This window comes from Microchirus variegatus (genome assembly GCF_963457635.1).
Source record: "Microchirus variegatus genome assembly, chromosome: 21".
NCBI classification, from domain to species: domain Eukaryota; kingdom Metazoa; phylum Chordata; class Actinopteri; order Pleuronectiformes; family Soleidae; genus Microchirus; species Microchirus variegatus.
The window spans coordinates 6,552,449-6,624,537 of record NC_139822.1 but is presented as its reverse complement, the minus strand read 5'-3'; the positions used below and the strand labels follow the sequence as shown (position 1 = coordinate 6,624,537).

Here is a 72,089-nt window from a genome sequence, read left to right as displayed (position 1 = left end):
GATCAATCAGACTGGGATTTGTCCCCAAAGCATGCTGGTAAGTGTAGTTCTTCATTGGAAGTGGTTTTGTTCCGGTGGAAATAACTTGTTTTGATAAACGGCAAAGGTAAGACAACATTTCTGCTTGTATTTCTTGAAAGTCAGTTGTTGTTTTGCTCTTATTTTGGTGCTGGATCCGTGATAAAAATGGTACCGCTGGAATTTGTAGATTCTCCGCTGTCCAACTGACACGTGTTTTTTTTGTTTACTTAATCACGCTGACGCTCCGGTGCCGCTTTTCAATGTGTGCGCGGTGACGTTTTTTTCCCGCTCCTGCTGTTTGATCCATCTGTGTTTTAACTGTGTTTCGTGAACATAAGAATGGTTTATATGAGCTTTTAGCTGAGTTTCTGACCTTTCTGTGGGTATGCAGCATGTCTGTGTTTGTTAAAGTGGGATACAATGTAATAATATAATGTTTTGTTGATGGAGCGCTGCAACCTCACTTATGGTGCTGTCTTGTAAACCTGTGAGATTTTGGCAAAAAATGAAATCAAATCAATAACATCAAACTTCACATTTAGTCAGAATGATTTACTTTGTTTTTACTGCTGCGACATCAATACGCTTCCGTACTTATTTGAATTGACTTTTTCAATGTGCGTCGTAATTCATTTGCTTTATCTAAAGGTATTTTCTTGTACTTGGGCTCAGTTTAAAGATCGCAGAGTTGTTGCGGCACATTTTATGAGCCCAGTGGACAACAGTGTTTCTTTGAAGATGCACTTACCAACAGCTAGAAGCAATATACTGGCCACGAAGCAGCCTGCTGCGACACTTAGATAGTAAACCCCAACACGCATTTCTGCTGGCCACAGAGGGAACAGTGTGGCTGCGATCACTGCAATGACTAAAACACAGAACAAAACACTCAAATCAGATGCAGTCAGTCATTGCCATGTCAAACCTGGGCTTGTATATTTGATATCATTTATGTAAACTTGTTCTAAACTTAGAGAAGTGTGTGGAACAAACCAGAAACAGCTACGTTATTTGATGAGGAATTAACAGAGGTTAAGTTTAGCTTGATTAAGGCATGATAAGTCAACCAACCAAGCTGACTGGCAGAAAAGCTAATAGAAAAGCAAATAGAGATCATACGCAGTTAGCATTTAATTACCAGTCTGTATGATATTTGTAAGTTTGTTACTAATGGTGCGTTCCATTTCCAGGTCTGATTTCCAGCTTGGAAATTCAAAGCAACCTCAGCAGATTCCAAGATGGTTTGCTTTTCTGACTTCCAAGTTCCGATGTAAATGAAACGCAACAGAACGCCCATTATTTGTTATTAGCTACTCATGGCTACTTGCTATGAGCGGTTTCCAAAAAGGAAGTTTAGAAAGCTGTGTGGTCTTAAGAGAGGAAACCGGTGAAGTGAAGTGAAGAATGTTTGCGACTCACCGAGGATCAGTCCCATGGCAAATGTCTTGAAATGGACAGGATCGTAAATCCACACATAAACCTAAAGTTAAGAGAGATGTTGAGCCACTTTTTTTCTTTCTTTTTTTGAGCATCACAAACACTTGAGTGATTTATTCTCTGTGCACACTCACCTCGTTTCCATCCACGAACAGCTGATCGTCATGAGGCTCCAGTTTAAACTTCTTCTTTGCCTCTTTCTTCTTCTTGGGGGTTCCAGGACTGTCATCCTGTCAATTCAAATAAATGTTTGAAAACAACTCGATGTAAATCAAAATAAAATGTTCTAGAGTAGGGATGAGCTGATGCGACACTGTCCTAAATAACAGATTAGCTATAGGGAAAAATAAATATGTCTGCAGTAAAGCTGCTCTGAGAGCAATAGGATTGTCTTTGTTTTGATTATATGTCTTAATGTAGTGTTAATGAATTCAGTGAGGCTGCTCATCTCAGCAGCTCAGAGGTTTTATTGCTTAGTAATGACAGGAGTATCAGCCCCAAGAGCCCGATTAAAAATACCTCTGGCTTCTTATATGAATGTTCTTAAATGCAGCCTTTTCAAAATGGCCTCCAGTCTGTGCTAATCTGAAAATGCCAAACTTTACAGGGCAAACAGTTTTACCAAAGGAAGACCTAAGAAAGCTCAGTCATGGTCAGTGAGAGTTAAGTTAGTTCATTTGCCTTTTAATTAGGTTGATTAAGTTATTTAGTTAGTGAATAAGACAAACATTTAACTTTCTCTGTCCAGTTTAAATGCTAATACAGGCAAATACTAACCTGGATTCTATCAATGTCTGTGTTCAGTGGTGGCAAATAAAACACAATGTGACCTGGGTCTTATGTGGCAAAGTTTAGGTGACAATTTCACATCTTCATACTGGCAAACATGGATTTAATTATTGATAGAAGTGATGAGGAAACATGACTGACGTCATTGTTCTGTATTTATTCAGATTTTAGATGCGGAATGTGTTGATCGTCTTTTCATCAACCCTGTGCAGACTTTAAGTTCACAAACTAAAATGCCCTTTTGTTTGTCACTCTTTGTACTTTGAACTTGTACAGAAAAGTCAATATTCACCCCCTTACTGTTAGGTTAAAAGATTTAGCAGATCAGTCATGTCAAGGCAACTGTGAGCAGTCATGAAGCAGAAATACAGAACCCTGCTTCAACTTAATCCCATTCTTCAAAAGTGAATTTAAAACTAAATGTACGACTGTTTGACAGTGAATCATTGTTTCAACAATGATTATCAGCGATGAAACCACAAGTGCGTGAGAGAGAGTGTGCTGTAACAGAGGATGTAAATGTTGGTGAACATACACTCTTGTCTTTCTTGATTTCAGCAGCTTCAGGCTCTTTCTTCTTCTCTTTCTCCTTCTTCCCTTTTTTATCATCCTCTTTGCTGCTGTCGTTCTTGGCTTTCTCCTTCTCTTTTTCCTTCTCCTTCTCTTTCTTTGTGTCTTTCTCAGTTTTTTTCTTCATCACTTTGAGAGCTCGGTGAAAGAACTGCTTCTTTAAAAGCCTGCAGAGGAAAACATTTATTTATTTTAGACAATTGCAGTTTAAAGGGATCTGCATCAGTCAGTTAGGATATTCCTTTAAAAAATTAGCTTGCACTGACAGTTTAATTTACTTGTTTTCAGTTAAATGTAGTTTAGAAAAAAACAATTAATTTATGGATGAAATTGATCATTTGTTAAAAAAAAATATATTTTTTTTCATCGGTACAAAGCAATGACTCGTTTTGGTAAATTGTTTAACACTTAATAAACAAATGATTTCTACATTGCAGAAACATTATTAAGTCAAGGTGCACATGCTAATATTCAAATAAATCATTTTGGAAAAAACACATACACTGCCGTTCAAAAGTTTGGGGTCACTTAGAAATGTCCTTATTTTTTAAGGAAAGGCACTTCTTTTTCAATGAATATAACATTACACTGTGTTCCAAATTTATATACAAATGACATTTTTCTCAGATTTTCCTAAATAGTGCAGCAAATGACAGTCAGTATAATTTTCAAGTCATCAACCGTGAAAGTATAATTCGAATTTCATTGAACAAACCTCCCAATGATAACAGTATCTTTTTCAAAAATAAAAATCTCAAAATGCACTGTTCCAAATTATTATGCACAACAGAGTTTCAAGACATTTTATAGGTTGTAAAGAACTAAAAATGGTCATTTGTTGAATTTACGGCTGACCGATATATCGTTATCTAGATATGAACATTCATGATTTTAATATTGAAAAAGCAACGACAAACAGTATAGATTTTCCCCGCGCTCGCCCTGCATGTACAGCTCTGGCAGTCACAATAAACATCTTTTTTACGATTGCCCTTGAATGCACCACTACGGCCAGCCAACCACAAACCTTATTTCATGTTTGCTGTGGATCGACAGCTGAAGCAAACCAATGACAAACATTGGAGGGCGGGAGGGAGACGGAGACTGAGACGCACACTCGCACACATGACATACGGTGGGAAAATCAAAAAGAAAAAGAAAAGTGACATGAGTGCCAAATACTCCATTATTTGGAGGTATTTTGGATTTAAAAAGGATGATGTCAACCAGAGCGAGGTGTTGTGCAAGTCGTGCTTGGCGAAAATTGCAACGAAGCAAGGTAGCACAACAAACATCACACCATCACGTGCTGCACGAAGAGTGTTTGACAGTGAGAGAAACACTGGGGACTTTTCAGTCATCGCAAAAGACGCCCAAACAAAGTGTGATTACTAGGGCTGTAACGATACACAAACTCACGATTCGACTTGTATCACCATTTTTGACCCACGGTTCGACACATTCCACGTTTTTTTTTTTTTTAAATAAAAAAAAAACATTTTATTTATTTATTTACTTATATATAACATATATACAAATATTTTGGAACACTGAACAGATTTGAACATAAATAAATAAATAACCAAAGATTTCTCTCTTTTCTGTAACAAAACAATACTGTTGAAAAATACAAAGTATTAGTATCGATCAGATTGGGATTTGTCCCCAAAGCATGCTGGGAAGTGTAGTTCTTCATGAGAAGCAGTTTTGTTCAGGTGGAAATAACTTGTTTTGATAAACAGCAAAGTTGAGACAACATTTCCGCTTGTATTTCTTGAAAGTCAGTTGTTGTGTTGCTCTTATTTTGGGGCTGGATCTGTGAATCTTGTTCGTAGAGTAAAAATGGTACCGTTAGAATCTGTGAATTCTCCACTGTTTACATAATCACGCTGATGCTCCGGTGCCGATTTTAAACACGTGCGCTGTATCGTTTTTTTCCACCTCCTGCGGGTTTGATCCATCTGTGTTTTAACTGCTTTTAGCTGAGTTTCTGACCTTTCTGTGGGTATGCAGCATGTCTGTGTTTGTTAAAGTTTTATGACGCTTTTGTCGCTGCGTCTGACGCTGCCCCCGGTACTGAGGACATCAGTAAAGAAGAGATTAACGCAACTAAAAAACATAACGCGTTAATGATGACTGTAATTAATTAATCACAACTAACGCGATAATTTGACACCCCTAATAAAAATAATAGTAATTTGAAAAGTTTGGTAGCACTAACAGCTCATATCATGTGGCAAACTGGAAAAATAACTGGGAGTTAGAAAGGGCGTTTCGCGATTCTGTTTTCTCACGCCACGAGACAGGTTAATGGTCTGAGTGTCGCAATTTCGAAACGCATATTGTTACAGCCCTGGTGATTACTGATGCGCTCAGATAGTGTATATTTGAGTGGTGGGTTGTTTCATAGCCAACCTGTTGCAGTAATCCAACACAGACTCTCTGGTGGTGAACAGCGCCTCCTCTCCCTTCTTCGCCTTGGCCCACTTTGAGTCCATCAGACAGTCCACTGCCTTTGAGGCTAATGTAAGAACATAGACAGAAAATAACACAAATAGTAGTACTGAAAACACCATGAACATATTGTCCTGTAAATAGATGTTGATGGGTGTCAGTGTCCTCCAGTGTTTAAGGCACAGATGTTAAATAGATTTACATAGGATGTGGATCGCAGGACTTCACTGTTTCCAAGGGGACAAGTTTCAGGGGAGCACCACCCCATGTCTAATTATGTGGATATGTGCATAGTTCTCACTTTGGTGATAGTCAAGCCAGGAATACACTATCAGTAACCCAATTCGCTCCGGATTTCCTGAGTAATCTCATCTCATCTGCGAATATCCAAATATTCGAGAGGAACCATGTACCTTATGAAAAGTACATGTTTTATGGGGTTGCAGACATTGGCATGCTGATTAGCTTTAGACGTTGTAGTGGTCTTAGCATGCTAATACATACTTCCTACAGGCACTGCACTAGTTTTATTGACAAATAAATTATTCAAACCTCCTCGCTGCCTTTAGTAGCAAACTCTTTAAACAAAGTTTGCAGTCGGCAGTGGTTTGCTCAGCGTCTATCCCCGCCAAACCAGTTTCATGCTGCTGAGGAAACTGAGCCTTTTTTTTCAGGAACAAACTCTTAAACCGCCTGCTGCCATCTTGTTAGTGTGTCCGAGGAAATGCCACAAAGGGGTAGGTAGGCTGCAGTGCTGCATCACTACCAACAAGTGAAGAGGCGGAAGTTTTTTTTTTGTGTGTTTTTTAAACAAATTGACTTAAACCATTCTACACCATTAATTTGATTTAATTCATTAGTTTTATGAAAAAACAACAACACTATTTAAATTGTTTTTTTTTCATCTGAAGAGCAAGACTGTGGGGCCAGTGAATTCCTGTAGGTTTACAGAGTTACATTTTAAAGTCATAAATCTATTTTAAAATGAAATTTGAAAATAAATAAAATTCTGACAAACTGCAGAGCCCTCCTGAAAGTATTAAGCGGTAGATAATGAATACATTAACTCCTAACAAGTCTTTGCTTGCACTTTACGCTGATAAGGGTAATAGTAAATTACACATCTTGCAGTGACAGAGTAACATCATCATCATTGACCTGAAGTTGTGTTTGTGTTCACTTGGTAAATGCAAGTCCAACAATCACTTGTTTTCAGGTCTGCTGCTTTATGCTCCACCATGTTAATCAGCTGTGTGCTAACTGTGTCCGTCTCCTCTTTGTGTAGTGACACAAAGTGTTGAGGTTGTGTAACTTGCAGCTTCTGCCTGTTGACTCACAGCTCACAAACTAACACTTACCAATGAAGTAGTCGACTCTGTGACCCATCATGTTTGTGGACTTTGTGGGGCAGTTGAAGCGGAGGTATTTGGCCACAGCCTTCTCCTCCTTGGTGGGTTCATTCACCTCCTGCAGAGCCAGACAAACAGATTAATAATTCATAAGAAAATACCACAAATATTTCAACACGAATGATGTGAATTACGTAAGAGATAGTTATCAAGAATGTTGTAAACTTAATGCTCAGGTTAATATGCTGCTTTGTTAATGCCCTATGAGTTGCAACACTATCAACCGTTATTATTGCGATTTCTTCACAACTGTTTGGTGTGTCTACATACTGTAAAAAGCAGTATACGGAAGCCCAGGTAGGCTTACAGTAAGGCTGCTGCTTCGGGTTCCCAGATGTCAGAGTGCTGCTCAGTATTTTGTGCCCACTAGTATCTCTTTATGTGAGGAATTTGTATGAAAATGTGCATGTGTTGCCAATCTGCAAAGTGCATCATAGTGTGTTTAATTAGTCAGAAGAAGAGCTGCTTTTGGTCCAGGTACAGAAAAAACCTGGCAAGATACCACTATATCAATTGTATTTTATGTGTAGTATATTATACCCATATTCTATTTTATTTATTTATTTATTTGTACCTGCTGTGGACCCTATGAAAATATTGTTCAGGAATCGTTATCAAAGTCCAAATATTAATATCGAATCAAAAATATTTTATCAATACCCAGCCATATTCAACTCTAACGTGGACTTAAGGTCTGCTGCACTGCAGTAAAACGGTCCTATATCAAGATTGTGAAGGAGCAGCTGTTTTCAAAAGAAAGCGTTGATTCAACACAAGGGTAATCTTTCAACTGCAGCTCTGAAGAAATAGCATGTCACACCTTATTCAAATTTGAAGTGACAGTCGTCGTGTGCATTTTCACTCTTATGTTGATGTAACCATTTACATCTCTTTAACCATATTCAACACAAACGTAACCCTGTAAAGCCCAAACCATTGAGTTATAATTTGTATCATATTTGAGTGGGTCACAAGGCTCAAAGATTTTTTGTTTTCTTGAACAAAAATCCACAAACAAATCCGACAAATACAATGCAACAATGGAACTGGCAGGGTGGAAGTCTGGAAGACATAACTGACATAATTTCAGTTACTTTTAAATTATTTTGCGGTTCACAACCTTTTTATTTTGAGTGATGGCAGGCTTGAAAACAGTTATTCAGACAAAGATGCACTCTGCATTTCTCCCAGTTGCACTTGCAACATCTGTCGAGTTTCCCATAATTTTATACATCAGGTTTTTCAGGGAAAAAATTGTCACACTGCTCATGTGCAGTGTTGTTTTTGACAACCATCTTAGATTTAGGCTGAACCCCAATTCCACCCCGTTGACGTTAGTGTAACAAAAGCTAACTTTAACCACTACTACTAACTACTGTGTCCAGTTATTGTCATGTCCTGCTTTCTTTCTGCCGCTAAATAATCCATCTAGCATAAAGATCGCTAGGTTAAATTAAACGAGCACATACCCAGCTGCAGAAGCAGCAGCTAAGTATGTGCATATTAAGTAGCCGTGTGCTTTCTCCATGACCGTCAGGTGATAGGCCGAAAAAACAACAAAAGCTCTGGAATGTGAGATCACCACACCCTAACTAGGAAATTGACACGCACAATAAGCAGAAACATCATGCATTTTAAACGTCCGACAGACCACCCACTAACATTTTCATCCATTACCGTCTTGTCAACGAAAACTCACACAAGTCTCGTCATGTTTTAGTCATCAAAGAGCCGTGTTTATCTCGTCACCGTCTTGTTATCGTCATAAAAAAGTGGCGTCAACGAAAATATTTTGTCATCGTTGACCAAAACAACACTGCTCATGTGGAGGGCTCAAAAACGAATGTATCACATATGATACGTTTGGTGTTATAGGGTTAAGAAAACCAATACATACAATGCAAACAATCATGTAATAGCTGTTAATTCAAACCCATTTCAGTTTTTCCAATGCTGAGACATAAAGCATATTTCTAGAAAACATAAAGACAAATACTTAATTGCAGTATACTCTGACTCATTAAAATATCGGCCTGATTCACTGACCGCACGCAAATTCAACTTATTAAAACTTCTACGGATGAAATGAAAATCACCAGCATAGCCTTCCTTTGAAAAAGGACTAAGCACAAAACCTACAACCTCCTCTGCAATCTTTGAACCTTTGAGGTAAGCAAGCAATCTCTTCTTCTCTTTTATACTTCTGTAATTGTGAGCATTCAACTTTTCTAAAGTCATATGACAAGTTTTATTCATAAGGCACTTAGTGGACGGACAGCAGTCAAAGGCAAATTGTTCCGTCAAACAAAGATTTGCTTCCAACCTCTTTAGAATCACTATGGCCAACCAGAAGTGTGGCAGACAACACTGCATGTGATCCCAATCATGTTTTAAATTGTGAAAATAAAGTCTTTACATCAAACCCCAGATACAGGGTCCTCTTTCTAATATTTGTATTTTGTCTGCTGAAACTGTCACATGTATCCATTGTAGTAACTGGAAGTGTCAACTGTGTTATAAGTCTGACTTAATGTAGTCTTTATGCCTTGTATCTTGTGTGGCATTGCAAATGGATCTGCTATGACAAACGTGTCAACTGTCATCAAATGTCAGAAAATGTTGAAAAGTTCTGATCAATGTTTACCAAACCTGGGAATGAACTGTCTTGTTTTGTCCACAAACTGAACAAAATGATTCAGTTTTAATGATTTCTTTGTTACATGGAGTAAAGGAAGCAGGAAATGGTCACATTTAAGAAGTTGAATTACAGAAAAACCTTTTAATTGTTGAAAAAAAAACCACTCAAACAAATAAATGATCATCAAAAAAGTTGACGATAGATTTAGTAATCAATCGAATATTCGTTGCAGCCCTAGGTATATACACGAGCTAACATATAGTTTATGTCTTAATTAGTCATTTTAAACACATGTTGCTGTCCATGTTTACACCTTCTAAAAACTACATGACAAACAACATATACACTTGAATTAAGATAAATCGACGAGTAACTGTTGTTTTTTCTACACGACCTTGCTGTTATCTACCCAGAAAAGTACACTGCGATGAAGTGTGTTGATATGACAATAATTCGCACAGACAGCTTCAAGTTATGCAAATACGTCTGGTTTGAGCTGACTCAGCTTAACCAGCAAACGTTTACAGCCACATCACTCACTGGCCAGCTCTCTACAGCTCAGCATAAACAAGTGTTAAGACTTTGTAATAAACGTTATAACACTGGGTTCATCAGCATGTGACAGCCACAGGTAGTGAAGGTCGTTAACTCGGAAACGTTTCTTCTAAACACAGTATATATGTATTGGCTAGCGAGCTAATGCTACGTCTCTTTAGCCATCATTCGGCTTCACCCGCCTGTTAAAGGCTCCCCACCGGGATGCTACTGTAAGCAACAGTCCCGCAACAGGTTCCGCAAATGTGCGTGTAATTATGTGTTGCCCTTCCGCCGACACGACACGGAGTTAATATTCAAAGTGAGTGATGTTACCTGGATCCGCTTCTTGTGTCTCCTGCGCTCCGCCATGTTCCTCTAACTCTGCTTCTCCGACGTGAGCGAGAGTCTGTAGTATCGCGAGAGTAACCGATTACAGGTTGAAAAAGGGGGGACAATTTAATTATAAAAATAAATAAATTCTTAAAAAAAAAAACTCAATAACAATGGGATGTTATCATTGATATAAATTATATATTAAATTGAGGGGTGGAGATTTGGGGCCCTTTCAAGTCACAAGGGTAAGTGATGTTTGATGTCACATAATGACTGACACTTAAACTAGCTGGATATTTGTAATAAACTAATATTTTGTTATTTACATATTTATATTTAACGAGATGTTTATATTATAATAAATAAGCTCATATAATTGACAATTGTAAGCTCTTTTATTTGAATACGCCCTGTTATCAAACAATTATTCCACTTCAGAGTTATAGAACATGACCTGGTAGTGTGACCTATTAAGTTTAAAGACGTTCTGATTCATAGTTTCAGAATAAAAGCCTGTCAAAGTGTCAAAATATGACACAAATTAATTATGATTTTGGATTAAATTTAAAAGGAAACTCCCAGCTATCACAGACTAATTCCACTTCAGGGTGATAGTATATGATCCCGTAGTGTGACCCAGTAAGTATCAAGATATTTTGATGTATAGTTTCAGAATAAAAGCCCATCAAATATGACACAAATTACATATGATTTTAGATTCAATTTAAAAGGAAACGCCCTGTTATCAAAGAATAATTTCACTTCAGGGTGATAGTACATGACCCTGTAGTGTGACCCACACCCCTTCTGATGTACAACTTGTTCTATGTAGTATTAAGAATTCTAGTAGTGACATCAAATTATAAATACTTGTCTTTTGCAGTCCTTTAAAAGCAATTTCAAAATTCTCTCACTGGGTTAAAATCATTACAAGTAGTTATTCCTTTTTTGATTTTCACGTTTGTTTTGTGTAGGACAATGATACAGTCTTGCGAGTATAGGAATCATACTTTTGATGACTAAGACAAAGTTCGGGCTCACCTGAGCTCCATTACTCTACAGTCCAGCCCCATCTTTGCAGAAACCATTTCACCCCACCAGGAGTTCCACCATTGGACCTCTAGGCAGCGGTATAGAGTCTTCATGCATTAACTTTGCTTTACTACTTGATTGTTCTACTTCCATGGATACTGTAATACTTTTGTATTTAATTAATGCTCACTTTTATTTTTTCATACTCTTATACATACTGTCACACATACATATTTTTTATTATTTTGTACATTCACAACAAACATTTAAAAGTATTACAGTATCCATCGAAGTAGAACAATCAAGCACTGCGGTCAAGCCAGCCGTGGTTCGCGTTTATCTGGTCAAATCAGCCGCACGTTTTTTTTTCTAGTACTTTTTGAGTAATGCTCTTTCAAAATCCCTAACACAGGACAAGATTAAGTCGATTTGCCCAAATTTAACATGGAATAAAATGCTTATTTTCCATAAGTAGTCCAAGATTCATACACGACTGAATTAAGTACCTCCTAGACTATCTACATGAATAATATCTTTACTGTGTACTTTTTGAGTAATCCTCTTTCAAAATCCTTTACAGAGGACAAGATTAGGTCGATTTCACCCAACTTTAACATGGAATAAAAAGCCTTTTTTCCATAAGTAGTCCAAGATTCATACACTACTGAACTAAGTACTATTTAGTCTGCGACCGTTTTTAACCGTAATCATACTCTCTTTCACGCTATTATGGATGCAACAACATGATAGTGAATGTATGAGACAATGATATGCAGTGTATGCGAGTGTACTACTATGTGTGAGAGAGTTTGATTGAAATGGAAGTCTACTTGAATTTCCAAGGATGTCAGGATCTGACATGGCCTTGTTAAAAAGATAGCACTGCAAAATCATAGAAAAAACACTTTATTCACAACTCACCAAGCACAAAATGTATCAAATATTCAAATCAAAAAGTCTTTCATAATAAAACCGTTCCTGTATGATTTCTCTGTGTTGGTCTACTGAAGAAATGATAATGAGCACCTGAGTTTGAAGCTACAATCAGAAAGTTTAGAAACTAAGGCATGTAATTTTACAAAATAACAAAAGAAAAAATTATATAGAACCTTCTTGGCATCTCATAACTCAGAATCCATCCCACTCCACTCCACTCCGCTGTTGTTTTCAGAAATATGTAATGAAAGATGTAAAATGTAAATAGCAGACACCAGTGCCAAGTATGGAGCTGTGCATCAAAAGCTCAGGTAGCAAATAATAATAATAATAAAAAAAAACATCTGTGATCCAGTAATGTAAACAGAAAGTCCATCAGATGGTGCAGGTGTGGACTGGGCTTGTCTACGCTCATATCAGTGTTGCTCAGACTGTCTCACTGCTGGCAGATGGAGGAGAATTGTTCTCTGTCTCCTGAAGTTGCTCTGTGGATTTGAGGACTTCACGGTCTCTCGGACTTGTAATCATCTCCTCACTGTTGCAGTTAACAGGGGAGCCGATTTCTGGGGAACGGTCCCCGGGCTTCTCGGGAGTGGTGTGCAGGGTGGCAGCGGCCAACGGCAGGTTCATCATGTAAAACATGCTGCCCATGCGCTTGGACACCTGAGAGTGAAACAAGACAGTTATGGGTTATACACTGCAGATGAAGAAGATTTCAAGTGTTAATTAAATAAAATTAATCTTATCTAATCTATTTTTTTTTATTAATAATTTAAATGTATCATAATTTGACATTATGTATATATAATGAATATAATTATATATGTACTGTATATATACATATTCTGATTTATTTACAGATTTGGTTTACTTCATACTGTATATATGTTTTCATAAAGAATTATACGTCATTTCATAACAAAACATTTACTTTGAATATCTTACTTGCAATATCATGGTGGAATATTGTGTTATAGTTTTAAGCTCATTATTGTCCACCCTCTACTGAACAGTTTTTCCTCACAATGTTTTATCTCTATAGACTGGCCCCCTTTTGATCAGACTAGACACTCATTGGCCCCCAGGTCATTTGAGTTTGACACCCCAGATAGGTACCAAAAGATGCTTTTAAGATTTCTGATTGCATTTTTTTGAGAATGCAGAATGCAACAGTGCTAGCCACTACTCTGCCATGTCTCTACTCTAATGTGCATGTCGGTTGCAGAAAGCGATATTGTGCAAATGATAAATATGCTCACTCTATATCAGTTAACGTTACGTTAATTTTTGGCTCAGGTTTAGGTCAAACTACCGTAGCTTAGAAGCTAATGTTCTCCGGTTGTTTTGCTAGTTGTGTAGAACTTTCCAGCAGGTATGGAGCATTTATAGTTTCCTGTTTTTCATCTGTGTAATGGTAAATACAATTTCTCTGGCTCAGAGCTAGAACTGTCCATCACCCGAAACCTGCCCAGTACAGAATACCAGGTCCTTTGTGTATAGTGTATTGTATATTGTGTATTGTGTCTAGCCTACACCTTTCTGCAGCAACAGCAGGGAGCTCCCCGGTACCTACAGTAGACAAAGAGGTGTGAAAGAACCGCCTGAAGGTAGAGTTTTTGTCTATTGGAGGAATGAGAAGGGGGAGCTGCTCAGGCATAAAATGTGGAGGGTTCACTTTGCTCTAGATCTTTCTCCAGCAAGGATGACTCCTGTGAAGATTGACCTTTTCCTTGCAACGAAAATAAAACCTTGTTGGCGGGCAGAAGTTCTCTATTTCATTCTTCACCAGCAGCAGAGAAATGTCCACAACATCTGTGACTGATCATCAGAAGCTGTATGCTTTGTCAGTTTACAACCTATTAAGTTGTGTGTAGAATAAAACCTCTTAAAGACACTCACGTTGTCCGCCGTAATTGTTCTGGTCGCCCTTCCCAGGGTAGTTTAGTGAGCTGTAGGAAGCAGCCGATAAAAATGTGGACAAGTCGTGTTGCTAATACTGCAACAGTTCGCTTTCGTAAGCATCCAGAGTCGTGTAGGATTTTAAGTTCTCCTTGGAATAAAGACTCGGAGTGTTGATCAGGTACGAGTGGATATCGGGCCACTTCGTCTCGTCATTAATCCACTCACCAGCGCCTAAAGCATATCTGTCATCAAGCTGTATCACATTCACCAAGGTGAATTTCTAAGCATAACTTGCTTCATCACTAGGCGACAAGCTAGCGTAGCGTAGTACGAGGAAAACATCTCCTTATTTTTTTGCTGTCTGAATTGGTACATGAGAGCCGGCTAACTTCACGACAACACTGCTACTTAAACGCTTCTGCAACCGCGATGCGCGCACATCCGCAATATTTGTTAACAACCAAGAGCCCTCTACTTTATAAACTTAAATCACACATTGTGTCTTCACCTGTGAGCGGATCTTTAGAGCCGGCCCCAGCTTCAGGCCCAGTGTGTCGAGTAGATGTTCCTCTGAGAGAAGGGGTAGTGTCTCCCCATCAATCATGTGGTCCTTGAACGTCTGCAGAGTTCAAACACCTCATCTTAGCACAACAAAGACACAACAGGTAAAACAATATAATCACGTCGATTTGAAGAAAAGCACAAACCTGAGCATATTCTGAACATGTGGGTATACTGTTGACAAAGTTGTAAACATCATTCACTGTCCACTTCCTTATGTCTTCAGAAACCTCATCGCCATTGAGAAAGAGATTCCGTGGAGCTGGAAATACCACAAATTATTATTATTATTTTTTTTAAAGAATCTCTTTTTTTTTAAATAATTGGAGGAACAGCATTGAAGCTTTTTATTGATTTGCAGAACTCACTGGGTAGGAGGAAACCATTTCCAGGGGTTGGAAACATGTAAGGCATCCCAGGGAGAGCGCCACCTGCAGAGGGAAACATGAATTTCTCCTGGAAAGATGAAGTGGATATGTCTTTGTCATTGGAGCCGCTGTTGGCAACATCAGAGCAACCATCTTGATTGTTCACACAGGCTTTACGTAGGGCTACGTCCCCTTCCTTGTAGTTCTTCCTGCTTTCTGTAGCAATTTTGGGGTCTATTTTTGCTTGATGATGTGTTTGACTGGTGACACACTCCTCTCCCATGTCCCCCTTTGGCTCCATCTCTTTCTCCTCTCCTGATGTGGCTCCTGGACTCTGCTCTACACTTTTATCTTCAGTTTGGCCCTTCAGGTTGGCCAAATGGCTTTCTGCACTCTTGTGAACGGTCGGTCTCCTGCCAGCTCTCCGTCCCCGCTCTCTGTGCAGCGAGCTCATTGGTGGGTACGGGCTGGCTGACATGAGTATGCTGTTGGAGTGAAGTTCGTCCAGAGAGGGGCGGTGCACGAAGACATCATGGCCGTCTGGCATGCGCTGACGACCTCTAAAGGCCATGGGGTTGGTGGGGAAGGACATGGGATTATCAATTCCCATCAGTCCTTTCTGGTGGGCGTTTTCCAGCTCCTTCTGATGCAGGATGGCATTCATCTCCATTCTAAATCAGACCATATACAAATATGTTAGATGTATTTGTGCAACACTAATGATGGACATTATCAAAGCTTGGGCTGGGTATTGATTAAAACCTTTTGATCTGGTATCAATGTCTGGACTTTGATACTTTTTTTTACATGTCGTTAGCCAGGTTGTCCTCACAGTAAAACACAGAGCAGATTTCTGCACCATTAAGTGTTATGGGCAGGTATCAATGCCTGCGAACTTCCATTCACGGGCAGCCCAGTTAATGCCTAATCCTAACCTTAAGCTAACCACAATTCAAATCTTAACCATAAACTCAAAAATGAGATTCTGGCTCATTAGCACCAGGTTTTCGTCTCCATGATGACTCCTGGTCCTGAGGAGGGGCATTTATGCCAGAAAAGCTATAAGAAATAAGAAAATAACCTTTTGTAGCAAATACAAGCATCCGTAACGCACACACTTCCTGCAGGCCTCGAGACAGCCATTCTTGAGAACTATGTGATTTCAGTCAAACAGTATACTGCAGGCTTGCTGGCTCACTGACAGTGATTAGATTAACTCATTAGATACCAAAATTTGATATTGAATGAAAACAATTTTTTTATATAATGTAATACAGAGGAAGTTCAGTTGAGATCATAAAAAATAGAAATGTGATCCATAGCCCTAGTAAAAGCATAAGGACCTGATTTAAGACTGAGAAAGCAGACTATTGTGTGTAGGTGGACTATTTTTGTGATGTGTTCTCTGCAGACTCTACCTGGCAATATTTTGCTTATGAATGAGTTCCTGTCGACGGGCGACTGATTCCATCGGCTCTGAGGGCAAGAAGCCATAACCGGCTGAACAAAGAAAGACAGAGAGACAAGGCTCTTCAGGCTCAATCAAATCATCTAATACACGAAGAGAGTGGCATGCATGTGTAATGGCTCATCCATGCTCACCTGCTCCAGGAAAGCCTCTCCCAGGCATGACATTGGCATGTGGGGGCAGAGGTGGACCCAGGTGAGGCCCCATGTGGATCTGTCTGGCCTCAGCAGGTACCATTTCAGTGGGGGGAACCAACTCTCTGATTGGACAAAAACATGTATGAAATCGGTCAACATGGCAATAGGCTGCTAGTATCTTTAATACGTACTGTTATGTGTTGTTGGTGGACTCCGCCACATTGAAGTGACATTATTTTAAGTATTTTATTCTACCTAAACCAGCTAGCACAATATATAAATATAGCATTAATAAATAAATAATACATAGACCATACATTAGTTATGGAGGTCTACTTGCATACATTAACTTGTTTTTATGGTCAAAAACCTCCTGGTTGCTGTAAACGAGCCGATAGAAACTGTCTTTTCTGACGATGTTCCCCAGCCGTGATATTTCAGACTGAAATCTCACACCCAGAAGACAGAGTGTGTTGTGATTGGCCAGCCAGCGTAGAGCCTTCCCAACGTTCTTGTGATTGGCCAATAACTGGAAGTGACATAATCACCACACCAGCTCTCAGAAGCGCAGCTCCCCCCTCTGGAACGGTGGATGCACTGCTACTCTTTATCAAAACATTGTTTGAACAATGTTTAAAAATAGCTTCTTCACGACTCCCCGCCGCAGTCCCTTTTATGACTTTGACCCGGAGTCAGACCCAGAGTCAGAAGACACTGTCGCTCGTGAAACACCTCCACAACGGACGTTATTCTTCTTCTGCGGTTCAATGTACGCAACCGGAAGTGCCCGGACTAGTGCCCGGAGCAGGACGATCTGCTGTTCAGGAGAACCGCTGTTTACGTAACCGGACTGGGTTTTTTCAAAGATCTTGCTGAGCCCGAGATTACAATAAAACACAGCGTTCTCAGCAGTGGCTGAACTGTTTGTTTAGAACCTTCAGGACTTCATAAACAAGGTTATGACGCAGATACACACTAAAAAACAGCGTTAATTGGAACTTCCGGTCTAGGTCCGCTTTAAATGTGAAAAAAGATTAACCCTATTCAGCATTTTCATAGATATTATGGATTATGGGCTGAACAGTCAGTAGTGAAAACAAATAAGAGTTTTCATTTAATGCAGAACTCACTATAAACTAAAATTGCCTCTAATGAATGAATGAATGAATGAATTAATTAGGGGTTACAGCCAATTTCTGATAAAAGACCAAAGCTACAGGATGGTTCAGGGGAACCAAACATAGATTCATATTTTCAAACTATTACAAATGGCACCTGATAAGAGAGTGAACCAGGGACCCAGGGTCATCGGCTGCCTATTAATCCATTTAATCCAGCCATGTCTTTTCCCCTCATTCATCTGTAATTAATTGACACCTCTCAAGGGCACTTCTGTCTGTAAGATTTAAGAGGGGCAAACCTCTCCATGAAGTGAGGTTCGTACTGAGCTGGGACTCCTTGTAACCTCTGCTGCCCCTGGGCAAGAATCTGTGGAGCCATGGCCATCTGGTTCCTCATTATTAACTCCTGCCTCTGTCTGAGCTCTGCAGGAGGAGAAAAAAAACACACCACAGGTCACCGTCACGGCAAGTTAAACCACAGACCTGCTCTGTCTGTCAAACATGGACAATTCAGGACTAAAATGTAAGAACTCAGATATTTCATGTTCATTCATATTTCAGGAAATAGTGTAAGTTGAAACGACGTATTGAAACATTTTAGTTATTTATTTTCTAATAGCTGTGTTTGTCTTCTCTGTGTTTCCCTCTCACCTCCAGCTGACATGCCGTTTACCAGACGGTACCAGTGTTTCTCATCTAAAGCTCCCTGCTCTCCCAGCGCCGTCATCTTCCTCAGCTGTTCCCGTGGGGTCATGGCGCACACAAGCTTTGACTGATCCTGAAGTTCAAGTACAGAAAATAACATTGATCAATTCTCTATACCTTTGAAACAAAACAGTCACATAGTATATCTACTTTTTTTTTTGCACTTGCTGCCTGTTGCACTTTTGGTGAGATGCAAAGACATGCTGTATATTCCTTTGGTGTTTCCTGTCACTGCCACTAGAGGTCAGCAATTCATTTAAAATAACTGTTCATCTTTATCAGCCATTATTAAGAATGACTCGCACGCACGCACACATACTCTGGCTCAGTTAATTTCCTTAACCTTTGAACACTACTCTCACCTCTATCCTAATCACCATAGCTTTAACCAGCCTTAACCTCTCCCCATCATGTATATCTAATCCCACATTTAAATCTAACCTTTGAGTCTTAAATGTAACCTTTAAACATGTGCACACCAGCATAAATACTTACTAATACATACTAATTTCTTAATTGATCCTGAAAATATCCCTGACTTTGCATCCTTAGGAGAACATTTGGTCCTCGTAAGGATAGAGCTCACATGCACACACATGAACACACACACACACACACACACCAAACTGCCACATTATTCTAAGCTGAGCCAGCATCTTGTGTACACAAGCCAAATCGACTTAGACACCTACAATTAGCCTTCGACACTGCAGAAATCCCATTACCAAATATGATACTGTAAATGACAGCGCCTTAATCCAGGTCTTCTAATCCAAGGCCAGTGTGCAATATGTATAGGAACGTCTGAATAAACCAAAATTAATAGAAATTACACAGAACTGTTGATGTCAAGCTATAATGACTAAAACGGTATTATACTAAAATATCCACCTGTGTATGGCACATGTATAAACTGAACAAACACACTTGATGCGGTTAATTTCTGCTTTCCCCTCCCCCAGACAAATGCTGCCAGAAGATTTGCCCCGAGGCCTCGTTGTATTATCCGCAGTCCCTCAAGTTCCCTCTGAAGTCCATCTAATCTGAAGGCTATAATCCCCTTGTTAGTCCTGCAACAGTCTGCTGGCTACATCTGCTGATGACCAGCCCCGGCCTCGTAGGACTGTCCGACCCCCCCATCCCCACCTTCCCAGGCCCCTGCTCCCCCCACGATCCTATTAGCTAAATCCTGGCTATACAGCACTTTAAAGGGATGTGTTGGAGGTAATCCGCACGTTTAGAGTTTTACCCTCAGCAAACCTTGCCTGTAAGCATGCCGGACAATACACCGAAGTGCTAAGCCTATTAGTCTCCATTAGCTTCCAGGATGTCCTAAAAACACCTTGGGGATAAATCTGGGGACACAATCGGTTTATGTGGTGCTATGTGGTGCGAACACATGCACCCTGCCTCTACCTCCTTCTCTCTGCCAATGTCACAACAGCTAGCATCAGCAAACCAGGAGAAATACTTAGTATTTCATCACTGATGTGTCTGTAATTCCTGAGTGGGCTCTAAGCTCTGAGCCTCCGGTAATTACACACTCTCAAGTGGGAATTAATGATTTACATTTTTTTTTATATTTAAGAAACTATACACAACTGCACACATTACTAATGTGATTTGTCCAAAGGTCAGTGTGTTTGAATGAGTCTTAATGATTAAATTATGTAAAACAATCACAAACCTAACAAATAGCAAATATAAATTTGACCCCTGACCCTCCCGTACATCACATCCAGTACATTTTCACAAATTTCAAATGTGTTTCACAGTTCCCAATAATACACCAATAAATAAGCACTTCAGAGAGTGTATACTATATCTGAAAGATTCGTCTTACCTTCTGATTTCAAAAATAGGAAGTAACAAATATTCCATAACAGTTTCTCGAGTTAAGTCTTTATTTTGTATCCGGGAGACTGAGGATGACGTATGTCGGTGGGATCTTGTTGCGGAAGATGTATTAAGTATTTTTCCTTTGGCAAAAGTAACAATAAGTATAAAATTCTCAATTACAAATAAAAGTACTACAAATAAACGTTGGTACATATGTATTCGCAGCCAAACAAGTCTGCAAAGTATGCAAGTGTTCATCATACGGTATATGCTATTTATTAAGTATTATGTATATAAATGTACTGATGTTTGTATCCAATCCATTCACCACGTTATTGTTGACACATTGCAAAAGATACAGTAGGGGTAACGTTTGTAAGATGCACCATAAAATAAATAGTGTTCAATTGGAAATAATTGACCTAAACATTTTTATTTGTGGTTCACATTTAAAATTGAGATGAAATTGGTGCTCTTTGGTCATGGTAGGACAACAAGTGAGTATAAAAATCCTTATTTTTAATAAAGCACTTTATTTTCTTTTAAATGGTTAAACAAGTAAATCTGTAAATCTCTTCAATATGTCACAAATATAGATTGGCACACGCACGAGCCACAACCTGAAGCTAAGCTTGAGTGAACTTTGAACCATTTAGCAGAATCCTTTTGACGACATTGGTGATGACAGCTAACACTTTTATCGGTTTTTGCTGTAAGTCTCTTAGGTGAAATTGTGTTAAGCATAAACTGCTGTTCACACCTGCGTTAAAACCTGATTTACTGTTCAAATGTATTTGAATGAATGAATGAATGCTTTCTTAAAGTAAACTTAAAACAAACCAATGGGATTAGTCAAAGGATAATTATAGTCAAAACAATAATAATATGAACCCAACATGTCCGAAAAGGAGTAGGACGAAGCATAAGTTTATTTAAACCTACCTCTTCTCCACACTCAATTACCATCAAACCCAAATTTACATATTTACATAATACATATTTACAAAATAGAAAATAAATAAATATCTACATAAATCACTAATGAAAACACCCAATTGTTAAAGCCCTTCTCCCTCCCTGTACCATGTGTTTGTCCTGCTTTTTAAACTGGGTCATGCTTGTGCATTTGCTTGAGCTCCACATCCAATCTGTTCCACAACTCACTCCGCAAACACTTTTTAATGTTGTACGTATGCTGATGTTTTAAGTTAAATTCTCCCTTCAGATTTTAACCCCCCCATCTCTGTTAAAGAACATTTTTTTGAATATTTCCAGGAAGTAAATAGTTTATTGTTTTGTACATTTGCGCTGTGGAAATGAACCAGGTCAGTGAATTTGAAGGTTTTTGATTTTAAGAATAGTGAATCACTGTGATCTCTATAACCAGTATTATGGATTATTCTTATGGCTCTTTTCTGCAGTATGCATAGGGATTGTATTGCACAATAATGTACATATGGTAAAATGAGTGAACAGTAGAGAATGTGTTTTGGTTTGTGTAGAACTGAAATGTTTCTTGACAGTTTGCTTTGTACATATTTTATGAGACTTCCAGTTTATTTAATAATCAATTCTTACCCCAAGAAACTTATTTTCATATACTCTTTCAACATCCACACCACCTACTTGTATCTGTACTTGTGTATTTTGTATTTTATTGCAATTGCTGAGTAGCATTAAAGGAATACAACTTTCATATCAATTTCATTTGAATCAGTAGATGTTTTGTGTTTACATTTATTTTCAATATCTATTATTTCCTTTTCTTCCACTGCTGTGAGGAAAATTGAACTGGGATTTCTCACTATAAAGTTATCATTCCAATCCTCAGATAACAATGGATCAGGAATTTTTCCTGCCAGGTTTGGTCCAACATTTACAATTGACATATTAAAACTGTTGACCACATCATCAATATTTTCCTTTTTAATATTGTCATCAATGAAATATTTAGGATGGCTGTTGTTTGGCACCATTTTTAATGATACTATGTAATATGTCCTATATTCCTTTAATATTGTTTTTGTTATTATATAGTATTTTACTATATACACTATTCCTTCCTACATACCCTTATAATATTGGTTAACTTATTCTTATATTTATTTTCTGCCTCTTTAGTCCTTTGCTTTATGAATTCTCTTTATAGTGTATTTTTCTTTTACAGGCATTTTGTAATCCCTTTGTGAACCATGGTCGATTTTCTGTAGTATTGTTTTATTGGACAATTTTTTTTTAATCATATAATGACATGAATATTCTTTAAAAAGTTTCATATGCTCTATCAATATCACTTTCATTATATACCTTTTTCCTAATTTTGTGCCAGTAAATCATTCTTTAATGTATTCATAGTTTCCTCTGTCCTTACTGTATTTTAGTTTTTCCTCTGGCTGATTTCTCTGGTGGTTGTTGTTATAAGTTATAAATACTGGTAGGTGGTCACTGATGTCATTGATTAATAGTCCGCTCACTGTATTATTTTCAATATTGTTGGTGAATATGTTATCGATTAAGGTAGCACAATGAGATGTGATTCTAGGTCTGGTGATTTTTGGATATAAACTCATGCTGTACATTGTATTGATAAATTTGTCTGTCATTTTGTGCTTATTTGGATTGAGCAGATCAATATTTAAGTCACCACAGATGAGTACAACTTTTTGATTCGACTTTGAAAACATTATCCCCATCCAGTCCTTGAATGCTTCTATATTAGAGCCTGGATCTCTGTATATACAGCTGACTAATACATTCTTGTTTTTTTTCTTCACATATTTCAATAGTCATACATTCCAATAAGTTATCAATCACAGTTGTCATATTTTATACTACTTTATAATTCAAGTTTTTTTTTTGTTCTTTCTGTTTACACAGTTAAATATTCATATTCATCCAGTTCAAAATCCATTCCTTTGTCTGTATTGATCTATGTTTCTGATATAGCAATTATTTTAAAAGTGTTTTCTTAAATTGACTTAAATATTCCTTGATGTTATCAAAGTTTGCATACACACTTCTGCTCTTGAAATGGATTATTGATAATTTGCTCATTTGTGTAATAGCAGCAATTGTCGTTGATGTTGGAGAAGAAATTGTTGTCCGGATCTATATCATGCTCCAAGTCTAGTGAATTGTGGTCTGTGTATTGACATTTTCTCAGTTCCAATTTTTTGTGATCAGCAATCCTTTGAGTTATATCCCTATTGTCTCCAGATGTAAATGAATGAGTTCTTTCAGACTGCGTCATGGTGGTGTGTGTATGTGTCATCGTACCTTATAGTCCATATTTGTCCATTTCCTCGATGTTCCTGATAACCATAACTTTGGCTTGCTCTGGTGTCCCCGTTTAGTTTGATGAACACTTTTACAATTTGATGTCCATGTATGTTGAAATTTTCCCTGTTTTTTTCATGAAGTGTGCTTTTCTGGCTATATCAGCTATATTTGTCTGACTACCCAACCATTCAGCATTTTGGTGGTGAAACTGTTGTCAAAGGTGACATGGATGAACTCTTGTATATTTTGCAAACAAGCAGAGGCCACACTGCAGCTGCCAAATCCAGGGATTGGATTCCCTGGATTTGCTGTTGCGTGGTTAATCTCATTACAAGAATTAATTAAAGGGAAAAATTGCTGACGACTTAGATGGAGGCCTGAGGAGGTCATATCAGACAAGACAGAAGTATTGTCTGGGCCTTCCTAATCCCTCAACGCACGTACACACACACACACACACACACACACACACACACACACACACACACACACACACACACACACACACACACACACACACACACACACACACACACACACACACACACACACACACACACACACACACACAGACAGTAGCAGTACATTTTTGTGTCACAAGCTCATGTTTCAAAGTGATTAAATTGTTGTAATAGAAATATATGTATATAGATGCCAACACAAACAGTTGTGAGTGAACTAGTCTGATTCATCATGTATTTCAACAAAACATAATTATTTTCCTTACTACTCTATCTATTACTTCTCTATTTAATTAATGTAAACAGCATGATCATCTGAAAACATTTGCAATAAGGGCTGTAGAAATGTTTAAGATAAGTGCATGAATGTCATCATTGTTCCTGTAATGTACTGTATATATCTATAATATGTAAATCAATATTATACTTATATACTTATAATTATACTACAACAAGATCCAAAGAGTAACTGATATTTACAACGGTACTTCATTTTACTTACAAGAAAACAACCAAACCAAATATGTCCCAATTAAAAAGATAAGAAAAATACAACAGGAAAAGTGAAAGCTTTAATTGACTTACCTTCTTTGAAATGTTTTGTCCCAATTTAGGTAAAAAAACCAAGGCCAGCAAATGAAGTGAACAGCCTTTGAAGAGCTTTCAGAAGTTGTCTCTCAACTCTCCTTTTGTCACTTACAAGTGAACAGCCTCCCACTAAGCTGCCAGTGTGGCCTGCGTCTTCTGCCAGCTAGCTGCCTTAACTAAAAGAGACCTTTTTAAATACTGATTCATTTCATCTCTATTAGCTGGCCTTATCTCCTGCCTTAATCCCTCCCTGCCCTGACATCACTGTGATCTCCATCCAACTGCTCACTGCAACCTGTAACTGATGTGTAATTACTGAAGCAGCACTGGTCCTAAGCATGAAGTGATAAACCTCTTTCAATGTTTACCTCACTAATCCCTTGTTAGCACTTTAGGCCACAGTTAAGACACCTAAATGCTTAGCTTCCCCTTTTCCTGTGGCAAAATGGCCAACCCATCCTCAACTGCTCTACAGCCGCACACTGAGAAGCTAAGCTACATGCTTCTCCAAGACTTTGTTAACCAAGTCTTGTTTTTGTTTTTCCTTCATGCCAGGAGTTTTGTGCTCCACAGGGAGTCACTGGTTTGACCCAAACATGCTTGGCGGTAATTTCTTAGAAATCCGACTAAATATCGGTGGGATAATCCTGTCAGACCTCTTAATCTGACAGTTGGTGTTCGCCAACCACGGCTTGCAGTTCTTGCACAAATGTTGTTTTTTTTTCTCTTTTTTGATGCATGGTGACAGCTAGGAGGTAATTAGCCCTCCAATAGAGGAGTGGCTGCTGTGTCACTTCTATATCTTTTTCTACAGTCTGCAGAAAAGCAAATAATTCATGAAGTATATTATCTGGGCAAGTGAATAATTCTGCCCCCTAAAATGGCATTTGGCTGCATATGAAATAAAATAGAAATCTAGCTACAAATTTGTTTACAAAGTGCTTTGATTGACATTGACTGAAGTATACGTATTGAAAAGGAGTTTTTGAGCATTGAGCAATAGTGAAGTGAGTCGTCTTTCGACTTTCCAATGTGTCCTTCGGCAAGATACTTAAATCCACATTGCTCTTGATGGCTTTGCTACATTCTTAGAAATAAAAGTGCTACGTAGAACTAAGGTTCTTCAGCTTGTCCTCATAGGAGAACCCTTTTTGGTTGCAGGTAGAAACTTTTATATAGGTTCCACCTGGAACCCTTAGTGTTACCAAGAACCCTTTAAACCCTTTCAGGAAAGGCTCACATAGAGTGGTCGTGTTGCACATAATGTTAGTTATGGAGGTCTACTTACATACATTAACTTGTTTTTATGGCCCAAAACCTCCTAGTTGCTGTAAACGAGCCCATAGAAATCCTCTTTTCTGACGCTGTTTCTCAGCCGCGATATTTCAGACTGAAATCTCACACCCAGAAGACAGAGTGTGTTGTGATTGGCCAGCCAGCGTAGAGGCTTCCCTAATGTCTTGTGATTGGCCAATACCCGGAAGTGACATAATCAGCACACCCACTCTCAGAAGCACAGCTCCCCCCTCTGGAACGGTGGATGCACTGCTACTCATTATCAAAACATTGTTTTTTTAAACAGTGTTTAAAAATATCCAAGATCCAACCTCTTTTAAAGAAAGCCAACCTAGACCCCAATGATTTTAATCATTTAAGACCAATTTCTAAACTTACCTTTTAATCAAAAGTTTTAGAAAAAGTAGTTTGCATTTACCTTTTATGGCACAAAATCATTTAGTTGAGAAATTTTAATCTTATAGTAACCAACAACCTGCTTTTAACTACAGACAGAGGAGAGAACACATTTGAATTCTTTTAGACTTAAGTGCCGCTTTTGACACCATAGAACACAACTTTTTAATAAACCGTCTTTAATCCTGGGTCGGTATCAGGGAAACAGCACTTGGTTGGTTTTGTTACCTTTTTAACAGAACCTGTGCGGTCACCATAGGCAACTTCTCATACTCTACGACCCAAATTGCCTATGGTGTACTGCAGGGTTCTATTTTAGGTCCAATTTTATTTTCTATTTATATGCTCCCACTCATAATGTTTCTTTCCATTGCTATGCTGACGACACACAGATTATCAGAGTATCATTTATGACTCAGACTTCACCTTCACCCCTCACATCAACAAAGTTGTTCAGTCCTGCTTTCTCCAGATCGGAACCATGGCAAAAATAAAAAAATATCCTATCACAGCCCGACCAAGAACAAGTTGTCCATGCACTCATATTCTCATATATCACATATTATATATATGTTTAGATTATTGCAATTCCCTTCTAGCCAGCATCAACCACAAATCCCTCTCCCGCCTCCAGCTGGTTCAAAACTCAGCAGCCAGGCTTCTCACCGGTTTTAATAGACGGCATCACATTACTCCAATCTTGGCTTCACTCCACTGGCTCCCTGTGCGTTTTAGAATTGATTGCAAGATGTTACTGATCACTTTTAAGGGCACCATCTTAACATTAACACACATTAAGATGGTATATAAAATATATATGCTGTAGTATAACATGTCAAAGATGCAAATATGTCCAGTCCTGCCATGAACAACCTGTTCTGACCTTGATGTGATGAACTGGGCAGCAAAGAGAAAATATTATTTTGTCTGCAACAGTGTACCACCCATTTTCTACCCTTCTAAATTAGTTACAGGAAAGAGTGCAATTAGAGAACAGGATAGTTTCACACAAGCTAAATAAGTCTAAGCATATATTTAACACATGCAATTCAGATTATAACGGTTATTGAATCTCTAAAGTGTAATTTGTTTATAACCAGTACATAAAAAAATAAACTGAAGGCATTCACTGTGTACTAATGGAACATTTAAACTTTTTAGTAGCATCCCAAGATTACACGTTGCTTGAGGTGCACTGAAATGCATAACATTACACAAATCATGGCCCCTGATTTCTTTTGATGTGCTTCTTTTTAGGCAAGGGTATCCCAAATCAACTTTCTCTGGGGGGATGCCCAAAGAAACTGCCTGCAGATCTTTTGCCGGAGGCCGCAGAGTTCTGCGGACTGCTATGATCTTGAGGTGGGGTCGTCTCTGACACGAGCGTCAATGTTTGGGAGAAACCCATTTTCTACATTGGCGCACCAGGCAGCAGCTGAGGAAGAATTTGCACAGCACTATCCAGACATTTCTGAACTCTTTGACAGTGCGGTCAATAATGACCCAGGGTGCTTCCAAAGAGGAATTAAGGACCTAATAGAGATTGTTAGAAGACACTTGTACATTCAAGTGGATTTCTACACGGAGGAGGCTGGACTGTCTGCAGCACTAGCATCTCTGAAGTCCCTCCCCTAAAATTGATTTGTATTACTATGTTGACATGTCCTGTTTATAGAACTGTTATGTGTTTGTGTTCAATTTTAACTTAGCCTCAGTGTTCTTTCTGTTTTGTGATTTTCTGTAAGAAATAAATTCTCAACTGTAGAAACTGTTTATTTTTTTAATTAGACCATATCAGGAAGAATTCATCTCTAACCTTATGCAGAATGACAGACATGAGTTTTGGCTCCACATGATCACAACGGATGGAGACTACAGAGCTTAATTCTGATATACTATCTGAATGTGATGTTGCAAACAGATCTACTGTGGAATAGTTGACACTTTATATGATGATGCTCACTGTAGTTTATTCACTGCATAGATACCTGTCTATATCTATAGATGTCTTTTTTCTGTCCAGCTCTCAGGATAGCCACATTTCTGTTGGAGAAAATGAGATTCACCAAACCTATAGATCAAGAGGTTTTCACGGGGCGACACCTGCTGGTCGTTTTTCATAATTACACAGCTACACATGAGAATGCAAATATATATATAATCAAACTCTGTTGCCTTACTTTTTAACCACACACCAGATGACAGATGATTTGAAAATCAATCAACCATTTAGTATTAATGACCACACATCCAGCCCTGCGATGGACTGGTGAACTGTCCAGGGTGTGACCCCGCCTATCAGAAGCAAGTGGGCACAGAAGGCCCACCCACCAACGTAAAGGAAATATTGGGTGGTATATCGATAACGAAAAAAACAAACTGAATTTACGTTTTTGTTTTTTGACCAAAAATGAAAAAACAACCTGTTTCCGGTTTCTGCCTTTGTCAAATGTACCCGAAAAACATACGGAACAAATGTACCTGGGTCCGATAGATACTTAGTATTTCATTTTTCTGTTTCTCTTTTCTGTTTTATACGAGGAGTCTACTGTGTTTTTTGGGGAATAATTGTTCATTTGTACCTAAATAAGTTCTTACTTTTTAGTCTTCTTCTTAATGGCTTCTAACACAACTAGTTCTAGAAGACAGTAGTAGTAGTAGTATCATTATTATTTAAAACAATATTGTATTATATGTTAATTTAAAAAAACAACATTAAACATTATTGAAACTTGCTCACGGTTTTGCAGTAGTGGTAAATGGAGATTGCACTCAGAAATCAAGAAAGCTCACAGGGTGTGTATGTATGTATGCTGATATGGGATAAAATATTTACTTCAATTTATTTTATTCTGCAACCATTTACTTTATGTTTTGCATTCAACAAAATGAACAGCGTTGCTGGTAAACCTGTGCACAACCAACATCAAATACATATCTAATATGCTAACAGCAACCTCACTATGAATAGCAATAGGTCTGCAGCCATTTTGTGCTGTAAACATTGATTTTGTCGACACAAACTGAGTAACATAGTTGAGTCTACGCTCATCTTCTCCTTCTTTGTCACCAACAGTGCCATATCATGTTAATTTCCCACTGCTGCTCACAGAAATGTGTCACATCCCTGCTGCTTGGTGGCAATCATCCTGGTCATATCAATGTTATTGTTTTCAAAGGTCTCCCTGGCTTTCTCCACAGTGGCTTCTGGTACGGTTCGAGTTCGGGCGAGGATCCAGGCAAAGTCGACATGGAAGAGCCTCAAGATGTCTGTGCAGGAATACACCAGGGCCGTGTTGACATAGTCAGTGGACAGGATCCAGTAAGGAGAATAGGGCAGCACTGTGGTGAAGAAGGCATGAGTATGAGGAATGAGCAAATGAAGATCACTGCTTTACACGTGGAGAGTAATCTGAGGAAACTCATCTCAGGCCTTATGTTAAGAAACTAACTCATTCTCCAAACAACAGCAAATGTAGTCATGCTCACCGTATGAAAAACTTATTCCCAGCTTGGCGGGATTCTTCATGTCCTCAACAACTCCAGTGCCTTCGATTTTCCTCAGCTCTCCCTTTCTGTTGTATCCCAGACATTCACATTTTACATTGGATAAAAGTCATACACACACACAAATATTAGCTGCTATTGCTAAATTTTCTCAAAGCAATTGCATAATGCACTCACAGTATTTCAGAGCTGACCACTCGAATGGAACTGTCTGCCCTCGTAGAGAAATTGGTTTCAATGCAGTGGCCCTTCTCAAACTGGGCCGGCAGTCTGGCAATTTCAAACCATCTGCCCACAAACTGAGAGCAGAAACAAAAGAGTTCAGAGATGATTTACACAACACTGTGCACAGAGACTATGAATAAATCTACATACTGAAATGAACTCAGCGTACAAGTCATTGTGTCCAAGCAAATTATAATACATGAATTTAAATACTGTGAAGGACCAGAAGAAAACGAATGGAATAAGAATAAGTTCAATAATTAATTAAAAACAGAACAAACAATAGTTTGCTGACGTTTATTTCATCAGTGGATTCAACTAGTTATGCTGAATGTTCACTTTTAATATTTGAAAAAAAAATGTGATATTTATAAAACTATGCATTCTTTCAGAGGAAACAACTCTGAGCATGACTTTTAATGGAGTTCTATACTTTTTTTGTATTCATTTTTGTTAACATAATGATGAAATACATGCTCTTAACTTTCTTTCTGTACCTGTTTGAGGTTGAATGCAGGCTGAACAGTTGGTTCGGGACATGGTCCCCAGTGGGGCACCTGAGCCCTGATGAGAGGGAGAACAAATGCAAAGGCCAGGGCAAAATAAATCTTCATTGTGAGGAAGGCCTTGGTGTTACCTGCAAAAGATTTAAATAGGACACAAACTGAAAGCTATAAAAACAAAATCTCAATCAACAGATAGATAGATAGATAGATAGATAGATAGATAGATAGATAGATAGATAGATAGATAGATAGATAGATAGATAGATAGATAGATAGATAGATAGATAGATAGATAGATAGATAGATAGATAGATAGATAGATAGATAGATAGATAGATAGATAGACTTTCTTTTCTTACCCCCGTGGCCTGGTGCTTCAGATGCGTCTTCACTCTCTCTGACAAATTCTGATGTTTGAATTAAAACCGGTGTTCTCCACGAGGTTTTGCAGCACTTCGCCTCTGTGTCATCAATGGCCGTCTTTGTGTGCATCCAGCCTTATTATGGACATGAAGCAAACTATTAGCAAATTGGAGTCACAGGGGATACAGCAGTAGGACAGTTATAAAACAGCAGATTTTCCAACCTCAGACGGGGTTGGATTTTTGGTAGGGTCAATGTTTATTCATAGAAGGACAAATATACCTGTAAGCTAATTAAATAAATATAAATTACTGCCAAGCTCAAATGTGATCATTTAGAGCAGATCAGCCACCTTGAGTGATCCAGATTGCTTTTTAAACTTAGACTTAGTTGTGGTTTTACCAGGGACTTCTATATTAATATTATATTTTATCTAATTAAAATCCTGTTTGCAGTCATCCCTGTAGTTTAATGCCACATGTGACTTAACGGCTGTGTCACATTTTGCAGTAGAGCTCTACAGAAGACGTGTGTTTCTGGGTGAAATATGTCCTGCAGACATTTTTTGATGTCTTTTGTGATCTCCTGACTTTTTAATGTCATTAGTGGCCAGTGGGTCAGACTGTGTTTGTATTGAGCAGCTTCCAGATATGAAAATGGATGTGGGTGTGATCATGGAAGACAAGGAATACAGAATATCCATGTCTGTAAAATTATACTAAAGTAAATATCCTAGTTTTTAGCAATACTTATTTTTCTAGGTGTCTCATAACTCAACTCAACTCAACTCAACTTTATTTATAGAGCGCTTTAGGCAGCTATGGCTGGTACAAAGTGCTTCACAGTACAATAAATAAAACATGGCACATAAAACATAGGAGACAAAATGAAAACAATAAAACAATTAAAATATATATATATTCACTAGAGCCACTTGGACCAAACACTATCACTTCCGTCTTCTTTTCATTAAATTTTAAAAAGTTCAGTGACATCCATGCTATGATGTCTTCAAGACATAATAGAAGTGGCTGCAGACAAGACATTTTTCTTTCTCAGTGGGACATAAATCTGACTGTCGTCTGCATAAAAATGAAATGAGATGTCATGTTTTCTTAGGATGGAACCCAGGGGAAGCAGATACAGGGAGAAGAGCAGGGGCCCTAAAATTGAGCCCTGTGGAACACCCATATGATAGCGGAGCAAATTGGGACTCAGAGCCACCGAGGCGTACACACATAGATCTTTCCTCAAGATACGATCTAAACCAATTTAGGGCGCTACCACTAATGCCCACTAGGTGCTGCAAGCGTGCCACTAAAATATTGTGGTCCACAGTATCAAATGCTGCAGTTAGGTCCAGCAGGACAAGGATCACAGAGTCTCCAGAATCAACCGTCAGGAGGATGTCATTGAACACTCTTATTAAAGCTGACTGTACTATGCCTTGTTTTAAAACCAGACTGGAAAATCTCCAGGATATCATGCTCATCTAGGAACGACTGTAACTGAGCGTGGACAACTTTTTCCAGGATCTTTGAAATAAAAGGCAGCTTGGAGATAGGTCTATAATTGGCTAGCATAACACGATCAAGGCCAGGTTTCTTAAGCAGGGGTTGTACCACAGCATGTTTAAAACTTTGGGGGACAACACCAGAAGACAGACTGCTGTTAATAATGGCCAGGACTGACTGCCCTATACAAGGAAATACCTCTTTGAAAAAGTGAGGCGGGACAGTGTCACAGGGAGAGCCTGATGGCTTCATCTGGGCAACCACTTTTTCTAACGCAATCAGAGACACAGGCTCAAATGAATCAAGCACAGCTGAGCAACGCACACTGTCAGAGGGGTCAGATGCAGGTGTGGTGATGAGAGCCCTTGTGGTAGCAACCTTATCAATGAAGAACTGCAGGAAGCTATTGCACATTTCAGGGGATTCCTCTGTGAAACCAAGAACTGAGCACCTCCGTGTTTGATAATAATTCAGAGGGGACACCGAGCTGGTTAAAGGCAGCAGAAAAACTGACCGGCAGTGACAGAGTTAAATATCCTACGACAGCGAGCAGGAGCGGCAGATTTAACTGTAGCACAGGAGACAGCAGCTTCGAACAGTACCGGCAAATGATCGGAAAACACATCGTCACATATTTCCACGTTTGACACAGACAGACCATGACAGAGGACAAGGTCTAGTGTGTGTGTCCACGTTCATGAGTGAGATAACCACTGGTCTCTGTATGTTTATTACACTTCTAATTCAATGCCTCTCATGATTCTTGTGTCCCCATATGTCAGTTATGTTGTTGCTATGTAGGCAGCAAGCTCACCTCAAGTAGTAAACACACTAACACTTAAAAATACATTTGATACAATACACAAATGAGTTCCAGGTTTGTGGACAAAATGTTTAGAATCCCTGAGGAAGTATTATGATACCATACAGAGAACAAATAAATTCAAACATAACATTAATTTCACATCAGGCCGTTCCCCAGCTCACAGATATCATGACAATAAAACAAACAGTAAATGATCTGAATCTGAATCTATGGCCTGATATTTAGGGATGTCCTGCTGCAAACTGTTAACACCAAAACTTGAAATGAAATGCTAAAACTATTAAATTCTGTCTACTCCTTCCTGACAACGCCCTGTGGCTACAAACAAGTTAAATGAAAGAGGAAAAAGATCTGAAGGTTCAATTTCCAGCTAATACTCTTCAGAGAGGAAAGACTTATTAGCTGCAGCCATGGAGACACATCAAACCCTGCATGGTTCAAAAGTGTTGTTTCTTTTTCCTGTGTGGAGAATATGAACTCACCTGGGGTCCGTTTCACAAAGCAGGTTTAGTGAAAACTCTGAGTCTGTTAACCCTGAAATGAGGGAAACTCTGAGTCAGGGTTAGACTCAGAGTTTGTTGAACCTGCTTTGTGAAACGGACCCCTGGTCAAAACTCCTCAGCTCAACAAGAGCAAGCAAACAATAGAACAGTATTAATGATTTTCCTCCAAATTCTACCAGAGGAACTTGAGTATCAGTGATGGTACATGTACTGCATTTTGAGAACCATGAGTCTATATATTGTATTTAAACAAAGCCATTCACTTCAGTCATTAGGGAAGCAGAAACACACCTGTCACCTCTGACGAAACACACACATTTCCAGGATAAGCAGTATAAAGTAATTAAAGCCTTCAATGACACTAGCAGCCATTAATTAAACACATCAACATTTGTAATGTATTACTTTTTTTTTTATAAACACATGATTCTTTCCTACACCACAGCAAAAACTCATATGCCACTACACATGGGGTTGTGCTGGGTCTACACACACACACACACACACACGCACGCACGCACGCACGCACGCACGCACACACACACACACACACACACACACACACACACACACATGGCACGTTCTTCAAGTGCTGTGAAACAGTTCCAGCTGCTGAGGGATAACATTTGTACCATCCATATCATCTGTGACCTTTCACCTGAGGCAAACTAAATATTTTTACAGATGTAGTTGTTTGGGTGTGTTTTGTTGTTGTTGTTGTTGTTGTTGTTATGTTTGGTGTGACACCAAATTTTAATTGCATTCATCTGGAAAACATGAACACAAAAAGGGTCATGTATGGAATCAATAAACATTAGGGCTGTCAAAATTAACACGTTAACGCAGGATGATTCATTTGTGGAATTAACGCATACATTCTTTTCTGTCTATTTTTTTTTCTTCTGTTTTTCGTGCAAATTTTTATTCCCCTGTTTTTCAGAGTAATTTTCTTCTGAATTATCCAGAACTCTTGCTATGGTACACACGCCGCCGAAGGCGATTCCGGCTCCTCAGCTGCACACCGTGTGGATCCAATATTTTCAGCAGTCTCCTGATCGTCTCTTGAGTCACCACGTAGCTAGCCTGAATGCATTTCAAATGCATCATCTTGTATCCATGGAGCATGCCATATCTGTCCAACTGATCCTGGAGAAAGATTGCTATGTCTAGCAGATCTGAATGAGCTTTCCTTCTGAACAACCGCAAAGTCCTCAGGTGCCTGCGTTAAGTCGACAAACTAATGATGATACCATCGATCTGACTTAAAGACAGAACTATCTCCCAGTGTCTTAAACCCAGATCAAAGTAAAACTTGATTAAACTAAACAAGCCGTCCATGTTGTTATAAATCAAACTCTCAATAAAGGAGTGAATTTGTTAATTATTTCAAATGCTCTATAAACTCAGAAAAAAATGACTCCGAACTGGCATATTTGTAAACTGGCATATTTACAAATGGTAATTAATTGTGATTAATCCACAGCTACCCTGTGATTAATCTGATTAAAAATGTTAATCTTTTGACAGCCCTAATAAAAATGTGTTTATTTGATGGAGAACAATTCCATTTGGCAGTAATTTAAACAGTGTATTTTTCAATCAACTTTGACTTAAACCAGGTACAATATGTACAAGAATGTGTGCAGTAGTTGAAACAGAAACAGTTACTGAGGCAGTCGTTTGGTTACTCGTTACTTTCATGGTTTTGGTCAAAAATGCCTGAGAATGGTTAACAGTGGAAGGTCAGAGGTCAATTCTGGTCAAATCATGACAAACTGTATTTCTTCATCACTATGACAACATTGACAGTAAACAGTAAAAGGTGGTCAAGCTGGTTGTTCTTTAACTTCAATGGAATGAAGGTGAAGTGGAAAACAGTGTCGATATGTGGTCCACAAAAGATGACTTTACAGGTTCAAGTTATTTACCATCCTGTAAAATAGTTGTAGCGACGTCGCACATGAGAATCACGTTTTTCCATTCTGAAGCCTCAGGATATTATGATTTGACCGGCACTATGTTGTGTTTCTAAAACTGGAAGTTCACAGAATCAATTGGGCAATACCAGCCGTCAATCATGCTGGTGTCCACTCATATGTAATCATCATAGTTCAATAATAGTTTATAAAATTGACGTCATGTTCAATTGATTGAAAACATTAACTCCTCAGGAAAGAGTTTGCTGACAGTATAACTAAACTGAGAATTATAGGCTCATTTTCTCATCGACTTCTCAAAAGACCTCTTTTTGTAACCAGTGCAGTTGCCCCCGGTGGCTAATTAAGATACTGGTTGGCAGCAAGCACACTAGAAGACTTTGACAAATGTATGTATTCGTTCATCATGTAAAAAAACATCTAGCAATGACAGCATCTACCAATCACGAGGTTCCTAACATGTTCCTTCCATAGATCAAGATATATGTATATTTTAGATATCTAGATATAGTTTGAATGTATGTGGTGCAATGGTCTCGGCGTCTCAATACTTTTGTTCATATAGTATTAGGGAGACAATTAGACACAGGTGGATCACATTAGTGCAGGTAATCAACGAGGCAGAAAACAGGAGGACAGGAAGTGAAGACACTTTAAATATGGGAACTTGATGAGACAGACTTGACAACTTTTCCTTTAAATGGACACCAGGTTCAAGATCTAACATATAATTAGACCAAGCACTGAGAATGTAGATCGTGATACTATAATGTGAGGACACAAAGAAATGGCTAAATATATAATTTTACATTGTACCTTAATGTTTTTATTTTCATCTACATTTTTTCTCTTTGGCATTTAATATTCCCTTGGAAAAAGTAATCAGTGACAAAAGTGGACCACTAATACTATACTACACAGCTGCGATAACAGCAGTGACCTGTCTGTTTGAACAGTGTCTTCATTTGAACAGGTGCCAGTTCTCACACTTGACCATCACAAGGCTTGCATGAAAACACAGAGGAGGGGCAAGAGAATGTGGTCACTGATGAAACTGCGGCTCCGTGGATCTATAAAAGACCGTCAGGGACTGAACATCCTGCACTCAGGTGGTAGCTGATTACACACAGGTAAGCATGCTTCAGCCATGACTCTCACTTTAACTATTATCTGCATACTTCTTCTTGTTTTCCCCTTTTATTCTGACATTAGATGTTTTGTTCACTGGGCCCTGGTGCAGGAGGAAGTCTGAGTTATTCTGTCTTGTTTTCATCTATGCAGGTGGTGGTGATAAAATGAAGACTATGCAGGTTCTTTCCTTGACTCTGCTGTCTGTTCTTGCAGCCAGTGGTCAGGTCTTTACATTTGGAAAATGTCCTAAACCTGACGTTCAGGCTAACTTTGATGCAACCAAGGTGAATGCTACAATTTCCTGTATTTCCTTTGCTATTAACCAAGGCTCCAAATGTGCCCATGTACACTTTCATGCAGTGTCTACATAAAAGCACCACGTTGATCTGAATGTGTCTGATCTTTCTTTTACTTACTTACTTTTTGTGCAGTATATTGGAAAGTGGTACGAGTTCAAGAAGCTCCCAACAACCTTCCAGAAAGGTGAGTGCGGCACTGCCACCTACAGCCTGAAGAGTCCTGGAGTCATTGGTGTCCTCAACCGTGAGCTGCTGTGAGTATCTACAAATGCTTACATTTAAGATTTTTGGCTGTGATTTCTGTAGCTACAATGACTTGCTCCTTGTCTACGCAACAGTCGAGATATTTCAGGCAAATGAATAGTTCTCATCCACACAAATCTGTTGCTTAAATTGTTTTTAAAATGGCGCTGGACACATGTTTATCACATGATCTTTTATGTACTGGGTGTCTCCAGTCTTGTATAAAGTACCTAAAAGGATACTCAAGTAAAAATATCTTACCAGAAATTACTTTGGTTGAAGTCCCTTTTTATAATATTACATAAATAAATATCTGAAAGTATAATTTTTTTTTTTATTTAAAGGAGTGACGGCAGCTCAGTGGTAGTGAGTTGTCTTTGATGTTAAACGTTAAGGCTTTGATTCCCATCAGATGCTGATGTGACCTTGTGTAAGGAACATAACCCCAGGTTACTCCTCGCGGCTGTGCTGGCAGCGTAAAAGTACACAATTTATTTGGAGAATGTAGTGAAGTAAAGTACAGATGCTTTGATTTTTGTACTTCGGTACAGTAATACATCCTCTATCTAATCCATCAAATTAAATCACTCATCAGAAAAGGAAATTGATTGAACATATTTGAACTACAAATAAAAAGGGAACCTTCATTTATGTGTTGTGGAATTTGTCTGTATGTTTCTGTCATATCCTTCTATATATTCATGCGTCCTTGATGTCTGCTTCAGATCAAATTTCCATTGGAAACGAAGCAAGGCTGAAATTATTGATCTTTCTTTTTTTAGGGATGATGGAACCACTAACTCAGTTGTTGGATCTGCCAAAGTGAAAGACCCAGCTGAGCCTGCCAAACTGGAGGTCTCCTTTGACTGTGAGGGCGTGTAATTCATAACGGGATATATTGTGACCTTCAAATTCCCATACGTATTATCACTAGTACCTTGTGTACTGGATATTCAAAGAGATTACTCATTTTTAATTTTGTCCCCTAAAGTATCTCCCCCTGGTCCCTACTGGGTGCTCTCCACCGACTACGACGGTCACTCTCTGGTCTACGGCTGCACCGACTTGGGCCTGTTCCGAATGGAGCTGTCCTGGATCCTGAGCAGGGAGCCCACTCTGTGTGAGGAGACCATTGAGAAGCTGCACAGCATCCTGTCCTCCATCGGTGTCAATGTGGACAAGATGGTCCCCACCAACCATGACCCAGACTATTGCAGTACCATGACCCAGTAAACGGGATTGAGATGATACTGAGGTTACTGTATGCAGTGTGTGAGCTGCCTCCCTTGTCTGTGTTGTGCAAAATCAACGCAGTAAACCCCTAGAAAAAATAAATATCAAGCTTGTCTGTAAATAGCATTTAAAGTAACCAGATGTTAATGTTAAAAATTGCATTACATTAAAATGGTAAATAAATGAAATCACAAATCTTCCTTGTCTGTTTATTGATTACAAAAACTGAAGTCATCCTCCTCAACTCAACAGTGAAATGATTCCAAAGAGTGTTTTTAGATATCCATGACTACATTATTCACAGTGCAGTGGAAGTGTAAAAATGTAGACAAATACATTTTTCTGATATAATACACACTGCTCAATCATGCACCACCATGCTTAAATGTCCATATGTTGCATTATAAATTTAAATTCTTATTAAAGCCTCATTCTCCCATTCTACTCAGTCTAAAAAGATTTGTTGGACATCTTCAAAAATATAGATTTTGTTCTTGATTATGATGTTTGTAATCAAACGTTAAAGGTCACATGAATGAACCAGTGTTTGATGACTGGGGGAAAATGGTGTGTCGTTATCGCTGACAACAGCATGAACATTAAATGTTTTTGTCAATTTTAAAAAGTTTAACGTTAAATTCAGACTTGTCTTCTATTACACAAGGAGTCTCTTGGATCTGGACCTGTGGTAGGTTTAGTATAGACTGCCCATGGAGTGTGAGTGGAGTATTGGTTTTAATGGCTCTGTGTGTCTGTTCTTCCACACTTGCACCGACCAACAGAGTACGCCAGAGGGTTGTTGCATGAGTGGAGTGAAGTCTTCCATGTCTGGTTGCCTTGTTTTTGTTAAATAGAAAATGTCAATTGAAAAAGCAAGTTACACACAACGATTTGTGTGTAAGGAAACTAATCAGGGAGATCAGGGAGAGTGGGTGACTGTCCGCGGTGGGAAGCGTAGCTCTAAGCCAAAGCCCCCAGCCGACCCACGTTTCGAACACATTTTTCCCACTCAGCGTCACACCCGCTGAGGAAACGACTCTAGTTATCGGTGACTCTGTTTTACGGAACGTGAAGTTTTCGACTCGGACCAGGAAACAGAGCTGCAGTTTAAAACGCTTCTCTGTGCTTCCACTCGTTCAGTCACACCCCTCTAGATAAAGACGATGCTATATATAATGATAAAGCTATATATGGACATAGATTTAGGATTAACACAGTGTCTGCCTCTAGGGCTCCATACATTAGACAGTCACTGAGAAACAGGAGAGAAGTCCTTCATAGTAACCTCGTTAAAATAAACACGAGGACATTCTCCGAGCCAAGAACGAACAGTTTTAAGTGTGGTTTGTTAAATATTCGTTCTCTCCGCTCAAAAGCGTTGCTTTTGAATGAATTGATAAACGAACAGGATTTTGACTTGCCTCACTTTCTCTACCCCGTCCTCGATTTTTCATCCCTCACCACTTACCCGATGTACCCCCATGAGATGTAGCACATAAATCCACATGTAGCACATCTCTAACTGATTTTAATCTCTTACAGTTCTGCTGACACCAGTGAACGACATGAGGTCAGGACAGGAAAGAGGACTCAGTCATCTTCAAGTCTCTGACCACAACAGCCTTCACTACAGGCTGTGACAAACCCAGTGATCCAGATGGATCCTGGCATTTAAAGACTTTTTCACTTTTTATTCTTTGTCATTATGTATTGTATGTTTTGGGTAACATCTACTGCACGTCTGTCCGTCCAGGGAGTGGATCCCTCGCCTGTGGTTCTCCCTAAGGTTTCTACCCTTTTCCCTGTTATAAGGTTTTTTTTTCCCCTGGTAGTTTTTCCTTACCCTGGTCGAAGGTCTAAGGACAGAGGATGTTACCAACCCTGTGAAGTCCCGTGAGACAAACTATGTTTTGTAAACTGTGGGCTATACAAATAAAGATTGATTGATTGATTGATTGATTGAAGTGTTGCCACTGTAATGTTAATTAATTTATATCATTCAGTAAAAGTCTCAACATTTACATTCATCTTTTATTCGATAAATGACTAAAAGACACATGATGAGTAAAACCCCTGTTATAGAAGTTTTGGACTCACCAAGTACAGCACATTCAGGTTCTATGAGCTCTTCATTTTCTGTGTTGCTTGTTGGTGAATAATGAAATATAGACTTCTGTCAGCAGACAAGTTTTTACTTCCTTGCAAAGAAAGGTCAGTCCACACAGTTGGATACTCAAAATGGGCACATATTACAATACTGTCTATATTTATGAAATAAAAAGTTAAATTACAAATAAAAAAAACAAACAGAATCCCACTCAGTTATTGATGACTGTGTGTAAGTTATTTAATTAAAAACATGTCAGAACTCAAAACCACACCTATCACACAATCCACCACAGAGCCAAGATCAAAACCTGCCCCTTGTATTTCAGTGAGTTTATTGCATGCAGGTAAAATCAGTATTATCATTCTGTTTCTGTTCACTGCTCCATGGCAGTGCAGTAAGCTGCATCCTGGTTGGTGGTGATCAGTTTGTCCACACTGACTCCAATGGAGGACAGGGTGCTGTGCAGCTCCTCCATGGTCTCATCGGAAAGGGTGGGCTCTCTGCTCATGATCCAGGTGAAATCGGCGTGGAAAATGCCAAAGTCGGTGCAGCTGTAGACCAGGGTGTAGCTGTCGTAGTCAGTGGACAGAACCCAGTAAGGAGCAGGGGGAGCGTCTGATGGTGAAAAGGCACAACACAGTCAAACAAACAACAATCAAAGTATTATTTTACGCTTTAGACGAGCGGTTGGAGAATCGTGGTTTTAGACAATAACAAGTATCCTGCTGGGTTCATGCACATTTTCCATAATCAAATTCAAGAACTTTCCAGCACCTTCAAGCTAATATAAATTACACTCAAAATGATTATTTCATATGGCCAAGTGGAAAGGGAAATTGTCTCTTGACAAGAAGGTTATCAGTTTGAGTCCCTGCCAGGTCAAGGGTTGGGGTACTCCTGAGCTAGGTGCCTAATCCCCATCGCCCGTTGTTAATTGTAATGTAAAATAAAATAAAAATCACATCAGACGATATTTTAGAAATTGTAAAAAAGATGATGTTGTGCAAAAACTAACATTGTGTTTCATTAAGCAGAATTAGTATTATCACCAGATGAAAACACACACAGTGGCTTAGCCACACTGCTTGTTAATGCAATTAACAGCCAATCAGAAACTCAATGCATTTATGTATGTAGACATGGTCATGACGACCTGCTGAAATTCAAACGACTTCAAGCGACTAAAAGGGGGGTAAAAAATGTGATTGTAGAGAGATTTGTTGGTGCCAGACGGGACAGTTTTCAGTTGTAGGACAGAAAAAAGTCTGAGAATAGAGAATAACTTCATCTCACAGTCACAAAGAATGTGCTTACTCTCAAAGAAGGTGACGGCCAGCTTGGCAGGCTCAGATGGGTCCTTTGCTGTGGCAGAGCCACTGATGGAGCCAACGGTCCCGTCAGCACTGAAAGAGATGCACGATAAAATGTCATATGTATTTTTATTGTACATGAAGAGTTGAAATTAGAACACCTGACTCCATTTAGGTTTTCTGTGACCAGTTAAATTTTAACTTTATTATTTTAAGCAACTTAGATTGTTTTTGTGATTTGTACAGTAAAAACAAACTCTGATATGATATGATATGACAGTTTCTACAAAAGAAATGGAAACAGCACAACAGTTACTTTAACTATAAGAATGAGCAAATATATAATACATTTATATTTTACTCCCATTATGAATGAAGTACATCGTGGTATTGGTACTTTTACTTCCACCTCTGTAAATCCATGACAGATATACTCACAGCAGCTCCCTGTTGAGGACACCCACGACTCCTGGGCTTTTCAGGCTGTAGGTGGCAGTGCAGCACTCACCCTTCTGGAAAGTGTTTGGCAGTCTCTGAATATCGTACCATCGACCAAGATACTGCAGAGGAAGCACAGGGAAACATGAGTGCCACATTCATTCTTCATGAATAATAATCATTTTAATACAAGTTATATATGACATGATCAAATAAAGTTACAATAAAAAACATTATAACTATAAAAACTATACAAGCTTCTGATGACCATGTTCTGAGATTATGAAGGACAGTATTTTATTTATTTATTCTGTAATTTCAGTAACTGTCAGTAGTAAAGGCCTAGTTTGTACAACTATTATAATTTTTTTTTAAAGGAAAAAGTAGTAGTAGTGTCTAGAAAAGTGCTCTAGAAATGTAGTGATTATTAATAATAATTACATTTCTAGAGCACTTTTCTAGAGCACCCAAAGCACTTTACAAATTGGCTATTATTAATTAACAGATTCTCACTAATGTTGATAAGCTACGTGTAGCCACAGCTGCTCTGGAGCAGACTGACGGAAGCGTGGCTGCCAATGTGCGCCAAACTGCCCCTCCAACCACCACCATTATTCATACATAGCATGTTTTTTCGAACTGTGGGAGGAAGCCGGAGAACACGGAGAAAACCCACACACACACGGGGAGAACATGCAAACTTCTTGAAAAAGGGCTCTTGTTCCAACCAGGGCTCGAAGTTGTTCCAACCGGGATTCGAACCCTGGAACTCAGGCTTTCTTGCTGCAAAGGCGAGAGTGCTAACCACTACACTCCCCCTATGTAATCACCTTGGTAGCATCAAAGTTCTCCTGAACAGCAGGCTTGGGGCATCTTCCAGGCATGATGACCTGAGCATTGGCTGCCAGGACGGACAGCAGAGTGATGGAAATCACCTGGAGGGCATTCATTTTGAGGCTGTTAGCAGCAGCTTGGTTACCTGTCTTGCCGAGTATCAGTGACTGTGTGTGTTCTGGTGACGTTTTTATACAATGGCGAGCACATTGCAGGTCCTCCCTCCTATTTGCACGTGAGGATATTTTGAGATAGTTGTTGAACATGTATGGGAATTGGCACCTGTTCAGTTATCTTTTGTTTAAACAAGCCTCTCACAAAAAAGAAATGATTGACAGCTTTCTGTAACAGTTGTGGTAGTATATCTAATATGTTTTATAAATAATATATACTTTTCAGCAGTATTTTTATTAATATCCCAGATAGGTCTATAGCAGTGGTAGCCAACCTTTTTCCTTGAAGGTCCCGTTGCTTGTGTCCAAGATAAAGCAGGGCCCCCAACCCACGCATTGAATATCACAAACATTCATATACAAAAAATTACATCAGTTGTAGATTTTTGTTCCTATTCTCACAGTGTATATGGATACAAAAGTGTGAAGTGCTTCCATAAAATCAAAACCAAGGTAACACTTGATATATGCCTTGTTTTCTTTATTGACGGTGTCTTTACTTTTATGTTTCTCAGACAAGATATTTTGTTGTGCAGATGCTGACAACATGTGATGTGTTTATGTGTGGGGGAAGACTGCCACTTATCTTAATTTGTATGACCATTTTATAGAATGTTGGTGCGAGTGTAGGCCAAAATGTTTTGTAGAATTCCACTGGGAATCCATCTGATCCTGGGGCTTTCCTGTTTGGCATATGATGTAGGGCTTCATTCAATTCAGCTATTGCGATATGGGACTCCATAGACTTGACCTGTTCATTATTAAGTTTTGGTAGCTCTATGGAGTTTAAAAATATGTTTATAACTGTACTAGATGAGTTATTGTTTGATGAATATAAGTTTTTATAGAAATCTCTAAAAAATTTATTTATTTCTTCCGGTGCATGGGTTAATTTACCTTCTGAGTCTTTAATGGAATGAATAGTTGTTTTTTCTTTATTTAGTTTAAGTTGGTTTGTTAGGTATCTACTGGATTTATTGCTATGTTAAAAATTTTCCAAGCGTAATCTCTCCAGTTGGAACTGTGTTTAGCTTTGTGTTATTTTGTTTAAAGGGACACTGTGTAGTATGTATGGGTTTATATGACCCAAAATCCAAGTTTTTATACATATTATGTGCTCCTGCATTGTCTAGTCGCTGTATAATAGTTTTTGTTTCATTATCGTAGTTTTTCAAAAAGTCATGTAAAATAACATGGTCGCGAGGCACTGCACTGCTCCTCATTATTAAAACATTGTTTTGACAATGTTTAAAAATAGCTTCTTCACGACTCCCCGCCTCAGTCCCTTTTATGACTTTGACCCGGAGTCAGACCCAGAGTCAGAAGACACTGTCGCTCGTGAAACACCTCCACAACGGACGTTATTCTTCTTCTGCGGTTCAATGTACGCAACCGGATGTGCCCGGACTAGTGCCCGGAGCAGGACGATCTGCTGTTTAGGAGAACCGATGTTTACATAACCGGACCGGGTTTTTTCAAAAAACAATAAAGAGCCTCAGATTAACCTGAGGTTTCAGGGTCAAAATAAAATAAAATCATCTCTCTCGCCCAGTCTCATTGTATTTACCGCTCTAGTTATATTAAACTACATGAGACCTTGGTTACATGTTAAAGAGGTAGGTTTTCAGTCTCACCTTAAAGGCAGAGACAGAGTCAGAGTGTCTGACTGAAATTGGGAGTTGGTTCCACAGGAGGGGAGCCTGGTAGCTAAATGTTCTACCACCAAGTTCAATTTGTCTCACTCCCATTTCTTCTTTTTGTATTTTGCAGGACTACTTAGAACCTTCTTAAGATCCAAATTAAAGAAGTGGATGCAATATCAAAATGCCAAGATTCTGCTAACTTTTATTTGAACAAATATGTGAAATATAGCCCTGGTGACACTTAGTCAACCTTGGATACTTTAAATATCCTCAGAGTGGGAATTTGGCACATATCTTCCATACAATTCTCACAGAATCAGAATCATCGCAGACTTTTTACTTTTCAGGCTTTATTGATTTTTTTTCTATGAAAAGTGTTGATTACATTTTCTATCTCAGACAGAGCCTCAGAGCTGTAATGATCCTCTTAAAGAATTCTTGTAATACAAGTGTCAAAGCAGGTTATTCATAGTCCACCGTGTAATTTATAGTGAACCGAGCTGTCTGTCATCATCAAATAGGAAATTGTCAGTCAGGGCGGATTCAATCTTTCAGCACATAATGTTTTTTAACCGTGGGCGTTGGTATACTGTTGCTTCAACAGCAGGTATCTTCTTTACTGGCCCCCAAACATTCCTTGTAACAGGCCCCCCTTTTAAAAACTGTGGTTTATAATGTAATGTGAGCTCGGTCTGGAGGCACTGCTACATCAAACAGCTTTAACTTCTTGCCACATGCAACACAGATTCCACACAGCCTTCTCAGCGGGCGCTCAGGGGTAGCACTTTCTATGAGGCTCATTTAGGATGTCAGCCTTTATTCTGCCCTCTGATAGAAAAGTGTGCCACTGAACTTAAGGCTCATTGAGGAAGTCTCAAGATGGCTGCTGCTGCAGGTCACTGCTCTGAGGCTCTCCACAATCCAAGTTAATTCCACCCTAAATCACCAGGATTTGACTTTATCTACTGGAAATAATCAATCAGAGTTAATGAACCATTAGTTTTGAAAAACAGTTGGATATTGGGAGTATTGTAAGTGAAGTAAAGACTTATAAAGCACATTGTGACTGTGATCACAGCAGCATAACAACCCAGATATTTGGATCTTTGAGAACATATCTGTGCATAAAAAGTCAATGGCAACAAGAAAAGCAGCCGAGAAGGGAGAAATATAGGCATCCTTAAAGTTTATGGCAGATAAGATCAGCAAAATTGCTACTCAACAACAAAGCATCCTGGCCTTCATGGAGGAGATACGTAACCTAAGAGAGACAGTTAATCTGAGAGACAAAAAGATTGAAGGACTCAAACAAAGGATCGAAACATTGGAACAACAAACTTGGAGTAAAGATGTCATTGTTACTGGATTAGAGACAAAGCATTGCACCTATGCAAGAGCTGCAGCTGGAGCAAATGAAGGTGAGGATGCTCCCCCAGAAGAATTGCAGTCTTTGGAACAACATGTTTTGCTGTACCTAAGCAGTAAATACATCAATCTGGATAAGAGCAACATCTCTGGCTGCTATGCAATTCCAAACAAGGATCGCAAAATGAAGCCATCCATAGTGGTCCAAGTGGTGACAGTCATTTATATTCAAATTATAGACCAATCTCATTATTATCCCAATTTTCAAAAATACTGGAAAAAAATTTTCTTAAAAGGCTTGATAGTTTCATCGAAAAAAATGCATGATATTAAGTGACAATCAATATGGATTCAGGAGCGGTTGATGGACCTCAATGGCAGTTATTAAATGAGTTGGTTATATAACATTAGACAAAACGTATTTTACTCTGGGTGTTGTCACGATCCACACTCTCACTACACAATCCTGCAGTATCCTGTGTTTTTTTCCTGCTGCTCTGTATGTTCTCTCTCTGCAGGAGGCGTGGCTGACCTACTTTCTCAGATGATGCTGGTGATCGTCTCCACCTGCGTGGCTCCACCCCACCTGCTCCCGATCATCAATCAGGAGTGTTCTTAACGCTGGTGACGCCCTGGGGCCTCATTTATAAACGTTGCGTACGCACAAAAGAAGGCGTACGCCACTCTCTACGCAAACCATGGGATTTATAAAAAGAGAACTTGACGGGAAAATGTGCGGTCCTCCACGCCAACTCTGACCCATGCGTACGCACATACCTGGGGTAAGGCGAAACTGCGCCACTGATGGCAGAAGAAAGAAACGGGAGAAATGTGTGAAACTGATCGTGTAAAATAAATTATAAGTTATATTACCTCTCATATATGAACAGTTTATTTGCAAGAAATGGATAAAAACAACTACATTTCTACAACGAACAAACAAGCTAACTCCCTGGAGTGCACACGGGAAACATAATGATTTAGGACAATAGTAAGACAACAGTAGGGCAAATTATGTATTCACTGATATCAGGGTAATTCTAACAAGTGTAGCAGATACCTAATCGACGGGCATATAAAGGCAGGTACTCACAATGCGTCATGGCGCACAATGATTTGGCACTGTTAGAGGATGTGTCAAACGGAAGGCTACGGAGGGAGCGGAACTTCCGAGACGAGCTAGATCCACTGGCCAACAGTGATGAGTGGCTGATGAGCCGTTTCCGACTCCCACGAGCTGTCCTCTTGGATCTGTGTGCGGCATTGGGCCCATCCTTAGAGAGGAGCACCCGCAGAAACCACGCCGTGCCAGTCCCGCTCCAAGTGCTCACAACACTCGGGTTTCTGGCGACAGGTGTTGTGCCAATGTTGGTATCCCCGACAGAAAGTGTTCACCCTGGCCACGGAGGCGGAGGCAGAGAAACATTGGTGCGCTTGCTTTCACCCAAGTAAATTAAAACTAAAAATTGCATTGTTTAATGATTTATTTTATGTGTACTTCACATACTAGTCTATAACCTCTGGTATTATTAACAGCTTTCTTCTATTCTAGCCAAAAATATGGGGGGATACAAATTATGGCAGACAGGTAAACAGTCTGAATTAATGTGTTTCCCCCCATATCTTTGCCAGACGTTATAGAGTAGTATGTGAAGTATACATAAAATACATCATTAAACAATGCAATTGTTTTAATTTACTTGGGTGAAAGCAAGCGCACCACTGTTTCTCCGCCTCCGCGGCAACACTTTCTGTCGGGGATACCTACATTGGCGCGACACCTGCATGGGTGTCCCCCTAAACCTCCGTCACCTCTCCACTCAGGAGGGATTCCCCGATGATCCCCACCAGTTTTTCATCCAGCGGGGTGAGCTCCGGTTGGCCTGTTCCTCGCCCGTGGCACAGACGCTCTGCCTGTGTGACTCCAGGCGCTTTTTTGCGTCTACTTTAATGTCTGATCACTTTTTTTTCACCTCGGCCACACTCCGACCTTCTGATGAAACAGCATTGACATTATCCGCCACATGCTGCCACTCTAGAACACCAAACAATAAAGCCTTCCTCTTCTCCACCTCCCCGACAAGTATTTCCACCTCGTGAAATTACGTTATTTGGCCTTTCTCTCCGATTTCGGCATGATTTCAGTCATGAATCAATATTTATGAGGGGCGTTTCTCTGAATATTTATCGGCAAATATGGGCGTGGTATGACCCGCAAACAGGTGCGCCACATTTAGAGTGGATTGTGATTTATAAAGGGAAATCAGCGTAGGACGTGCGTGCGCACTGTTTTATAAATCAGGATATTTTTGTGCGTAAGCGCTTTCTGTGCTTCGTGCGTACGCCGATTTTGACGTCGGTCCTACGCACAGTTTTATAAATGAGGCCCCTGCTCACCAGCGTCAGTTCGTTGTTTCGCACCAGCCGGTAAAGTTGCACACATACCTCGCTACTAGATGTAAAGAAACCGCGACTCCCTGGAAGAACACTTACCCACTCTGTTCTTCAGGGGCCTCGTGTACAAAGACTTGCGTGGATTTCCTACTAAATCTTGGCGTACGCCAAAACCCAGAAACTGTCGTACGCACAAATAAATTCAAATGTATCATAGTGTGCGTATGCATGGATCCAAGCACGTTCCCTTTGTACATCCCAAATCAACGTGGAATTGAGCGCACATGCAGAGGTGCCAAACTCCTCCCTGTCCACGCCCCATTTACATATGCAAATCAATTTAAGTAGGCCCTGCAGTTCACCTCTTTGATCAAATAACGCAATAAACAAAGGAAAGTAAAGGAATTTCACACAGTCTGAGCTAGAGATTCTAGTGAATGAATGAAAACTCGCAGTGATATTGTGTTTAGTACCCTGTCAACAGGGATAAATATGACAAAAAAGACGCGAGTGGGAGCATGTGCGTGAGTCTGTAAATGCCGTGGGATCCGAGCAGCGGACACGCACACACACACAGATTATAAAGAAATGGTCAGATCTCAAGGTGGAGGTGAAGCGGAGGGTTTCTATTCACCGCCGAAGCAAAGTGACCGCAACAGGTCATGCAATCAGCTGCTCACACATCGCTCATGTGTAAAGTTGGCAGGATATTAAACACTTTGACTCATGTTTAATTTTTTTTATTTATTTCTCACTATTAATGATCATCCACGCCCACTTTTAATGACATGAATACTGAACACAGGGAGGCGATCAGGGGCTTGTTAGATAGCTCTGTAGCTCTAATTTCACCAGCAGAAAATAAACAAATGTCCAAATCTACATCATGCTCATTTTTTTCTGTCAGTCACACAAATAAAACTGCTGTGACTGTGTTTTTGCTCACGTGTGTTATATCCCATGCTGCTGAGAAATACCCAGTCAGTGATTGTGAGCTGAATCGCAACCCGTTCAGTCGTATTTCTATTCAGTTATTGTGTCAGATGTAGTCTGTCCTCTGGTCATGCAGGAAGTTGAGGAGGAACTATGAAGTAATTGAAAACGCTGTGCATGATATCAAACTGAGATTTGAGTAGTACCAGAACTGTAATGTGCCATAAATGTGAAATTGTCACTGGGATCGGTTTAGAAAATTGTTGCAATAAAATATTGGAATTTCCTGCGAAATCTTGTATCATTTTAGGGATTTACTCAATGCCTGTTTTCAAAAAGCCTCCTACTGTTTTATGTACTATGTGGGGAGCTACTTTTTAAAGATGGCAAAGTTTCAGTACCTGAATCACAATGAGAACAAATTTGTGCAAAATTCACAGCCATATAAAACCTAATATCATTTTGAACTGCTAACCAAATCATTTCCAAGAGATGTATAGTAAATTCATTTCAACTAGTAAAACGATCGAATACATAACCAGAAAACCTATTGAGAAACTGCACTTCAAGGCAAAAACATTGACACAGCTCATATTTGAAGGTGCTCCATCCTCCATTGTGTCAGTGTAAAAAAGGCTTTAATTAGCCTCAAAATATTGTGTTCCATCATGTGCTGTTTTGTCTGTGATTGTGTATGTTTGATGACATGTTTGAAAACAGCACACATAAAGGACCGGCACACACAGAAAATTCCTATAAGCAGGAATGTAGACTGAATGCAGACTGTTCAACACCAAGTGAACCACGTTGTCAAACACAGTTGATTTGAAGTATGAGTTTAGGATTTATGTAGTTTATGACATTTTTAAACTTCTTATTGTGCAAGCTGTGCACTTACACATGTAGTGCTATGTCTTCCTCGTGTGTGTTTGTGAGTTTAGTTGGCTCTTGCTGCTGGTAGATCCTAAAACAGGGGTCTGCAAACTTTACTATTAAAAGAGGCCCCTCTCAGCAAATAAAATTTACCTGGAGCTGCAAAAGCTAGTTGATCCTTTAAATGAATATAACACAGCAGGGTACAATGTTTTATATATAGTTTTCCTTTGGCGCCTCCCTCTCTATGGGTCACCACAGTGGATGATCTTTCCTGACACAACCCACCCATATATTAGCTATGGGCTGCCCCATTTTATATATAGTAGGTCTATGCTGCTTTAAGGTGTGCATTGACCATAAATTTCCCACAATGCATGGCGATTGCGCAAAGTGATGGCATCCTGCCACACAGTGTATCATTGTATATGCATCATGCGAAGAGTAAAATTGAGATTGAGACTGTGATCGCAGCAGAATGTGTTCACAAAAGCCACAACCGAAAAACTATGTTGCAGTGAAAGCTAGCTTTATTGTGGCTGAAGAAATCACCCGTGCTTCAAAGTCTTTTTCTGAGGGTGCGTTTTTGAATCAGTGCATGCTGAAGGTGTTTGAGCAGGTCTGCCCCGACCAGATACAGAATCCTAAAGGTCACATAGAGTGGTCCTGTTGCACATAAATGTTAGTTATGGAGGTCTACTTACATATATTAACTTGTTTTTATGGTCAAAAACCTCCTAGTTGCTGTGAACTAGCCGATAGAAATCCATGCACTGCTCCTCATTATCAAAACATTGTTTTAACAGTGTTTAAAAATAGCTTCTTCACGACTCCCCGCCGCAGTCCCTTTTATGACTTTAAACCGGAGTCAGACCCAGAGTCAGAAGACACTGTTGCTCGTGAAACACCTCCACAACAGACGTTATTCTTCTTCTGCGGTTCAATGTACGTAACCGGATGTGCCCGGACTACGATCGGTTGTTCAGGAGAACCGCTGTTTACTATTACGGGATTTTCAGTGATCTCGTTGAGCCCCGAGATTACAATAAAACACAACGTTCTCAGCAACTAGACCGGAAGTTCAGCAATAGGAACTTCCGGTCTAGTTCCGCCTTTATACTGTTAGTTTGTCAAGAAACACCATCGCCGACCGGGTTACATCTATAATGCATCATATTTGTAACTTGAATAAGTAATAAATGATGTGATGATGTGGCCTTCAATGAAAATTAGTTTGACACCCCTGGGGTCCGTTTCACAAAGCAGGTTTAGGGAAAACTCTGTCTGTTAACCCTGAAATGAGGGAAACTCTGAGTTTTCCGTTTCACAAAGGGAGGTAAGCCAAACCACAGAAAGAGGAGTAACTCTAGCCTGTTTCACAGAGAGCTGTAACTTAAGCTCTCGGTCAGTTACCATGGTAACATGCTCTATGAACCTAACAAACCTGCAGTTTCTCTCTGTCTCCGCCCTCTTTCAGACACACACGGAATTTGATTTCCTCATTCAGTCAGCAGGCGAGTTTTGAAGTCTGGTCTACATTAGAAGTTATATTAGGTGGCGACTATTTTCACTACCATGTCCTTTTGTCAGTGATCCCGTGGATGAAGGTGCAGCATTACTGCGCAGAGAATTAAATATTCGTCTGTAGATGATCATCAGACCGCACATAGATTTCCAGACACTGATCTTTTTGAGCGGTACCGTTTTACATCACAGTTCATCATTTACATTCACAACCTAATCCGTCCTTACAACAGAAGTCATGCTCTCACATCCCAGCAGATATTGTGTGTTGCGCTGCGTTATTTTTGCAAACGGGAGTTTTTTTATACGTCAGAGATGCAGAGCACTTGAACGTGATATAGATGAGAAGTCGTTTATGTGTGAAAACATCATTATGTTGGGAATAAATCAACTGTACAGTCAAACAGCCACTTCATATTTACTTTACAATGTAAAACATGATCAAAATGAGGTAATCCCATGAGATTATGCCGAGGTCTTACCTGTTTGAACAATGTTTTTATGTTTCATCTTAAACTGCTGCCAAGTGCGCTTCTCCCCCACGGGATTGCACCTAAATGAAATAAATTAATAGTCTACAACTCAAGCAGTTTCCCCCTGTAATATTATTGTGATTGTAAAGGACGACACGTACGCAGTGACCCAAGCAACAATGTTCTCCCTCTTTTGCTGTTGTGTTACACTTCCTTCTAAAAACATTCTCAAACTCACTGTATGACCGTATTAATATTTTCCAACTCCAGTGGGTGAAGAACGTCGCCCTCTGCTTCCCCGTTGCCATGGTGACTCGTCGAAACGGGGCTCCATTGATGCTGTCTTAATAGACTTGTGGTGCACGCGCTTAACTCCAGGTGAAACTACTCTGAGTTGATCAAACAAACTCAAATCAGCTGTTCTGAAACCAAAAACTCAGAGTTTCCTATTTCAGAGTATATCAACTCAGAGTTCAGGGTTAGACTCAGAGTTTGTTGAACCTGCTTTGTGAAACGGACCCCTGGTCTAGTCTGTCAGTGTTAAAACATTGAAAATCGGTTACAAACCTTGTTGTGTCTGTGGTCTCTCAACTGTATGCAATCTAGTTAGATTTGAAAATCCTTCAGTGTAGGGCGTGGCTAAGAGAAGCATCTAACAAGATGCTCTTATATGTCTTTACATCTGCAAACACACGATCAAAACTAAATGCGAACTGCTGCTGTTGCCACGTTGTGATAGAAGGTGAAAATATTTACATTTAAGAAGCTGAACCCTCTCCCAGCTGATACATTGTTTACCAAAATCGTTGACATTTTATTCTGTAATTGATTAATAATCAATTGCATTAAAAAATAAAAACATCAAAAAAATTTTTTTTTAAATTTAAATCTAAAAAAGGTGCTGCAGATGAATTGAGTTTACTACACTACAGGGCAGACATTGAAGTATATATTTGTCCTCCTATTTACTGAAATAAATAAATATTCAAAGTTCAGTGGTTTACCTGCAGTGGAGGATGTGGCGCATATTATCTAGCATGTTCATACAGTTCTCCTGCTGACCTCTGACCTCACAAACTGGCAGAACCCCAGGAAGGAGTGCATTCCTAGATCCTTTTATTTTTTTATCACCCTGCACCTCCGACTCACCACCACTTCATGAGAAAATACCTGGCTTTGCAGAAACATAAGAAATATAGCTTCAGTGTTGTCGTCCAACTGTTATGTCACTTTAGTGTAATAACTGTGTTTTTTATTTTTCTCCCACAGATTTTGAATATCTGTTCGATGACGAGGACATACAGTGAAAGATTAACCTGTCTCCAGAGCAGTGATGGATGATATCCACACGACTCCATGGCACATTTTTCTGTGGAAAGCAAACCAGACATTTACCATCTAATAACATACAATTTTCTTTCATAGTTGTCCTAGTTTCAGGCATTTCAAAAAAAAAAGCATCCTTAAAAAGTTGTCAGCAGCTCCAGATGTTCTGAAATTCTCAAGAGCCCAAGGAATCTTTCAGATTTGGTATGTCAAAATTATGAGCTTGTATCTCGCTCATGTCTTTGACTGCTTTTCAACTGGATTGTAGGTTCCAGTGTGCGCGAGAACACCTGTTTCAGAGACGTAATTATACATATGATGGGCAGAGGCTCCATATGCTGCCGCTCTTTAAGACACTGCAGATGGTATATGTGAAGTGATGGTCTGCTGAGATTGTTTACATTATTTGAATGACACTGCGAGAGTCACATACTGTATGTTCTCTGTGTTCTGTTATACAGTGTTTCCTGTTACATCTTGAATTTGTACATATGTTCACATTGTATTTGTGATGGGAGGGACACTGGTCCAAACTCAATAAATAGCACTGTATATTTCACTTTGTATTCCTGTGCCTTTTATTTATAGGCTGCTTTCCTAGATTCTCAAAATTACTTTAAAGTCTAATTTGTTATTTAGAGGTATTCAACATGCTCAGAAAAAACGGGAAATGTTATTATGTTCACATCGGGACAGATAATGGAGGATAAAGTGGTTGAAAATGAATGGATGAAAGTGATTCTTAGTTGATGTCATCATCCAAGGCTCTTAAAAACTTTTGTTTGAACTTCCTCATGCAGATTTTTGCTTTTACTATCATACTCTCTCACAAACAGTACTTAAGCCATGTACATTTACTATCATACTCTCTTTCACGCTCTTATGGATGCAACATGATACAACATGATAGTGAATGTATGAGACAATGATATACAGTGTATGCGAGTATACTAGTATACTTACTAGTTTGAGAGAGTTTGATTGAAACGGAAGTCAACTTCATCTTCGTAGTCATCATCATCTAAAGCAGGGGTCTCGAACTCAATTTGCCTGTGGGCTGCATGAGTTAGAGTCTGGGTGAGGCTGGGCCTAACATGGGGCATTCTGAGGCTTTTTGAAAGACCATTATGGTGACTCATGAAGTAAGTGGAGAAAAATAGGAAAAAACTAAATTAATTATTAGGCCAATTCTGTAACATTGTATTTTAATTTAATTTTGTTGTTATGACTGGGACTGTGTGTACTTACAAAACTAAAGTCAAGGCATTGCAATTCTAGAGGGTGCCCCTCATCTGGTTTTTTTTGCACTGCCCCTGCTGACTCTACTCCTCTCTCTCCTGCATTGTGCACAGCTCCAAGCGGCTCTGGTGTCCAGCGCAGAATGGATAATTTCTCTATGCGCAGTTTTATGCACACATCCATATATGACACATACATAATGATCTCTATGATGAGTTTAAATCAAAATCATGATTAAAATTCAATTAATCGTCCAGCCCTAGTTTAGACCCCCCTCAAATTTTGCCTTTGAGGCTTTCAGGGGGTCTCGAGTTTTAATCAGTATTTCGCACAGTGGGTACGACCCCTCTTTGAACCACAAACTGCAGACCAAGGTAAACCCATAGCAGTACAAACACGCATTTTTCCTATGGATATCTATATTTAATTTATTCGGATATACCACAAGAAATGAATGTGTGTCATATATTTACAAAAAGTATTTTTGTTTATGGATTTCTCAGATGATTATGCTTCAGCGGGGTGTAGAACTATGTGCGTAACTGCAGCCATTTGTGCGCACCGCTGTGCCAGTTAACACCTGCCTTTCAAAGGTGCTAATTATAGATGCAAAAATAAACACCACAATCAGTTTCAGGTTTGATCAATCACTTTGCATGTGCTAAAATAACATATTTCTCCTCCCAGCACACGCGAAATTGCATGTAAATGTCCCACATTGCATATGCATTAAGACAAGACCGCTAAATGGGTTGCGAGTGCTATTTTGCCCGTCTGCTGAAAGGGGACCGTATCTATGTTCCCCAGGTCCTATGTTCCCCGCTTTTTATGTGACCGGGGAACATAGGACCTTTTCTCTAAAAAAGGGTCCTATGCTCCCCGCTGTTCACCCAAAGGGTCCTATGTTCCCCGCTTTGTATGTGATCGGGGAACATAGGACCCTTTACCCTTAAAAGGGTCCTATGTTCCCCGCTTTCACCCAAAAGGACCCGGGGAACATAGGACCCTACCCCTTACCCTTACCCTTACTCTAACCCTAACCCTAACCCCAACCCCAACCCCAACCCTAGCCCTAACCCTAACCCTAACCCTAACCCTAACCCTACCCTAACCCTTTACCCTGGAGCTCCACACCCAGGCTTCCACAAAGTGGGGAACATAGGACCTTTTTTGGGAAAACGGGGAACATCGGACTCTTTTAAAAAAAAAGTCTGATGCCCCCTGATCGGGGAACATAGGACCTGGGGAACATAGGTACAACCCCGAGTGAAAGGACAAGAGGTAGGTGAGGTATATTTTGTATTATACTGCACTGCAGACACGGCATAATTCAAGATAAAGATAAACTAACAAACTTTGAATTATAGTTAGATGAAGGGTAGAGTTATATCCTGTCAGCTAGGGGGTTATTGATAAACAGTCGATGTGTCTTCTGTGTCTTTTAAGGAAAACTACTCTTAAAACCAAAGATCAATATTGCCGGTTCAATTCTAAAACCTTTATACAAGAATTATGAAAATAACCTCCATTTTAAAGTCCCTCCAATCTGTACGCTAAGGTTTGTCTCAGTAAAAAGGTTTATGTAATGACCTTGTAGTTATAGTCATGCTCCATGTGACTATATACAGTACACATTCAGCATGTTGCTCTGATGCAGGCTGTCAGGCTCTGCAGGCTACGTGGCACCATCCAGTGTTGGTGTGCTGGTCCTCACGGTTCTGGCTTCTACAGCAGCAGCTGCAGTTTGCTTCATTAGTGTCTTGTTTTATGGAGCCTTGTTCTAACTGTATAATTGGAAAATGCTCTCTTTTAAATCATTGGCCTGAAAAGATTTTAATGAAGTTGTTTTCCTCTCACACAGCTGAGCGACAGTAAACTCGCAGCCGGTGTCAGCGCTCTGGCATCACAGGCTCACACCCAGTTTATCAACATTATCAAACATGCCAGTGCAACTGCTGCCTGGGTGTTTCATCACTGGAGTGAAAGGAATTGTGTTCCTGTAGTCCTGGAAGATACTGCTCAGACATCTGTCAGTACACTGATGCAACACAGCTAACATTGCAGAGGGAGCTTTTATACTCCAGTCTCTAAACATCAGGTGATGCACAAGATTACAAAAAACAAACAAAACAAATGTTATAGGCATTGTTTCTTTCCAGTTGGAGAGAAAGTTATTTGCTTGTCTTTATTTAATGCTACATTCTCTTTATACATGCTTTTTCTTGTGTATCGTCAGAAAACTATAAATATCATGCTCTCTTTTCTTTTCTTTTCTTTTAATTTGTATATCCTTGCTTCCTCTGCGGCAGCTGCTTCTTTATGCATATGTGCCTCCTGAAAAAGAGGCCTCCTGTTGTGTGGATTTAATAGCTCCACACCCACTGAGCCATTTATGTAAATTTCGAATCTGAAAATCAACTAGTGGCTTAGACACAGTGTCACCTCGTACGATGACCCCCAAATTCCAAACCTCTGAGGAAAGAAACCTGGCGCTAAATAGCACCTTGTTAATGTTCTTCCACTGAGAGCAGTCGTGCTGCTCCCCTCTCCTAATTATAGGACCCCTATTGGTTGGATCTATGGCAGTGCAGGAGCCAATCACTGACGGCTTAACAGCACGCCAGAGCTGTACGACATGCCCTTTTATGTTTAATGATCAAGGGTGCCCCTTAAAAATGTTTCCCTGCTCTTCTGTCCTGTACAGGGGGAGTAGAGAGGTAAACACTTTAGACAGCTTCAGAACACAGTGAGAGCTGCTGCACCCAGAGGTGATCTCAGGAGGCCACAACACCAGCACCTTTGCAGGTAAGGACAGATGTCAACGCTGCATGTGCTAAAGTTTATGCTTTCATTGATTAGAGCGACAGCAAATCTCTACAGCTTTCTGGATGAAGGTGCTCTAGATAAAAGCTTTCTCTTTGGCAGTGGCGGATCTAGAAAATTCTACATGGGGTGGCAAAGCAGGGGCAAGAGGTCTTGGCAGGGTGGCGTGGGATGGCGCAAGAATACCCACATTTAATATGGATTTAACATAACAAACATAAAAATACTTTAAAACTAATTACTGTTTTATCATGAACAACAGGAACAAGCCCAGTGCATCTCTTAAAAAGTAAAAGTATTATAGCAAAAATTAAAATCTAAAATAAAAAGTGCAATAAACAAAAATATTAAAAAAACCTATATAATGTATAACAAATCTAAAATCAGAAGATATTTATTACACACAACAGTTATGTTTAGACTACTTAATGCTATTGTATTTGTTATTTTCCCAGTTAGAAAAGTAAAGGATGTCACCTGGTTTAACTCATTGCAGTGATAGGTGACAGTAAGTGGTTTTATAGCAGGTCTACTGCTTAGCCAATCAAATCAATATGATCCTTCTAGCTGCAACTGTGTAGTGTAGTGTATTTACAATTATTGACTTTTGGTCAATTTATTGTTTGTTTCACTACTTTGAAAAGCTTGTGGACATAGTGGCGGATGTTTTTACAAGTTAAGTTTTTGAAACACAAAAGTTAGGGTGGCATCTGCCCCCCCCTTGTGCCCCCTCCGTAGCTCCGCCCCTGCTCTTTGGTCTTTGTGAACTATCCACAGAGACACAAAAAACAATAAACTGGAGTTGAATACAGTTTTGTTACACCGTCACTGAATATTTTTTCTGTCTTTCTTCCATGCAGGAAGCACATACGACTGAAAATGGCACGTGTTCGAAAACCGTCGTTGTCTCTGATCCACACTGGAATGCTCTTAGCGATCGTTCTGCTTCCAGGTGAGACTCCAGTTAGACACTTGATCTGACTTCAAATTTGTGTCATTTACGTCGGTCCCACTAGCAAAAGAGATTCTTATCTCAATGCCACTTGCAAGTAAAATAAAATAAATGAATAAAATCCAACTTTTATCAGATCTTTGACAGAAGTGTACACAGTATTGGCAGACAAAATATCACTCATAATATTACTATTTTTAATATACTATACTATATATACTATACTTAATATTACTACCACTAGTTTGACTACTTTATAGTTCTACCTTATCACTATTCAGAAGAAAATATTTCATGTTTTACTCCATTATATTGATCTGACAGGTATTGTTGCTAGTTTCTCTGGTATTTTACTATTATATACGTTTTTATAAATTCTGACACACTGTATCACATTATAACAGTAAACAGTCATGGTAATATTGTCATCATAATTAAATACTGTGATGGCTGAACCTGCAGTTAGTGTATGGCTTGGATATGAAAGATTAGACTACAAAATGACATTGCTGTACTTTCTATGAAGTAAAAGAGCAGAATGCTTCCCCTGACTCCTTTGTCAAAAATATATTATGATGGATGGGCATATACAAGAGGAATATGGTTTTATGACCGTAGTATTTATTATAATCTTTGAAGCAGCCAATAAACTTCTGAAGAAAATCCCTTGGTGCAGCAACATATTCTCCACAGGAGGGGAAACTGACATGGCCCCCTTTTACATCTTCTGCTTTTACAGTGTATCGGTAATTGGTTTGTTTGAGCCCTCTCTCTTTTGTAGTTTTACAGGTTAACTTTAAAGTGGCCCCCATTAGTTGCATAAACCCCAGCGGTCTGTGTTGCGTGAGGAGGGTGTTAGCTGGAGGAGGAGGGTGAGGGTGTTTAATCTGCATGATGCAGCCTGTGGCTGGGGCACCAGGGCTCCAGCACCTGCCGCGTTTCACCCAGAGGCTTATTAGGGTTAGCTCAGCATTTTCCCCCTAATGTTGAGAGAAAGCTCAACATCTGGTTCGCCTCAACTGATGTCTCTGCTGCTGCTAAAGTGGCTGCTGCCTGTGTTTTACAGAGTTCCTGGGGGCCGTACCAGTGGAGCAGCCCAGGGAGGAAGAAGGTGAGGACCAGTGATGTGGCATGTACTGTAGGATACGCTGGCCTTAGAGATCATTTACATCATGCACTTTAAAAAGAAATGTATTCTTCTTATATTACAGTTACATTATATGATCTTTGGAGATAGTTTGTTGAATTAAATATGTGAGAAAAATGTCTAAAATATAAATACATAATACAATACACAAATGCGATTATCACATTTTAAAATGGCATGACAACCTAATTTAGGGCACTTTTTTTCCCCACATGTGACCAGTGTCTCATGATGTCAAAGCTGAGGCCATGGCCAACCTGAAGAAACTTGTTCGTAACAGAAGGAACCTCCCTGTCCTGGCTGTGCCACAGTTCAAACGCCTTCCTGACTTCTGGGGATGGTATAAGTACTTCATGGACTCCCACAACCAGGAGGGTGTAAGTAGAGTTTTATGTACCATGTACCAAATACCATCTTCTTTTAACAGTGATGCAATAATTTGCTTTTTAAAAGGAACTTTTGTGTTGAAGTTCTGATGCGCATTTATTGCGGGAATAAAAAAATAAAAAAACTGCCATATGATATGAGATTCCTTTTATTCTATGGTAATATTCTCTTGAATCAGATGATGCCTCCATTAACATATGAATATGCCATTATGCTATTAAAACAGTAATATTGTGCTCTAATACCAGTAAAAGCTCTGTCGTTTAGGAGGTAGGCAGTGCGATGTCGTCTTCCTCAGACTAATTATCTGAAAGTGCTCATCTAGCAAAAGCTTCATTTGAACACTTTTTTATTTTTAAACTGTGTAGCATGAGAATTACATTATGTCAGAGAAGATTTGCTAATTTTATCTCATTTACTTTCTTGTTCTTCAGGTTGAGGATCTGGATCGTCTGTACATGGCCTACCTGCAGAACAAGCACAGGTCAGAGGAGGGGCCTACCTTCAACCACTACCTTACACACCTCAGCGAAATCTACAAGTCCTGTGCCAATTCTGATGACCCAGAATGCATTTCAGAGTCCACCAGTAAGCCAAAGGCTTCAGTGGTGATGCCCTCCTCCATCAAGTCCGCTGTAGTCAGGATGTGCAATCCCTATGTCGACCCCTACTGCCTCTTTCCCCTTGTCTCTAAGGGTGCAGCCCCAGAGCCTGAGCCAGCTGCATCCAAGGTTCCAGCTCCCGTCTTCACTCCCATGCTGCCAATGCCCCTAAAGAGCCCGACTGGCTTCTACCACTATGCCCCTGTCCTGGAGCCCTTCCTGAGCACTGAGCAGAGAGGAGAGCTGCTGAGGATCTGCAACTCGGAAGATGTGGAGTGTCTGCAGTACCATCTGAGGGCAGCTTATGGGTATCGCCCTGCTTCTGGTCCTGCTCCATCCTACGCTGCCCTTAAATGTGACCCCAAGGACCCCTATTGCATGCCCCCCCTGGTCCAGAAGGCCCCAACTGGCTTCTACCACCTGGTGTACCCCAGCTGTGACCCATCAGATCCTCTGTGTGTGTCCAACGTCGCTGCTCCTGCTCCCCTTGCTGATAAAGAGCAACATTGCAATCCTCTGTTTGATGCCGACTGCAACCCTCTGACTGCCACCAAGCTGTCAGGCCTCACCAAGCCTGTCCTGGAGTACACCCCCAAAGGTGCACCCGCTCCTCCACCTGCTCCTCTGTCCTGTGACCCTCGCTATGATCCATACTGCATACTGCGCCCACCACAGATCCCTGCACACCAGGTCTGAATTACAAGTCCTGTTATTAGACTAGTTTAAAATTTTGACTAGCCTAATGTAATCTTGCTTGTGGAATTATTCTATTAACTGTCAAAATGTTTTCCCATTTGGTTTATTAAATGATGTCTTAAAAATAAACTTGGTGTTTCATAAGGTTTTCACTTGTTATCTCTGATCTGCTTTTCATCTGAACCAAAAACTCAAATCACCTGATCAATCAACCAGGTCCGCTACAAGCTCGGCATCCGTGGCAAGACCAGCGAGGGCCATGACTGCTATGTGCACTATGACAAAGACTGCACCCAGGTGAAATCTGCCTACGAGGCCAAGGCTGACATCAAGGCTCCAGTCAAGCCCTTCTGCCATCCATTTGACCCCAACTGCGGTAAATTTGCTTCACCCTCTGGCATTGAAGCTTCAAAGACTGGCGAGGGTGATATAATCCTGCCTGACCCCGACTGCGACCCAGAGATGGACTACAATTGCCGTCTTCGTCGCGCTAAGCCTGCTGCTGCTGCTGAGGAGAAAGCTGCTGACGAACCTGCTAAGGAGGGACCTGCTCCACAGTCTGCAGTTCCACGATTTGAAGACTTCCTCAAAGGCGTCATGAGTCAGCATAAGTAGATTTCAGTTATAACATGACAGCAGAATTAACTGCCTCTGCTATATAGAAATTGATAAAAGGTGGTAAATTGGTAGTTTGTTGGACTTTATGGATTCATTACAATTCTATCAAATCAGTTTCCCACACAATCTGAAGTTTTTTCAATTTGTTCTCTCTTTATTTTAAGGGGAAACTTATAAATGGGCCAACTAAACCAAACATTATGTGAAAGGTGTGGATTAAATACTTCATGTATTTATGTTGAAAAATATGTATAGATGTGTGATACAGTAGTTGTCTCTCTGTTGTAGAGCTGTCGCTGTTTCTAGAGTTATTCTGAGATTATTTAATGTTGTTTTCTTTTACTCCCAACATCACAATCATTCACCTGTTGTTCACCTGTAGTTTTTATGAAGTTCTGAATAATAAAAAAACGATGATTTGAGATGTCTTTGTTGAGGTTTAACGAGTCACACGCTGAACAGAGCACATCTGCTTGGCTTCCAAAACACAAGCCAATACTTAACTATGTATAAATATATAGATAGATAGATGGATCAATTCTCCTCACCTCAGGAATATTAGTAGTGACTTTATGACTATGCAGCTTCTATTGCTACTAAATCTCTCCCACACACACACATTCAGAGATCTCTGATTCCCCCTGTTTTTGTGCCGCTCCTGCTTTCAGATATATATATATATATATATAATATGCAGTGGTATGCAAAAGTTTTGGCACCACTTTAATATTTCATAATTTTCCTATAAGTCATTGGTTATTTGAATAAGTCAGTAAAAAAAAAATATATATATAGTTTAGGCACCACAAAAGAAACATTTTGTGCATCCTCCTTTTGCAGAAATAACAGCCTCTAAACACTTCCTATAGCTTCCAATTAGAGTCTGGATTCTGGCAGAAGGTATTTTGGACCATTCTTCTTTACAAAACATCTCCAGTTCAGTCAGGTTTGATGGTTTCCGAGCATGGACAGTCCGCTTTAAATCACACCACAAATTTTCAATAATATTAAGGTCTGGGGACTGAGATGGCCATTCCAGAACGTTCCTCTGCATGAATGCCTTAGTACAGGGATAAACATTTCGACAATATTTATTGTCACTTTTATACAATTATACAGATCTAACACTGAACATATGTATTATTTTCTTCTCTCTTAAAGGAAAAGAATAATACATAGCACTGTAGGTCCAGGTCCGTACAGGATGGCGTCTGGGTCCGGACTCGGTCCGCCTGTTAGTGACCTCTGCCTTAGTAGATTTTGAGCAGTGTTTAGGGTCGTTGTCTTCAGCAAATTCAACTTTGTCACAGATTCCTGGACATTGTTCTCCAGAATCTGCTGATATTTAGTGGAATCCATGCGACCCTCAACTTTAACAAGATTCCCAGTCCCTGCACTGGACTGTGCGTGTGGTCTTCCAATTCCTCACAATGTTCCTCACGGTTGAAACTGAGAGCTTAAATCTCTGAGATAGCTTTCTGTATCCTTCCCCAAAACCATGATGTTGAACAATCATTGTTTTCAGGTCATTTGAGGGTTGTTTTGAGGCTCCCATGTTGAATTGACCTGTGTGTGGAGGTCAAGAGTCACTGAGGTTACCAAACCAATTTTGAGTTCCAATAATCAGTGCTAAAGGTATTGAAATATGTATAAATATTTTTAGAATTTAAATAATTCTTGCACACTTTCTGTAAATCATATAAACTTATTTTTTTTTAAACCTGACCTTCAGAAACCAAAAATCTTAAATTATTGTAGAAAAAAAACCACAATGATAAAAATAACAATGTTTATCTAGTGCAGACACCTTAAGATATAGTTGCCAAATAATTAATTTTAAAATAAATATTAGGAATGTATATATTTTTTTATAAATAGTTGGTTGTGCCACCTGACATTTTTTGTTGTTGTGAAGTTAAAGATACTGTTAAAAAATGAGTTAAAACTGTTAGAATAGTTAAACCATATAGGAGAAATGTTCAAGCACATTGTTCTGGACTCAAAAATATGCATTACATCCATTTTGAAAATACTTCTTAAAAATAAATTTTTAGAAGCTTTATTTGTCATTGACCCTTATATAATGTGCATTACATCATTATACTGTCATTCTTACAGTGGTGATCAATATTAATCAAGACTAGACTGGGACTTTGGAACAAAACAGGACAAGAAGGAAATGTGTCAGCATTTAGACAACGAAACAACAATCATCATGTGAGTCCATCAGGCTAAGGTTGAGATGTGACTATGGCTGTGTTTTACATGAGAGTTTTAATTAGAAATTAATTCTGCTTTAAAAAATATCACGTAAACATGGCCTATATCTAATACAGTATTGACCCCTGATTACATTTTATGTGTGTCCGACATCCATCACTGCACAAAACTCAGGGAAAGGCCACGTGAACACAGAATTTTGAAAGTTGAATTCAACAACTTTTACTTTGATAACCCTATAGAATAGTGTTAAGGCCTAGGGTAGCCAAAACAATAAAGGGAGGAGAGGCGAGCAGGATGCAGTCAAAATGTTTGTTTTATTTCAAATTCAAAAAAAGGTTGCGGTCAGTTGTCAGTAGTGAGGGGTCTGAGTGTTGCAGTGGGTGAAGTGTGCTTGTGAGTGTGTGAGCTCTTCCAAGTCAAAAATCGTTCTTGTTTTGCATACTCGATTTCACGTTCAATTTTGCGTTTTTCTGTTTCCATCTGCTGCTTCATTCTAATTGTATCTAATTGGAGAAGTAAAAGATCCTTCTGCTGCTCATACGTTTGGCAGCTAGATTGCACAGCAGGAGGAGGTTCCGAATCGGCAGGCAACACCTTTTTTTTTCAACAAGAGCAGCCTTGTTAACAAGTTGCATAAGTACCTTAGTCCTTTTATCGGAGCTAGTCAAAAGAATTTCATAGCGTTCTGCAAGTAACAATAGTTGTTCCTTCTTAAACGAATTTAATGTCTCCACCGAGGGAGCATTGACGAAATCATCAATCACTGTCATATTTAGGCTTTGTTTCGCCGACAGCGCATTACGACAGTTTACAAATTGTAGGCGATCCAATCAAGCTGCACAGTTAATAGGCTTGCGAGTATCCAACAAAGATTTCATTGACCCTAGGTTTCTTCGAACAGCTACTGGTGGGGGTTGTTACGCACCTGAAACCAGTAGGCACAAGAAGCTCCAGACTGAAGCAACCTGTAGCACCGGATGTGCTCCCGAGACAACTGCTGCTACCCACTTTCACCGCTCAGAAAACAACAAACTAAAATAACAAATAATGTGTCTTAAGACACACCCTGTCCCTATCAGGAGTTACTCGCCAGTCCTTTAACCACAAAGTAAAAAAAAAAAATGCAAAGTCATCATGGACTCATCAGTGGTCAGTAGTGAGGTGTTGCAGTGGGTGAAGTGTGCTGGAGTGTGAGCTCTTCCAAGTCAAAAACCAAAATGGAGAACAAAAGGAGCCTCCCAGGCCCCAGGAGCAGCCTGCAGGTGTAGCTGATCAGTGGTTAAGGGAAGCCCCGCCCACAAACACACCTGAACCGAGGCTTAGAGGGAGGGAGCACAGTCAGAGGGAAAAGTAGGCGATCACAAACATGTTACTGTATAAAAGTTCACTGTACTCAACATTTCCAGGTCAACTTTTTGGCAATGAGACTAAAAATTGCACTTTTTCAAAATTTCACAAAAGTTCATGTGTTAGGTGGCGACCCTAAATCTCAATGGAATCTCTCAAAACTTTGCAAAAGTAATGTTTATGTTCATTGGAACAAAATGCAAGCCAGCCAAATTGATATTTTGTAAATAAAATTTCTCATTTAAATTTGATGCACCCTATATACATATATATATATCATGCGGAGGAGATAAAAATTTAATACATTAAAATTTAAATTAATTAATTCAGATTCAGATAACCTTTTTGGTCACAGAAGGACATATCCCAGAAATACACAACCATCAGTTCTCACATACACATACAAACATAAAGACATGCAGTATGTCAGGCATCAGGGGACATCAAAGACATGATGTCCAACAGAGACGTCAGACAACATAGGAAAGAAAAAAAAGTTACTGAAGACGAGTAAACTTAGTAAACTTGATCCCGAAACGAGTTTAGTTTTTCTGATAACTTGATAGAATTGTTGTATTTCTGCTCCCTCCTGGTCTCTTTCCTCTATCTCTACCTCATCTCCTCTTGTCCTTTATCTCCTCGACCTCTCCCCCATTTTTCCTTTTTAGAGAAGTTTAGACAAGGTTAACTTACATGCACCTGTAAAGGTTATATTGCATTTTATGTGCATTGTGAAATTGAATCCAAAAGCCGACATCCCTAACTTTTTGTGTGTATATTACTGTGATTTGGGTCACAGTAGTTTGTCATCTTTAAAAAGTAGGTCCCCACATATAGAAACCTTGTGTAACACGACAATATTTACTTTAATTAAAATGGTAATGTTGTTGTTCTTGATGGTTATTATTTTATAAATAGTAATAGTAATAAATAATAATTCGTTTTCAACATCCAGAGTTCTGTCAATCATTGATGCATGAGCAGAACAATTATTAGTGTCATATACTGTACATTGAGTCAGCGAATGCAGTTGAAGTCTTAGCAGCTCAGTTTAGCAGCTGAATGCAAAAAACAATAACAAAAAAAACAGTTTGGGTGATGAGTGCATTTTTCAACATTGGTGTCTGACAGTGCCATCTTCTCCTGCAAAGCTGAAGTGAAATGAAAACCAGCTGTGGGAGAGAAACTGCAGGTCTGCCTTTCAGACAGACTTTTCAGCAGGCAAACACTGCTGTTTACTGACAGTTTTAAAGGCAGGGAACACTCAGTCACTCCTGGTAATGGCTTCCTCTACATAGCACTCGCTCCAGAAAGCCCCATGGAAGTATGTTCGTAATTGTAGCCGTTGTCCTGTAAAGTGTAGACTTTACAGTCTGCTGCAGTGCTACAGGAATTAAAACTGCCTGAAGCAATGCAAAATTGCTAACTGTGTTTTACGCCGATGGCTCTGTTGTATTTGCAGGTTCACACTTGCTTAAAATTTAGTGGTACATATAAGATTTCATATAAGCTTTAAAATATATTTCATAAGCTTTCATATAAGAATAAATCATGAAGATAGATAGATAGATAGATAGATAGATAGATAGATAGATAGATAGATAGATAGATAGATAGATAGATAGATAGATAGATAGATAGATAGATAGATAGATAGATAGATAGATAGATAGATAGATAGATATCAGCTCTGCACTTCACATCCACAACCAATAAGATGACAAATAGATCTGATTCCTCTTGAGTGTGAGACGTTACACTCTGACAAGCAGCTTCCAGCAGGTGGTGCTGGGAAATTATGAGCTTGTCAGTGCTTCAGTGAGTGCAGGTCTGCCATCTGTAAACAGCAGCTGTCACAACTGTCTCACTCGTATACGAGTCTCTGCCTCCATTATGGCCTGTTGTCAGAAACAACTGATAGAAGGACACAAAAGTGTGTTAGCTGTGAAAATACAATTCCTTTATAGTCAATAAAGATTACTCTCTCAATTGAATAATCAATCATATGCTGTTAGATTACCCCTGTCTCTGATACAGGTGAAAACCTGTCCAAACTTCACACAGCGGTTAACCAAAGATGAAAGTCTGATATCTTTGGGTGATATGTGTGGAAGCTGCATACATTTTCATTGTTCAAAATGATATTTTCATTGAAGGAGGTCTCAGGAGAGCAGAGATCAAACACTGTGAGGAGAAGAAGACAGAGATGTTTGCGATCAATTTCACGCCTGTGTGCGGAATAATTGCTGTGTATTTTGAACATCTTGATATAAGATAAGTGCCTTTCAGCTTGTCACCGCAGAACACATTTAGTCAACTGGTTCATCACGGCGGCCTGTTCTGTGTTCTGCCTGTCACTAAATCGAGGAAGAAAAAGAACTAAACAAAAGCTGTGTCTCAACAGTCAAGGCTGCACATGTGAAGGAGACAGTTAGACAGTTAGACACTGAGAAATGAGAAAGTTCCCTTTCTTCTTCTCCTAATAAATTCCTAATATTTTATATAAGAGGTGTGTTTGCATGGGGGGAGGGGGTTAAATTTATGATGATGATGTATATGTCAAGAATTTGGGCTAAGCAGAACAAAGGACTGAAATGCAGGATTCAGAACTCGATTCAATCAGTAATCAAAGTTCAAAGGTGCATTATGTAATAAATCTTAATCAACTGGCCATAAAATCCTCCTAATATGTCACAGAGACTCAGGAATAATGTTCATATAACACACTGAACTCACCAACAACAACAGTAGAGCCAAAATATTTGCATTAAAAAATATATTTTGCAGACTGCAAATCATGTTTATGTTTTGAAATCATGTTTTGGCATGCGTTTTGCCACCTACCGCCGTTTACCAATCATTGCAGTCAGTAGAGTCTCAGGCTGCTGAGCAGCCACTGGTTGACAGTTATGTCAGAAATACGAAACCTAAAAGACCTCAGTATTTTGAATTTGAATGTAGTAACCGTTTTTGGCCACATTCTTACATATGGCACCTTTAAAGGGACAATGTGTAGTATTTATGGGTTTATATAACCCAAAATCCACTTTTTTATACATATTATGTGCTCCTGCATTGTCTAGTCGCTTTATAACAGTTTTTGTTTCATTTTCGTAGTGTTTCAAAAAGTCATGTAAAATAACATGATCGCGGGCCGCGGTTGCATAGCCACTGTTAGCAGCGAGACGCCATGTTTCTACTGGAGCCTGTAAGGACGAACGCGAGAGAACAAATCAAGCGTCTCTTTACTTGTAGCAGAAGTCCCGCCTCCTCTCTCTCCGCTTCCTCTGCTACGGCTGCGGTAGCTCGCCCTCTCCCTCGCCTCACGAACCTCATCTGCTGACACGGAGAAAGACAACGAGGACGACATTTGACCGGCTGCGGATACCGTAGCGCTCATGGAAGGGAGGGGGTGAGCAGAGCAGCAGGTCTTTGTTGTAAATTTCAGCCTCTCCTCTAGATGGCACTATAAACTACTTACTTCACCTTTAATACCAATTTTTTTTTTTAAATAAATTAAAAAAAACTTTAGTACCAGGCAAAGGTTCAGTACACAGGAGGTCAATCAGATCTGGCAGATGTACAAAAATGTTAGGCAAAAAGGCAAGGTCAAAAAAGGCAAGCAAGGTTCAATACATGAGTATGGCTGTAAAAGAGAATGCTGGACCGTGAGCTAAGAACTACAACAAAACGGCAACGAGACAAGACACAGAGGGGGAATATAAGCTGTGCTTGATTGGGGAGTGATTGCATGCAGGTGTGGGAGACACAGTCAGGGATCGGGTGCACACAGACGAGGAAGAGAAGACAGACATGAGCCTGAAACAGAGACAGGGGTGAGTGATCCAAAAAATAAAACAGGAAGACAAGACATGGAACATCAAGGGGGAAAAAAACAAAACATTTAACCAATGTGACAGATCATGACAGTATCATGATCCAATTAATTTGTTTGGTTTTGTTCAAGCTGACTGACATGTTTGTTTTTGTTGCATTAACTAATTCATTGGTTACAATTGGGTTGTGAAAAGGATTTTAAGCAATACAGTAAAAATGCTCCAGATATTGATCTCCCATCCTAACTTTAACACATTATGCCAGTATCACTGTAGACCATAATCTGATGCAGATCTCTCTGATTCCAATATTGTATACAGATTGTGTAATAAGGTGCAGGTGTGATTAATACTGGGCTTAATTAGTATATATTTTTTTGCAGTATAATCTTATAGAGGTGTTGGGTGGATGATGGATGGATGATGAATAGAGGAGATATTCCTCTTCTGCTGGAACAGATGCCTGGAATTATTTACATCTCACAATTTCTGTGAGCAACAAACCTACAGCTAGCTAGACATTATGCATGAATAGTCCACTGTAGACTTTACTCTTTTCAGGGGCAAAAAAACTTGGAGACATTTTCTTCCCATGAACAAGTACGTATTTCATCCTCGTATACTTTACTCAGGTGGCCCAACTTTGCATTGAAGCAACTGTGAAGTGGTACAGAAATGTATCTCTGATCCAGAGATGAGTGTAGTTTGCAGTGCTGCCACCTGGATGGGTTTTTTTTGCCATCTCTTTTCTACAGCTGAGGACTGACTGAGTCTAAAGTAGCAATTTGAAGAATGGAATTTCTTTTTCTCTGCCTTGTCCTCAGTATTGCTTTTCATATGACTGAGGCAATAAAGTGAAAAGGTACACTATAGAAATAGACTGACAAGCGTTTGTATGGCAGCGATCTGTAGGGGGCCCAGCACTCGTGCTACAGATGATAATTATGTTTTGTGGGCCGTTGCTCTCTGCATTATATTTATCTTTTAGAGATGATGGGAAATGCACATGATTAGCAGAGTAGGAGACTGAATGTTGTTAGAGAAAGTGAATGTGACAGAAAGAGAGAGTGAGTCATTTGAAAGGTCAGTATTTTGTATGCTCTCGGTTTACTTTGGAAATAAGTAATCTTACGAACTTTTTTACAGATAGATGTTAATGTTAACATATTTTAGAGAGCACAAGCTTTGGTTGTAATAAATGGCCTAAAATAAAAAAAATTAAATAATGTGTAAACAATAATGTGGTCTTCAGCTGTGGAAGTGAACTAATAAGTACAGCACATTATGTTTTACAATAAATCCTATGGAGAAGTGTCTTCCAGTCTTGCTCTTCATTATCCTGCAGTATTTACAGCCTACTTCTTCATGTCTGCTTTATTTCCTATTTGATTATAAAATACATGAACTTTCTACTTGAACCAAAGCTGTGTTTCCCTCTTTTGTTTGTCATGGCCTTAAAAATATGAAGAGAAACCCCATACTGATCGTTAGATGTTGACCAGCCACACTTTTGTTTCTCAAACCATCCTATTTAACCCCCCACCTCCTTAATAAACCTTGCATTCTATATTTTTCATATAACAAACCTGCAGCGTTCTCTTCTGCAGTAACTGAAAACACAGAGTCTGTTTTATCTCTGACTTTTGAAGCAGAGGTAAAAACTTAAGCCAGAGTTGCCCGCTCACCAGCGTCAGATCGTTGTCTTCTACCAGTTAGTAAAGTCACGAAGAACACTGGTCGCCTCCTGCTACTCCCTCAACTCCTGGGTCCTGATCTGCTCTGAGTGAGTCTGTTCCAAACTCTGTTACAAACATTTGGTTCACACCGAGAAGCTCCTGACCTCGCCCAGCTGCATCGGCGTTTCCCCCTTCACCTAACTCACTGGTTATTAGCCCGATACACTTTCTGTTATTTATTGTAAATAGATATTTACTAGTTTGCACTTCAACCATACTGCTGCCTGCCTTTACGGAGATGCTCTTGTCCTTTTCTTCCTCCTTATCGTTTTTCTTTCGATGGATGTGCAACATACTGGGGTGCCGTAAGCCACATATAATGCAAAAAAAGATGTTTCTTGCAATCCCTGCTAACATGCCCAGTGCACAAGCAGCCAAAGCAAACTCCATTAGTTTTCAGAAAATCCATATTTTCGCTGTGAGCTTTCCTCTCCAATAGAGTACACGACTCCAGTGTATGTCCACGGTTTTTACAATACTGACAGGCTTCATATCCATCCTTCCTGTTGGCTGGTGGAGCTCC

General features: G+C 39.4%; 6 protein-coding genes across 7 annotated transcripts in view; 2 read left to right on the top strand and 4 right to left on the bottom strand.

The window, feature by feature from the left end:
• Positions 1–10,225, bottom strand: part of sec62 (SEC62 homolog, preprotein translocation factor) — a 14,186-nt gene extending 3,961 nt beyond the window's left edge. For both annotated transcript variants that reach the window (XM_083907883.1, XM_083907884.1), the window contains exons 1-7: positions 10,189–10,225; positions 6,630–6,738; positions 5,233–5,338; positions 2,783–2,984; positions 1,593–1,688; positions 1,441–1,501; positions 770–889 (exon numbers count right to left, since the gene is read on the bottom strand). In XM_083907883.1, coding sequence (XP_083764009.1) covers positions 770–889; positions 1,441–1,501; positions 1,593–1,688; positions 2,783–2,984; positions 5,233–5,338; positions 6,630–6,738; positions 10,189–10,224 — 730 coding nt within the window. In that variant the 5' untranslated portion in view covers position 10,225. The remainder of the gene's footprint in view (positions 1–769; positions 890–1,440; positions 1,502–1,592; positions 1,689–2,782; positions 2,985–5,232; positions 5,339–6,629; positions 6,739–10,188) is intronic.
• A 2,357-nt stretch (positions 10,226–12,582) lies between these two features.
• On the bottom strand, positions 12,583–18,467 carry samd7 (sterile alpha motif domain containing 7; the record flags this gene model as incomplete). The annotated part of the gene is made up of 8 exons (XM_083907989.1): positions 12,583–12,819; positions 14,567–14,677; positions 14,766–14,881; positions 14,988–15,658; positions 16,406–16,487; positions 16,590–16,714; positions 18,013–18,136; positions 18,365–18,467. The coding sequence occupies 8 exons, from the start codon at positions 18,465–18,467 to the stop codon at positions 12,583–12,585; spliced, it is 1,569 nt and encodes a 522-aa protein (XP_083764115.1).
• Positions 18,468–29,176: 10,709 nt separating this feature from the next.
• apoda.1 (apolipoprotein Da, duplicate 1) lies at positions 29,177–30,909 on the bottom strand. The gene is made up of 5 exons (XM_083907473.1): positions 30,875–30,909; positions 30,507–30,646; positions 29,962–30,083; positions 29,767–29,852; positions 29,177–29,619 (listed from the first exon to the last, which is right to left on the bottom strand). Exons 2-5 carry the CDS (start codon positions 30,621–30,623, stop codon positions 29,384–29,386), a joined length of 561 nt encoding a protein of 186 aa, XP_083763599.1. The 5' UTR covers positions 30,624–30,646; positions 30,875–30,909; the 3' UTR covers positions 29,177–29,383.
• A 6,044-nt stretch (positions 30,910–36,953) lies between these two features.
• On the top strand, positions 36,954–38,564 carry LOC310942193 (apolipoprotein D-like; the record flags this gene model as incomplete). The annotated part of the gene is made up of 4 exons (XM_083907516.1): positions 36,954–37,073; positions 37,221–37,342; positions 38,114–38,199; positions 38,323–38,564. The coding sequence occupies 4 exons, from the start codon at positions 36,954–36,956 to the stop codon at positions 38,562–38,564; spliced, it is 570 nt and encodes a 189-aa protein (XP_083763642.1).
• A 2,483-nt stretch (positions 38,565–41,047) lies between these two features.
• LOC310942768 (apolipoprotein D-like) lies at positions 41,048–43,372 on the bottom strand (the record flags this gene model as incomplete). Its single annotated transcript, XM_083908200.1, has 4 exons — positions 41,048–41,289; positions 41,989–42,077; positions 42,423–42,544; positions 43,253–43,372. The coding sequence occupies 4 exons, from the start codon at positions 43,370–43,372 to the stop codon at positions 41,048–41,050; spliced, it is 573 nt and encodes a 190-aa protein (XP_083764326.1).
• A 2,889-nt stretch (positions 43,373–46,261) lies between these two features.
• Positions 46,262–62,421, top strand: and2 (actinodin2; the record flags this gene model as incomplete). The annotated part of the gene is made up of 12 exons (XM_083907804.1): positions 46,262–46,490; positions 46,956–47,008; positions 48,262–48,353; positions 56,857–56,941; positions 57,061–57,232; positions 57,904–57,916; positions 58,883–58,974; positions 59,756–59,846; positions 60,018–60,085; positions 60,344–60,498; positions 60,943–61,800; positions 62,023–62,421. 12 exons carry the CDS (start codon positions 46,262–46,264, stop codon positions 62,419–62,421), a joined length of 2,307 nt encoding a protein of 768 aa, XP_083763930.1.
• Positions 62,422–72,089: the final 9,668 nt, after the last annotated feature.

Bases quoted from the DNA above. Each gene is read 5' to 3' on its own strand.
- apoda.1 (XM_083907473.1), bottom strand. From the start codon at position 30,623: ATGAAGATTTATTTTGCCCTGGCCTTTGCATTTGTTCTCCCTCTCATC. The intron at 30,084-30,506 runs GTACAGAAAGAA...TTCTGCTCTCAG, and splicing joins CTGCATTCAACCTCAAACAG to TTTGTGGGCAGATGGTTTGA. The intron at 29,853-29,961 runs GTGAGTGCATTA...GGGATACAACAG, and splicing joins GTGGTCAGCTCTGAAATACT to AAAGGGAGAGCTGAGGAAAA.